Source organism: Ixodes scapularis, unplaced genomic scaffold, assembly GCF_016920785.2.
Source record: "Ixodes scapularis isolate PalLabHiFi unplaced genomic scaffold, ASM1692078v2 PGA_scaffold2__306_contigs__length_199485367, whole genome shotgun sequence".
In the NCBI taxonomy this organism is placed as follows: Eukaryota; Metazoa; Arthropoda; class Arachnida; order Ixodida; family Ixodidae; genus Ixodes; species Ixodes scapularis.
This window is the reverse complement of record NW_024609857.1, coordinates 83,255,122-83,327,210: the sequence shown is the minus strand read 5'-3', so window position 1 is coordinate 83,327,210 and position 72,089 is coordinate 83,255,122. Positions and strand designations below refer to the sequence as shown.

Here is a 72,089-nt window from a genome sequence, read left to right as displayed (position 1 = left end):
CTGACTCCACATACCCACGCTCAAGTGTCTCTGAAGCGGCCATTAGATCAAAAGACGGTGCTCTACGTAAGTCGTGGAGATGCCCAACGTGCAAAATCGTGAAATTACGGAGTGGCAGTCAGAGCGCCAACGATGGAAAACAGCCTAACGTAGCCGTCATGTTTGCTTCTATAAACGCCAAACTAAAGAACCTAATGAATCTCGAAGAAACGGTGGATGGCATAGAGGCGTCTAGTTAAAACATGTCTAATAAGAACGACGCACTACTGAAGCAAATGGGAGAAAAACAAACATGGAAGTGAGAAAAAAAAAAAAAAGCAAAAAGCGCGTTGCAAAACCGACGAAGTGGACGCTGAGGCTTAAATACGAAAGCTGAGGCAGGAAGTTAACAACCTCGAAAGGCAAAGCCGTGAGCAGAATCTAGAGATTCACGACATTCCAAATACTGACAACGAAGATGTTTTGGCAGAGGTAAATGCTGTTACTGAAAAAACGGATGTACCGTATGTAACAATGAATTAGGCTGCCGCAGTTGATAGGCTACCGTCCAGAGCAAATAAGATTTCCGGCACCATCGTTCGATTTTTTTCCAGACAACTAAGGTTCAGTCACTGAATAAACGATCGATTCTAAGAAAGGTGAAGAGTGACGCGTATTATGGGGTTCAAATGAAATGCGAACAGCTGAGCGCGTGGCCGTTGGCACATGCTGCGCCTTTTAGAGGGCTCTTGAAACTGATAAAACTGGGGTTGAAGAGTATTTAGCTGCGAGGGTGTGTGTCCTACTCTGGTGTGTTTCACCCTCGCCCAGCACAACCCAAGCTTCAAGGCTGCGCCGGTGGTGCGCTGGATGTTCCGTCAAAGCCACTTTCGTTGACTCGGCATGAGCCATGCCAGTGAGCTCGTCGCTCGCTGCCGGAGCAGGATGCGTGTCCGTAAGCATTAGCGCAGCGTCATGCTCCCTTCTAACTTGCGCAGTTTTTTTTTAAATTTCTCTTAATACGCGTTGTAATTTTATTTTCAACTGTATACCAGAAACTGAGCAAAATTATAGACGGAAAAACAAAAAGAGGGGTGAGGAGACCCAGGACGGCGGTTGACGCAGAAGTCAATTCAACTACTTGGCAAACCTTTATGTATCAGCTCCCAGCGCTCACCCTGCGTACGCTCTAGTTCTTGTGTCTCGTGTGTGGCACGGGAAGTGCCATAATTGAGGTCCGGCAGCTCCTGTACTCACCAAACGTTTTAACGAAATGCAGTAACTTTATTTTTGTCATTTTGAAGGCAGCCAGAATCTCGTTAAGCGCACACATTAAATGATCACCCCGTGTGTCAGTAGTGTCAAATAGAAGTTAAAGTAATTGGTTCGTGCACGGAAGGCCTTAGGAGCTTGATTGACCAAGGTTATCACAACCACACAGACTTCCTCTTGAAGCGCATGGCTCCTGCAAAATAGTGAAACAGCGTGGACAGCAAATTACATGTTTTTCGCCAGCGAGCTTTTATGCAAACAAAAATAGTCCACAATGGAACACAAATGCTGCAACCGGCAAATGCTGACGCCTCAAGCAGCGCCGCAGCAGTAACTCTTTGGGTCGGCTTGATTCGTTGTTTTATTTCACTAAGCTGATCTTTGTGAGGAGCCAATTAATACTTTGTGAGATCGCCTTCAGCGTCTACAACGGCAGACGTCCGACGATGTAGACCTTCCAAAAGGCGGAATACCAGGTCCGAAACTCGCAGGCGCTCCCACTCAGCCTCAAGCACCGAAAGCATGTCATCCGCCAATACTCTCTGCAGAGGTCGGTGGCCTTCTTCATTGCACGCTAAGCTTTTTTTTTTTATGATGTTCATGTAGGCTCCCTGGTTGCAAGTCGAGCGTCATGATCAATCTGTCCTGCTATAATTTGGTCACGGACCTTTCTTGGTAGATTGGGCTGCGGTCTTGCTGCAGATAGAAGTAACCGTCGCCGAAGGGGCCGTCCAATGCGTACAGCATGAGCACCGACTCCACAAGCTCTCCGTACGACGTGGAGTTGAAGCGGTTTTTAATGCGAACCAGAGGACCCAGTCCGTCCTTTGAGAGCGCACGCCATATGCTCACGGCGCAACGGTCACTACTGGCAATGCGCTGAAGATAGCATTATCTGAACCTAAAACCTAATCCAATTCTTGTGTCAGCTCTCATCGGAGTTGAATGTCGCATCACACGAGAGTATCGTGAAGTAGCTCAAGAAGTGTAAATAATTGTGGGAACACTGACACTGCGCTAATTAGAACGTGCTATTCAAGTACCTAAAGTTATGTGCTGGTTTCTCAACTAGTGAAATAATACACAGTGTAAGTCGATTGATAGCAGGGCTAGCAGTCGTAAGAAAATTATGAAGTTCTCACATAACTATCCAGAAATCTTAACTGGTGTTGTTGACTCGCCATATTCGCTGACGTTGATCCTAACGAGTAGTGAACGTAGATTCATCCGTGAACAGCACGTCCTGTCAGTTTGATGAAGTGAATGCTGAATGTTCTCGAGCAAGCAAAAACTTTTTTTGACGTTGTTGACTGCCTAAAGCATTGGTTTTCTCGCTGGGACACGGCTACGACGACCAGTTTCGTGGAGTCGCATATCCACAGTCTTCACGGCCACGTTGAGTTGATTTCATAATTTGTATTGCTTAGACGGTCATTGTCGGGTCATCGACTGCAGCGGCCACAATCCATCGGTTCTCATCCTCCGTCGTCGCCCTAGGTCGTGATCAACGCGGGAGGTTGTCAATCCGTTAGTCATCCCGAAACTTTGAGAACATGGTAGCGTTTCAAGACAGGGACGAGAAAAAGAACGAGGCAACAAAACGCGCTAACTTCAACTTTTTGATCCTCAGAAAAGCAAGAGAATAAATACTCTCCATCACCGCACCATTTAGCCAATCGCATGCCACACCAATGCTTGCCAGAACTGCGTCTCCTTGTCACCCAAATCGATTGACGACATGCTGACACATCGATCCCCGTAGATGTTATTACGAGGTCTGCCTCTATGAGTTTCCTTACCGTCGTATCTCTGTTTTCTAATAACAGTGCGCAACTTAAATTCAGGTTTCCTCCCACAGTCATGGCAGAGCATTGACAAATCACCGTCACGCTATCTGCTCACTTTCTGTTGTGTACGCGCAATCTATCATTTAGACATCGTCTTGTCTGTCCCACGTACTTTCTGCCGCACGTCAGCGGGATCTGATAGACAACCCTTTCTGCGCATTCAAAAAACGGGCTGCGATGCGGCCCGTTTGTTGAATGGAAAAATCGGAAAAACTTGTCCATTTGTGCAAACTGACAGACCCTTACTGCAAACCACCAGTTGGCTGCGTGAAAAACCATCGCAGCCCGTTTGTTAAATTCGTCGGAGCTTTCTATCAGATCCCGCTGACTTGCGGTAGAACATACGTGGGACTGACGGGCAGATGTCTAAATGATAGATTGCGCAACACAACCAGAAAGTAACCGGACAGCGTGACGGTGATTTGTCAATGCAGTGCCTTGATTGGGGGTGCAAACCTGAATTTAAGTTGTCCACTGTTAATAAAAAAGATAGAGATAAGACGGTAAGGAAAATTATAAAGTTAAACCTGATAAAAAAAAAACAAAAAAACTACGGGAATCGATGTGTTAGCATGTCGTTGATCGATTAGGGCGACAAAGAGACGCCGTTCTTGCGAGCATTGGCATGGCATGAGATTGGTTGAATGGCGTGGTGATGCAGAGTATTTATTCCCTTGCTTTTCTGAGGATTAAAGAGTTGAAGTTAGAGCATTTGATTGACTTGTTCTTACTCTCGTCCCTATTTTAAAGCGCTATAATGTTCGCAAAGTTTCAGTACGAACCTGCCAACGAATCCGCATTACTCATTCCGAAACGCCTGCCATATTATGTTAATCGTACTCAATGGGCAAACAGATTGTCTCGCTACTTGTCTTCAATTAATGTTTGTTCGCACAGGGCAAGAATTCTAAGTCGCTCTAGAATGTTACCGCTTGGCATCGTTTGTCAAACAGAAAAACAGAAGCAAGCGATTTCTCACTTTTTTATAACAATCTACCGATACCTATACGTGACAAAATATGCGCATTGGTTCACACAGAAAGCGAGGCATCAGCATTTACCGATTGCTACATTTAAGTTCTTTCCTAAATTTTTTGAACACGTGTGTAAATAAACCAATGTCGTTTCGAGTCCACGTTCTTTCACTATTTTGCTGGAGCCTGCGCTCTCGGTCCTTCACGAGGACATCTGCTGCGTAGTTCTAATAACTTACGTCAATCAAGATCCACGGGTCTTCCGTCCACAAACGAACTGCTTTAGCACGCTGGACCAGATCATGCTTGTGCTGTGAGGAATGTTGCCTGTTGGTGAATTATAAAGTTACTACATCTTGTTAAATTTTTGGTGGATGCGGGAGCTGGTAGACCTGCATTTCGGCAATTCCAGCGCCACACACGAACCACAAAGTCTACAAAGACAACAGGGCGAGCGCTGGAGATGATATATAAAAGTTTGCCGAGCAATTCACTTCACTCTGGCGTCAGCAGGCGTCCCGAGTCTCTTCTTGTTATTTTATCTCGAATTTCTCACAGTTTCTGCTATAGGCGGTTTTCTGTTTACTGTGGTTCTCAGTCACATGGGTTTCGTATCTGGTATGCCGGACGAAAAAATATAAAACATTTCAACTTGAAATATGCAAGAAAATATAGCTGAGGCACAACAAGAATGTGTGACAATCACGCATCCTCTGTAAACACCTCCCAGCGGCGATGAGAGATAAACCGATATCTTACCGCATACCAGAAGTGACGACATTCAAAATGGCTGCGCCCTTGTGGAAAAGATGTATACTGTTTACAAACAAAAAAAAAAAAAAAAATATAACAACGCGTATTAAAAAAAAAAAAAAAACTGCGCAAGTTTGCAGGGATTGTGACGCTGCAATAATGCTCCGCAGACGCGCGCGAAAGGCACGCGTGCAAGCAGAATGATTCATGCTGCGAGCGGCGAGCTTCCTCCCATGGCTCATGCCGAGCCAACAAAAAAGGTTGTGACTTAACTTCCAACACACCACCGGCGCAGCTTCGAAGCTTCAATTGTGCTGGGGGTGGGAGGTCATGCACATAGAAGGAGTACACACAAAGTTGTACACACAAGGCTGTACACACACGCTCTCAGGGCCCCACTTTCCAACCCGCGGTTTTATCAGTTTCACGAGGCCTTCAGGAGGCGCAGCATGTACCCACACCCACACACTCCGCTGTTGGCATTTAGTTTGAACCCGATAGTACATTGAGGAAAAGCTAACGATACATGACAGAGTGCGCCTGTGGGAAGCAACGGATAAAGCCCCTCTAACCTGGGAAAAGTGCGCCATTCTTTGAACTACGCTCGAAGAAAAAATGGAGGAAAAGTAGCAACGGCGCGTCTTCCTCCCTTCTCCTGACGCGCCCCCAAGCGGACACGAGGAAAAGGGAGGAACGAAACGTTTTTCTTTTTCTCCAGGCAGACGGGAGAATGCTTTCGCCCTCCCGACTCATCTTCGTCCGGTTTCGTTTTTCGAGCAGGTCGCGCACGTTGTTTAATAAATGCTGTTGAGTTGATTGAGCTTCAGCGGCAGCGAAGGCCGCCTATAATTCCGTATTCTAGTCCAAACGTGCATAACATTTCGGTTGCATTGACGTTTTAGAGCGCAGCTCTTAGGCGCCCGTTTCCGGCTTGAGCGGCGTCGACGTAACCGGGTCACCCCGAGGTCACGTGACCCTTCCCAAGGTCACCTCAAGGTCACGTGACCCCCCAAGGTGACCTCCACGTGACCCCCCAAGCTCGCGTGACCCCCAGGTCACGTGACTTCCTAAGGTCACGTGACCCCCCAAGGTCACGTAGCGCCCCTCCCCGAGGTCACGTGACCCCCCTCCCCCCCCCCCCGAAGTCACGTGACACCCCCACCCGAGGTCACGTGACCCCCTCCTCCCGAGGTCAGGTGACCCCCCCGGAGCATATTGAAGAATGAGGGGAGGAGGAGGAAGGGCCTACCCTCCCCTCAGTACCCTTCCCTCCTCCTCCTCAAGAGCTGCGCTCCAATTCGGCGTTACAGGGAGTTGTAAACGGCTTTCACTTTTTTTCTCACTCATTTTATCAAACGAGCAAACGAAGCCGCTAGAAACGGCGAAGTTCCGGAGCAGTGCCAGCAGCGCCACGTACACTGGGTAGGATGGCTGCGTATTTTCGGCACCGATTTGTAGTGCAGGGGGCTTGGCCAATGACGTCACGGACGTCGAAATAAACGATTTTATTTTGACATTTTAGTTATTTTGTCGTCAACAACACGTTTTCTTTGGATGCCGCTGACTGCGTTTTGAAATGTCGGTCGCTCGGTGTGTGTGTGGTCGGGTGCTCGGCAGCTCGGCGGTGTCCGCGCTGGTGCGTGTTGTCGACGTTGCCGCCTGTACTCGTCGCGTCCTCAGAAACATCAAAATAAGCGTTCTCCATTTTCAAACTTCGCCTGGTGCCGTTGGTCACTCCTGTTGCAAATGAAGATTTCGTGTACCGGAGGCGACAGAGCCCAGCCGCAGTAATTTCGTACGCATTTTTCTGGAGTTGTACCCGTGTGTAAAGCCTGGTTCAGACAGTTGCGTTTGACTGCGTCTGACTGCGTTGCGGCAGCGAGAAACTAGGATATCCCAAGATGATTCCTTGAATTGGATTCCACGCTTCATACGAAGCACAGATCTACCCGTGACTCTCTTTCGGTTCTCGACGCAACGCTGTCAAACGCATTCAAACGCAAGTGTCTGAACCGGCCTTAATACAACGGATTATTACCCTTGCATCGAATAGCTGCGAAGGCCGTGCAAGCGGCGAGCGAGTAGCCTTGACTGGCATGACTGCACCCGCTGCAAGAGCGCTCGTGCCGTGTGATCCAAAGCAACTAACTCGCATTTTTAACACTGTTGTCGACAACATCTTTTTCTTTTAAATTTTAATTGTAAAAAAAGAAATGTATATATCGCCAAATGCCCCAACAGAACAAAATGTTCGAACGAAAATAAATAACAAATAACTATGCCGCCACCGCGAATAGAACCCACGACCGCTTGCGTGTGAAGCAGACGTCTTAACCGCTGAGCTACATTACAGGTTCGAAAACCTCGTTTTGGCAATTCCTTTTATACGGGACTTTTAACGCGAAGTATGTACCGCCGGTGGAGTGTCGTTGGACGGCACTTTAACGGTCTGTAAAAGTGCCGTCGGAAGGTCATGGTACTGTAGTCACTGAATCTTCTTTTGCAACAGGGGTGACCGACTGCACGGGGCGAACGAAATTGGAAAACACTGTTTCTGGAGGTCGGCGATTGATTCGCGACGAGCACAGGCGGCACGTCGACATACACAAGCGAGTACACCACCCAGCCGCCGAGCACCCGACCACGCGCACACACTCGCCGACCAACCGACGTTTCAAAATGAAGTCGGCGGCATCCAAAATAAAACGTGCTTACGTCAAAGAACACCAAATATATATGGGACGTCCGTTATGTCACTGACCGCGCCCACTGCACTTCAAATCGGTGCCGAAAATACGCAGCCGGATCGCGGGACTCACGCGTAACTACAGTAGCGAAACCACGCGGAATTGTGTTGATGTCTTCGACGTTATGGAAATCGCAGGAGCTGCCTCCAAGACAGGCAGGTTTTCCTGCGGGCTGCCTGGGTGCCTTCCGTGCTGAGTTTGGTTCTGTCTTCCGATGCCGAGTGCAACCGACGTTCAACGTGGTTATGTATTTGTGCGTGTCAGCGACATAGCAGCAACATCGTGATGGCTGCAGTGTTGTGGGTTGTGAACAGAAGACTGGAATTATCGCCAATGTGACCGTGTTTTCGCGTAGTGGTGCAACAACAAGATGAGATGACGTAAACTGTCGGGCATTGATGCCGCTGGTCGGGCCGTGTTCGGTACTCGTGAACGATACTCTACCGACGGTCGCAGGTTGACATTCCGCTTTACATTAAAACGTTTAATACCACTTGAAGGATTAGGTGCAATCGATCGACGTGCGGATAGTCATGATGGAACGCTGGTCTGAACAGCAAGCTCCTATCGCACAGTGGCCAATGTGACTGTCGGTTGTTTCGTCCCCGAGAGCGTTTGCGCTCTGGGGAAAGGACTGAACAGTACGAAATCTTGACGGAAAGTACGTATATTTACAGTGTGGAATTTTATCATTAAAAAAGAATAGTAGGTAAATTCAAGGAAAACAGGCTAGCCTTCATTTTGCTGTTCAAATATACTATACGGTTCCTGCCCTCCAAGTGACGCGCTAGGATGAGCGCTGGAAATTTTCGAGCTCACCACGGCGTAGCTCCGTTCACTTAAAAGGCCTCTGACACGGCAAAAAAAAAAAAAAAAAAAAAAAATTCATGCTAGGCGTTGAAATGGCATGTCAGGACATTACAAAAAAATTGTTTCACTCTAAAGTTGCGTAGGTTTTTTTTTATGAAAAATAGAAATACGAGGTCCAATTCAAAGTTCCCGCCAGTGCACTGTGACGTAACAGTGTACCGCAAGGTGTCGGGGCGGTCAGAAGGGAGGCCTCGACCTACGTCACTAAAAGTGGGTTCGCAGGAAGTCACGTGATTTTCACTCCTCGTGCTCTTCGCGACCGTGCCTAAGACTTTTTTTCTGCTCTTTTTACGAGCGATAGTAGAAAACAAAGTTTCAGTTCCACTAGCTCTTTATCGCTGCACCGTTGGTTAGTTTGCGTGCTGCAAAAGTTGAAGACGAAAAGTCAGTGGATCGACGTGATGGAGGTCAATGATGAAAGCGTTACGAGTACAAGCCAGTGTACGAGTGCATGACGTCAGTCCGATGATACAGAGCTATACTGGGCACAAAAGAAGCTATCAAGTTTTGAAAGAAAAAATTTAGAACGCTCGCAGAAATTAGGATTGCTAGCGTACAACACGCCCAACTGCATTGCTGAAGGTTCGGACACCGAGGTCGTCGAATCATCGTATACTCTCCAGGCTGAGGATGCCTGCCGTCTCTCGGAAATACATGCAGTGTGATCTCTTGTTCAGTTTCTGAAATACCGGGACAGTCCCTCACACAGCACCTTCTAGGCATTGTAGTTGATCACGTCAATGGACCTTTTGTAGAAATACGTGGTGCGCATGCGCGGAGTATTTGATGCGCCTGGGTTCGAGAGTATCTAGTTCTAAACAATCCGCCATCTTGCTTTTCTCGCCTTTGTGCGCCTTGGAGACCATCGAGACTCAAGTTTTGATGTTGCGAACAAGGTGAACACGAGTCATCGTACTGACGACGCCCGTTCTAGATTACGACGTGCACCGCAATCATGCGGGTGAACTGTGTAGCCTTCGGCTGTCGGAACTATTATCGCTCGGGTTGTGGAACTAGCTTTTTTCGCTTCCCGTGTGCTAAGCTTCATCCCGTTAAGCGGGCAGGATCGCTAGGTTGGACATTTGAGAAAAGGTACATGGAAGTGACGTAATGGAAAGGAGGAACGTATCCTAGCAACACTCACGTGGCGGCTCTGCCCACTTTGACGCCGCTACGTCATCGCAAACTTGACACCTGTCACCCATTCGAGCGACGTTCGGAGCCAACCCCCGACGAGCGGAAGGAGCTACGCATTCCCTGAGGCGTCCCTACGCGCGGGATACGGGGTAGGATTTACTACGACGCGGGGAGCAGTTCCTGCGTTTAGCGAAGGAACGGCAACCACTCCTGTGCGTCGCTGGTCGTCGCATCTGTTCTATTACAGGTAAAAGTATTGAAAAACAATCAAAACCTGTTGTGCGTTGTTAAAACAAACCGCTTTTTTGTGTCCTGTTGCCATACATTTAAGAATTAATTGGAGAGAAAGTTGTTCCAATATTATGCGGGATGTGCGCTACGCGCCTTCTCCAAACCAAAATGTCGAACCACGGGGAGCCGGGGGTGCCGGGGGCAGCGGAGGGGTCGGCGGAACCAACGGGGAGCGCGCGAGTGACGGCTGCTTTAGTCAGAAACAATTTTTTTATCTTTCGAGAACTTGCTATTGCTGTGCTCGAATAAGAATGTTTGGCGCAACATCTGTGATAATTTTTTCAAAGTGGTCCAGTGTTTATATGGTGGTATGATAGTCAGAGAATATATATATATATTTTTTTCCTTTCGAAATTTAACTATTTTGCTCAAAGAAGACCAGAGTGTTCAACAAGATATCTGTGATACATACTTCAGATTGCCCAATTGTTTACATGGTTCCAGTCGATGCTCAGTTTTACTTCCAAGAATGAAATATTACATTCCATTTTATCACACTTTTATTCATGAAGTCACAGGTTTTTCTGTAAGAAATAAAGCAATTTTCAAAACAAACTACATGTGCACTGTCTTGAGATAACACAATCACCTAACTTTGATGAAGTACCATAAAAGAGATAATAAAATGGAGCAGAAGGCAAGACGCTTTGAAGCATTTGTAAAATGAAACAATGTCCATGACAACAACATCCCTGGTTCAATCAGCAACTAAGATAGCAATCTCTGCAAAAGCAAGCATTTCTTTCTAGAGGTAGTCTAAATTAATTCTGAGTTCTTTGCAGGGGCAATCCAGATGACCTGTTGGTCTGGCAACTAAACCTCCGAACCTTTTTTGTCACTGTCGACTGCGTCTCGTGCCTTCTGCTTATAAAAATAAAAAAAAGGCTGCATCGATTTCACCGCGATGCACCCGACACGTATCCGGACGCAGCACGCTGGCTGTGCGACAACTTGACAAGGTGTAGGAGCTGAAGAGAGTATGTAGCTTGAGAACGGCCATGACTGTGGAGCAGGAAGCGAAGTGTGCACTTTACGGCTTCCACGGGGAGGGCTTCACTGAGGGCAAGGATGTGACGGGGTCCTTGGTGGTCAGGACCTCAGTCGTGATGGCGAGAGGTTCCCTGTCGCTGGCGGCGTCCATGCTGGGAACCACCGCGGCGAGGGCGCTGAGGGGCTTCCCGACGGTGTCCCTGGTGGTCGGGACTACCGTCGTGGCGGCGGACCCCTTGCGTGTGGCGCTCCGCACGGGCACGTCTGCGGCGGGTTCCGAACCGGGCGACAAGGCGCTGCCTCAGAGCCTTCCCCCTGTCCGAGAGGCCGACCGGAAGGCCGACCGGAGGGCCGGCAGGAGCCAGCCTCTCGGGAGCCGACGCCGACCTCTCCCAGCTCGGCTCAGAACCGTCCGAGCTCGGCTCAGACTCCAACTGTGACTCTTCAGGATCGGAGTCCGACTCCGGTTCTGCCTCGCTCGATGCAAGGAAGATGTTGTGGAGCACTGCACATGCCGAAATAATGGCGGTGGCTGTTGAAGGGTGTTAATACATAGCCCGGTGCCTTTGCGGACACCGGAATCTGTTTTTCAACAGCCCGATGCAGCGCTCCACAACAGACCTGATCGAGGAATGCGCCTTATTAAACTGGCCGCAAGCGGTGGAGGTCGCGTGGTTCCCGGGGACAGGGGTGATGCGCCAAGGCTCCAAGGGGTAGCCGCTGTCACCTGCACATGTAGAGGATGGAACATATTACATTCTTTACTTTTTAAAATGAAAGGCAAGAAAACAGCAAAAACAGCTGTGTGCAACTATGTCAATTATAATGTAACTTAAGTGTGACTTAAAAGTGTGTTAATATTTCTGCACTACAGTATCAGTTTACATTATGATTAATTAGCACCAGCTTGCCTGCAAACTCCCTGTTGTTTCATTAACTATGTGTTTTCCTGGTGGGTTGTATGGGATGTGTGCACGATTCCTTAGGGGTGCTGTGTTGTAGGCAAGTGCATTATTAGGCCCTTGCATCCGACAGATAAAAGCTCTGTTGCTTTTGGGAGTGTGGCCGTGACCTTAGGCACGGGCAGAGCAGAACACGCTGGCCTTGTCTTTGGCAAGCAAGGGGATAAGGCGGCAGTTCGACGAACCTCTTTCCTAATCCTCGGTGGAGTGGAGATGGGGGAAAACAGAGGGGGTGGTTAGATTGGAAAGGAGTCAGGTCCTGTTGGGACACGGAGGGTCTAATAGGAGGAGCTATATAGGCAGACCGAAGACAGACCGAAGACAGGCAGACCAGTGTGTGGGACAGAGACGACCCGAGGACAGATTTGGCGAGCCCCAAGTGACCAAGGAGGAATTGATCCCATTCCGTACAAACTGACGACCGTTAAAGCGACCAGGCGAGCCCCCAGGGATCAGTGAAAGAGCTCGAACTTCATGCAAAAACCAACCAGCAAGAGGGTACAGGCAGACAGTAACAGTGAGTGGGCCGAACCGGACAGCGACTCGCACTGCGGTCGCATGCCTTGCGCAGTCTATCACCGTCGTGAGATTGGTGGAGTGTGGCTTTCGTAGCCTGCAGAATGTGAGAGTTATGTGGACATAAACAGAGATTAATGGCCAAACTTTGGGTGTTGTCTCACTTCAAGGAGTTCCAGCAACTGTGTCTGTGTGCCTCACAACAAGCACAGTACGTATGGTACTGTGGCTTTCAAGCAGTGGGAGCCACCGTGTGCGTAAGGAATGCATTTAGTATGCTCACCAAGCAGGAACCGGCCGTAGCGTGGCAGCTGCCCTTGCTCGAGTTGGTCTCGGAGCCAGGAAAATTGCCACATGAAGGAGTCGTGCACCGTCCCGGGATACCGTGGGTCGATGCACATTATCCGGCAGTCGGCGTCACAGACCTGAAAGTGAGAGAGATATTGACATGTAATTACCTGAATCCACAAGTAGTAGATTGTTCTTAGGGTTCACAAAGCAGTCGCAATTTCAGAACATTTTAAGTTATTTTGTCTGACACATGCATGTCAACACACCTTCCTGGATGCAAGGTACAACTAACTACCTTAAAACAAGAATAATGTTTTTTTTTTGTTTTGTTTTTTTACGGAAGCTTGCATGTTTTAACAGACAAGTATTATTTTTGGGAGAAGCGTCTCACGGCTCACATGCTACGTAGAGCACACGCTCGCGCAGTCGTGAGACCCCACAGCCCGCAGTCATAAAAGGGCATACTTAAACCGTGATCGCAATACGTTTTTTTTTTTCTAGAGATTTGGGGCGCGTTTTGACAACGTAACATGAGTGTACTAACCACCATCACGTTGAGGGCGTAGAAGTACTTGCGGCACCAGTACGCCGCCTTCGTGACGGTGGGGTCGTTCTTGGATGGGCCGACGATGGAGACCATGGTCCCGTCCACGCAACCGATGACGCCGGGTGTCCTGCCGAGCAGCCTGAAGCCCTCCTCCGCGTCGAACCTCTCGCTCGGCGTCTCGGGGAAGTGGATCCAGCCACGCTGGACCCCGAGACGACGCACGATAGCGACAGACACGGCGCGGACCGCAACGCTAACTGTCTTTTGGTCCCGCGCTACGTGTTCGTCGCTCGCCACCATGCCTTGGAAGCTCCCCGTGCCGTAGAAGCGCAGTGCACACAACACTTGAAGCTCCACAGTCATGACCGTCCACGAGGTACGCACCCTCAACTCCGGTTCCTCGCGAAGTTCGTCGCACAACCACCGCACCACGATCTTGGCCAGGCGGTATTGCTTCCGAAAGATCTCCTCCGGGAGCTCGAATGCATCGCAGTGTTCCCGATACAGCCTTTCCGGCGAAAAAAAGAAAAGCTCTATTAAAGAAAAAGTCGAATTGACGAGACGGCGACGCCTCGCCGCCGAAAACATGCTGCCAATGACACCTAGTTCCGAGCAAGTACCTTTTGAAACGTACTCGGTACAAAACGAAACGTCATTTTGCTGTCACGTCCGGTAGCCGACTCCGCCCAGTTTTGCCGACTCCGCCCACATTTTTCTAGGGAAATTACGTCACTTCTGCTTCCAACCATTCAGACGTGATGACGTCACCTCCGTGTATTAAAAAAGGAACATGTACAATGTCGAACCTAGCTATCCAGCCTGGATTCGTGCCGTCAGGAGAGTTGACAAGTCCGACCCCTCGAAGAACTGGAAGCCGAGTCAGCTGTCCAGACTATGTAGCGCCCATTTTATTACAGGTAAGTTGACTTGTAATTTTTGCAAGCGATAGAGCTTTGCGAAGTGAGGTGATGATCCGTCGTTAGACAAGGCACACCCGGACTATGTCCCTACACTGTTTAGCTACTCGCGTCCACAGCCGTCAGCCCTCGGTCTGTTTCAACGCTGGTTCTCCAGATCATCAACCCAAGGTGAGAACCTTTTGTTGGCAATCAGGTCAGCTGAACACGAAAAAACAAGGACACGAAGGAAAGAACTGGACAAAGACAACGCTGACTATCAACTGAATTTTACTTTGTCTTCTTCCCGGCCTAGGCCCTTTTTTTTCTTTCTTTTTCTTCCTCTAACGGCAGAATAAACACTTATAAAAACCTTTTAGCCTAGTTTTCAACGGGGTCTGGCCTGGTCTGGCAGACCGCAATCGTCTCCTTTTTCTTCGATGGCCAAGGCCTCCAGCACTTCACGCGCGAAGGAGTTCTTGTTCCTATGAAGGACGGTTATGCTGCTGAGCTCGGCATCGCATCCACAGGTCCGGCAATGAGCTGAAAAATGTCCTGCTGATGTGCTTCTCACCGAGGCTGCTTGCTCCCTTGCTCTATCATTTATACATCGGCCAGTTTGGCCGATGTAGCTCTTCCCGCAAGAGAAGGGAATATGATATGAGGACCTTTCCTCGTCCCGGTAGCACACAAGAAGCCAAACGTGGACGTCGTTTTCTCTACAAATACTCTCCAACCCAGTGCGCCTCAGGTTCGTCCATCGCCCGATAGGTGGCAGCACATATTCGCCAAAAGGTCCATTCACTGACTCCTCTTCTTCTACCTTTACAGCAACATTAAGCGATGAAAAGCAAATAAAGGAAACCTTGTCTGCTTGGATCGCTCGTGGAGGTGCGGAGAATAACAAAAATATTTGAAAATATTACACGAGCTTCCAGTAAGCAGAAGGAGGGATACAACTCACGTGACTTCCGGCGATGCCTGTATGTATGTATGTATGTATTTATGCGGCGCTTGCTCTTTGCAACGAGCGTCTGCAAAACAGACACGCCCCCCCTCCCCCCCCCCCCAAAAAAAAAAGAAAAGAAATTGGAGTACACTCTTTAAAAAAAAAGGAGTCCAAAAGGAGTCACTGTTTCCATGACTCTCTTTGACACTTCACGACTCTCTTAGAGAGTCAATTTTTCGTGTGACTCTGTTTTGACTCTTTCCCTTCTCAACGGGAGTCATAGGTCAGCAGCATTTGCCCTACCGAAAAAAAAAGTTTGAATGCTGCTTCGCGGCGTCCACCCGGCAACCCAAGCCCCGCCCTTTCCCTATGCACCTATAGAAAGGGAGACTGACACCATTCAGTTCAATTCGACATTTCTTTTTCCAATAATAACTGTGCAAAAAAAAATTAAAAAAGAAATGAAAAAAAAAGAATGCACAAAGTTTCGTCGACATTCACTTTTCTCAAGAATAATTGTAAAAAAAAAAAAAAAAAAGTATGTTTATTTTTTGCATCGAACCTGGGTTCGCTCCGTAAGAAGCGGGCACCTTTCCACATAGCTACACCTGCGAGTACTCGTTTTGAGAATTCCTTTTATACGAGATTCAACAAGTTTCGCGTTGTGCATATTATTCGAAACCGAATCCTGCGTCTGCATTTTACATATTTCTAAAACTGTCGTGGGGTGCGTCTCTGGGAGTGAGTGAAGGTGCAGCAGCTTATTCAAGACTATACTCAGTTTTATACGTAGGATGCAACGCAGTCAAAGCTAGCGCACCGGTTTGCATCGCCGACCGTGTCTACGTTCACCCCATAAAATAGTGCGTCCCCTGCGAAAACACTTATAAAAAAGTCGAAGAATGTGCCTCCTTGGAGCTAGCAACTGATAGTGGTGTTATGACTTCGACGGAGCACAAATGTTTTTTAATAAAAAGGAAAAGATAATGTAAAATACTTTAAATTGTTTTCGTTTTCGTCCGTGCGGCAGCAGCTGCGGGCTTTCGCGTTCTGTGCCACTGGCTGGTTTTGAGAAGATGGCGTCTTACGCAACAAGCTGAAGTACCTCTCCTGCTCGGATATTTTCGAAGATTCGTTGTGCGCCGACCTTGAAAGAGTGCAAGCAGGTGATCGCCAACGTGTACGCGAGTACAAGAACGCGTTTCCCGGTGAAGTCGGTCGTGAAGTCCTGGAGACGGTCAGTAACAACACCGGAGTGTGCGCCCGTACTGTCGCGAAGTACAAAGCGCAGTGTCTATCTGGCAAGCTGGCGTCCCCGAAGCGAAGACCTCACCATGTAGAAGTTTCGAGCACGGGGACTGTCAAGCATGCCGAATTCACACACAACGCAATTCGCCTGAAGGTGCATCGCAAGTACCCCCAGAGGGGGATTCCAACCCTTGACAGCTATTTTAAAATAAACTGGTCAGGCCACAACTATTGTCGATTAACGTCCTATTATAAATTTTGGGGCAAGACTGCTATCAGTGAGATTCCTCAATCCACGCTGCACGAAAAAAAAATATAACTCGGTGCTGGAGGCAAATAACACTTGCAAAGCGGCAGAGCAGATGGTAGAAATGTGGCCTCTCGGCGACTTATAAATAAAAAGCAAGAAGAAAGGAGGAATTGAAATATGCAGTTCGGCAATGCGCACAATCATGCACAAAAAATGCCTAAAAAAAAAAAAAACTGCGCGTCTAGTGGGTTCGAACCACTGCCGCCGAGACGTCGGTATCGCCAGAGCAGCCCTACCACTCGTCCACGAAAAGCGCCCAGGAACACACTTTTTTTTTTCTGTATTTCATGCGCACCACTTCAGTACCTTTGACAGCTTTGCACGATATATTTTGAGAACCACACCTCCACACTGCAAGTTGAAGTGACGCCGAAGGCTCGCGTCTCGGAGCGCCGCCTGTTGAATAACCATTCGAAGAGTTTGCACATTGTGAAGTTAAGAGCGCTCACACCGAAGAGCTCTCGTTACAACGCCTACACACACACACAGAGCTCACAATTGAAGGAGGCCACTGAGGTTTTAAGAGCCACTGATCGTAGCAATCGCATTCCAAAGACGCCGCGTTGTCGTAGATTGTTTTTCACCAGCTAGGTCCTGTAAGGATGAGGCCAAGGCCAAGGCTGGGGGATTAATCGCCGGAAACGTAAAGGAACCAAGCAAACGACGTGAGGCTCGCGGACGCGGTTCGTGGGAGCCAACGACGTCCAAGCCACGATTCGAGCAGCCCTAGTAGCAGCCTTGCTTCCGAGAAGACTGTATATTCTTTCCGGCGGGCACACAATACTCCGACAGCATGTTTGCGGCTGATGTGGATTGCAGGAGGTGGCTAACAGGACGACCAATGCACAGAAAATAGGTTCAGCACGACACAGCACGCAACGATTGTCGCCACCATGTTGAAATCATAGAGATCATACATACTTACTCTGGAGGAAAAGGTCCGCCATTTTCCCATACATTCTGGCTGCCGCAAGCGGCGGATCATGCAGGCAGACCCTCGGGATCCCAAACACGGTTACATCATCAGAGCAGTTTCGTGAACTTCAACAATCCACGAACTTACCGGTGGAAAGATATTCGCGTTCCTTTCGAAGCTTTCTTTTTGCATAGCGCGCAGATGTACGGCCTCGCGTTAACGCTAAACTAAACCATATACCCGGCCTCGCGGCTTCGCCGGTGGGGCGCGGGTGGGCGCGGTTGAGGAATACGAAACTGCGCAACCACCAGATTTCCGAGATTTCGACAGAAGGGTAGTTAATGCAGCGTAATGACTTTATTGCTTTTTATAAGCGTTACAATAGCTCAGAATTTAGTTTACAACGTTAAATTATCACTGTTTATATTGCTGAGAGTTTTCACTCTTTGCGTTTACCATGGCAACGTTGCTTTCTTTCTCTCGTGTTCTGTCGCTCTCTTTTGCGATCGTTCACTCGGGACCCCGGGTGTCGGCGCACGGGATTTGCCACTCCTCCTCACCCACCTTTACCCCCCTGGTTGAAATAAAATCAAGCTGAGCCAGGCCAAGCTACAGTTTAGTACACAACGAAGCTGAGCCAGGCCAAGGTTCAGTTTAGTACACAACCAACATACTTCATTACAAAGAATTAGATAAATGTTTAAACAAATTTTTTTACGTTCAAAAGTTCTAATGTATGTCGACTAAAACAGAAACATTCACATTGCGTCAAATGAGTTTCGTCGTAACCAGCGAACGTCGCCGCGTCGCCATCGCCCCCGTAACCAACATCAAAAACAAAGCAAGCTGTAAACTTTCGGGCAAAAACATCGAAGAACGTTCTCCGAAAAACAAAAAGTGCCCCAGGTGCCGCCGTGCCCATAAAACCAGCTGTACGTTTGAGTCTACTTGGTGAGTACTGGCCTATTCGCTTGACTTTTTCAGTGCTTTCTTTTCGGAGCGTTTGTGAAGTGTCCTTGTGTGTGTGTGCAGGAAGCGTGAAGGCGAACGCGGCGAACGTGTGGGGCTCCTTGTCGCACACGTGCTTCGCGCATGGGATGACCTTCGAGTTTTTCCCAAGGAAGTCCCGCAACCGACCTGTCACCACGGCCTGTCACTGAGCGAGCAGTCAGATTGCGGGAACACAATCTGACTGCTCGCTCGTGTTTAAAATTAGATTTAAAAACCGAAGCCGGAGGGGGGGGGGGGGGGGGGTGGACGGGACTTCGTAAGTGTATCGGGAGCTTTATCTCGTGGATCGGTGGACAAGACGAGTTCTACAAATCGGGTGGCGCCTTGGTACCACCTAACTAGGCGGTGTGTTTAGCAAAACCCTGGACTGCTAAAGGTACCCATTACGTGCTGGCGCTCGTATCTGCACCCCGTTTGCTTTCACTGCAGGTGTTCGAATTCAGGTTCGATTCTCTGCATTGATGATGTTGCTAGCGAAAAGTATAAGAGTTCGTTTTTGACTAGGGCACAAACTTTTTATACAAAATGCTGTATATATTGCACTTATTTGCTAGCCCCCTCGCTGTAGTGTATTGTGAAGGTTGTGGAAAAAAACGCGCATTGAGTAATTACAAAAAAAAAAAAAATATATATATATATATATATATATATATATATAATGTAGTGTCGAGTACCGTCCGACGGCACTCTTGCAGAACGTTCACGTGCCGTGCAATGGCACTCCACTCACGTCTGCAAGTGCCGTACGAATGTCTGATGTTAAGCGAATTGTCAAAACGAGTTTTTCGAAGTTGTAGCGTAGCTTATTGGAAATTGTAGCATAGCTCGCCTCATAGGCAGCGGACCCGAATTCGATCCACAGTGTGGGCTTAATTTTTAAAATCTTTTTCTCGAACATTTTGTTTCGTCGAGGCACTTGGCGATATTTACGTCATTTCTTTTTTACCATTAACACTGGAAAAAAAAAATAGATGTTGTCGACGAAACTTTGCTTAAAGGGCAACTCCGCATCATTTTTGGTTTTGAAAAAACAATTCAGTCCTCTTCAGTATCGCCTAGGAAGACCACACGTCAAATATTACGATGCAGTGCTGTCTAAATGTTTCTTAAATGGTCCGGCAAACTTTGCAACCCGCCAAGTTGCCGAAATCGGCTGACTCGAGCGGGCGAATTCAGGCGCAACCAACAGCGCAGTCAAGGCTACGGCATGGGCGGAGCCTTGCTATTTTTTAATTATGTTTACCCAACTAGCCCATAAGATGATTTTATTGAAGTCATCATCATGGCCCCCTTTTGCTTGTTTTTACTTCTCCGATCGAGCGTAGCGCATGACGTCAGCAACGTTTCCTCTCGGCGCTCAGCGGTGTCCACGTGATTGGCGTACGCGCCTGCGCAGCGCGCTTCTTGGGAGCAGACCAACCGCCCACCGTGGTCCCGCCGTTACCGCCATCTTCCGCGTCACAACCACCGTCGTCGTCTCACCGTTTGTGATTATTGCCTCTCGGAGTTTCGTCCACACTATGGACACCACGTGCGCAGAGTCGCAGACGTATGCCGCAGTTGTGCAGACGTCGTCGAATGCCGTAGACACCAAAACGTGGCGAAGAGTGCGGTGCAGACGACACTCGCGCCTGCCGCACGCCCGCCCCCATCCCGCCCGTTGTTGGGCCGAGGATCACGTGACATCTCGTGCCACGTGATGGCCATGTACTTGGCGGCCCGAGGCCAATGTTGCCGGACGGTGCCGAAGTTTCGGTTTTGATTTCCGCTCGTGTTTAAAATTAGATTTAAAAATATATATCCCATTTTTCGCGAAGCAAATGACGTAGTGTCTTTTACTATGGCTTTTTAATTCGAAATCACTCATTATCCCGAAACTTTCGGAATTGAGTGGAGTTGCCCTTTAAAGGGGGCCCTGCAACATCTTTTTGACTGGTTTTTAATTTGCACCGAACTTGAGCGCACTGAACGTAGTAACTTAATCTTTTCTCAAATTTCGCTTTATTTTAAAAGTTATAGGCAATTTAGTATTACAAAAACAAACAAAAAATAACCTTCTTCATAACGTCGTAGGATCTGGCCTGATTGGCCGTGAACTAGAGGAGTGGTAAGCTCATCGAGCGCTCACGGCTGCCGCACTCCGTGTCGACGGCTTGAGGGGGCGCCACTAAAGCATGTTCTGGATAGGCTGTATGAGGCGGGTGGCCAGGGCGGCTTGCATTGCATTTGCCGCGCGATTAAGGAGTAATTTGGCATAACACTTCATTGGCCAAAAACTACAGCAAACACAGTGTAAAGATCAGTTCAGAACGGGAGCCACTTCGCGCTGCCATACCGCCAAATGGCCAAATCGCCAGCCAAGCCCGTGCCGAAAGCCTTCGGAACGCTCGGAACCGGTCGAATCCTCGATCCAGTATACGACCGCAGCGCCGCCGCGTACATCCGGGACCTTTCTACGCTCGCTGTTCGTCGGAGCCTCATCCCACAAGCCTTTTCTAGTATGCGCCGTTTTTTCCGCCGCTTGGTGGCGGGTTTGTCGACGAGTCTTTTCTTGTTTCCCCACTTTATAAACTGCATTTGTTTCTTTTCTGATCTAAATTACCAAGCAAAAACTACTTTCATACATAATTGAAACTGTTCGCGACTCTTGTATTTTGTATTTCGACTAGAAAAAAAGCTTTTAGCGGCTCTGACCAGTGGTAAGCCCACGACCAAAGACGTCACATATTGCGCGCTTTCGGCTATGCGGGTCGCCCTCGTAGGTGGAGGAGGTTTCCGCGTCTCCAGGTTAAAATATGACTCACTGATATTTAGTTACTCTCTCCGTGCCCGCTGGCTTGCCCGAACCCCAAGAGATGTGGAAACCGCAAAGAAGGTAGGCGCTTAAATATGATTGCAGGGCTTCTTTAACAAAATGGTATGGGCGTCCCTTTCCGGAGGTACATGGGGGACAGCGGTGCTTGGTACGGGACAGAGGGGCTGGACGCTGCGAGGCGTCATGTGCAACGGGGCCAAGTAGGTTAATAGTTTTGTAATTAGCAGCCGCATACCGTTGCCGCGAGGCAGCATGAATGTATGCAGGGGGTTGGTTAACGAGCTCCCCAGGGATACATGTGCTGTTCGACTTTCTTTCGGACGGCACTTGTAGGCACGGGTGGGGTGCCGTCGGACGGCACTGTAGACAGCCAAGAAAACAACGGAAAATGAGGTGTTTCGAACAACTTTCTTGAATAGATCATGAACTGATTTTTCAACTACTTCCTCGTCAGCTTTCCTCCTCAGTACATAAGCAGAGTGAGAATCCATGTGGTCGTATTTCAGTGAAACCCAAAGTTCTGCCAGCAGTCTGAGAGCCGGCATGAACAAAACCCTACATAAATTTCACACTTCACATTTTTGCAAGCGCTCACAACCATGAAGGGAGCGACGGGACAAGCGATGGCGACCCTTTTTGCTATCGCTCAGCCGCACGACTAGGCACACTGCATGAAAGCGACAGGAGCAAGCGACCAATGTGATGAGCGACGTTTTCTAGTAATTCAGGAACCGAGCAGCGTTACAAGCGACTGTGAGAAATCTTTGTCGCCGTTGCCGATGCTCGTTTCGTTGCTCACTAAATCGCTTACATGCGGTCCAGCCTTAATTGTCTGAAAGCGAGAGACACGTCCCACGAGTGAGTACCGTGCTTGCACTCACTTCCAAGTGCCTCTCATTTCAGGGCTACACTGCCATTTGCTTCCAAGTCCTGCACGGGCCTCCTGCTCAGGCGCTTTGATGCCACTTACGAAACTAGCACAAACTCGTCAAGGGGTTTTAGGTGGGGTTAGCCATCCGGTGTGTTTGCCGCACCATTCTTTACGGTGCCTCGACAGTCCACAGTCACTTCACAGTCAAAGAATTTTATAATGCTTTCTTTGACTGTACTAGACAGTCTCAGTAGATAAGCCCCAGTCTTGCCTAGCACCTAGCTTATGCAGGGTGCTGCAGAACAGGTTCAGCTAGACTTGGTACCTTCCCCTCTTTCCTCAGTAGGGACCATGCGCCTTGTGGTTCAAGTGCTCTCAGTGCACTTACTGATTTATTATTTACGTTCCATTTGAGCCTTAAATTGATATTCTTTTAAAAGGAAAAGCAGACAATAGCAGCAGCAGCCTCCCCCGCCCTTCCACACTCTATCTCTCTCCATGTGAATATTTTAGGTTCCTCCTGACGGCTAAAATAATTTTGAATGTAATAGTCTGCATTTTTATGGTGTCCATCTGTCACCTGATACATCATCAGGGTGTCTACCAACCTGAAATTCTCAGGGAAATCGTCAAAAAGTTGGCTTCATCAGGGAAAATTACCAGTCAAAAGTGGAACGGCGATACCGAACAAAGCTTGACGGTGGCGCATGGGCACGACTATGCTGAATAATGTTTCCGAATTTTGATCCTTTGACCCAGAAGTGGTCAGGAAGTTTTTATCAAAATAGTCAAGGGAAATTCTGGAAAAGTCAAGGAATTTGGAATCGGTAATTTGGTAGACACCCTGATGCACCGGTTCCACCGTACGAAACACTTCACAATCAAGTGAGAATTGGGGAAAGCGAAATATAGGAAAGCAGCAATGGGCGTCTGCCTCACTTGCCTTCACTCTGCTGCATGGACTTTCCATCTATGACACTGTGGGCACTTAACATGTCCTCGACAATTTTACTTTGCTCACCTACAACTTCGTCTGACTTCCAGAACTTATTTCTTATCATTGGCTTTTTTTCCCCAGGACCCAGTAAAAACTTTCGGGAACCCACCCGGCATTACTTTTCACTGGATAGCACCCATGGACATCTGGCAGCATGTGCGTTGTCTGCGAGGACCTATGAATCGACATCCTGGACTTTTCAGCAAGAATCTCTCGGGTATTAGCCATGTACTGAGCATAGAAAGATCAGTATGTGGGGGGGGGGGGGGGGAATTGACGAAGCACACTTTTTGTGCTTGAGCACCCTCATTGGTAAAAAATACAAAGATTTCGGTAAGAGTTGTGACAGCACTCGGAGCACATTCCTAGAACAGGGAAAAAGAATTACCAATAACGGTTACTGTTTTAATCTTTTCCACATGTATTTGGTGAATATTCCAGCTATAATACAAATGTTTGTGTGTTTCATTGTGCATCTAAACTTCTGTTCGATTTTTTTTTGTGCATCTGTTGATATGAGGATTCAAACCATAGAAGAAGAAACTGCAAAAAGAAAAACAAAGCTTTGAAAAAACAGCAAGTAGGCAAACAAAGCTTTTAGGAAACTTGTCATTTTTTTTATTCTAATTTAATCCTCAACACCAAGCAGGCAAAGCAAGCCTTCACAAAACTTGTCATTGTAATTTATTTTCGTTCTTGTCTAATAGTTATACGAGTTTTGTGTATTAGTATTATTTCTTATGATGTTATTTGTTTAGTTATTGTGATAAAACCACTGTGATAAGCCGAAGCAGGCTCTTGAGCCAATATGTATCACATTAGTTTCTAATAAAGTAATTGTTTTAAATACTTGTGGCTTGTTTTGCAGTACCTGCATGGTAGGACTCATGAAGTTGCATTTGCACAAATGGCTGTGATATGAGCTGAGAGAAAACAGCTATCTTTATTGTTAAATTTGAAGATTCCTGCAATTTATTGCCACCCACCTGTCCACTCAAAGGAGGCATGAAGCAACAGAACATGCTCGTTCACACCAGCTCTTGCCAATAGTCTAGACATGTGATAAAAAAGATATCATACCCATTGTAAATGATAAGTATGATCAAACTAATAGAAAGTTAAGCTGCCGATTAAAATAAAACTTTTACTTTTTTTGTTGTGTGCAAATTCCAATGTAACAAAACAATGCTGTCCTGAAAGCTTCTGTTGTGTTTCATGATAAATTTTAGAGCAGCATTCAGTTCAGCATCGTTAAGACCATCATCGTTCATTTTTCCATGTTTCATTACAGGAAATTGTAAGATATCAGTTCTGCATTTCGACGTTTACACTTGCAGACAATTGATGTTACCGCTTCTTTTAGGTGGAATCGAAGTTTGCATTTCAACTTTTATACTTTCACACCAGTTGATGTTACTACCCTTGGTTTAGAGAAATTCAAGTTGAACCTCGCAGGCGGCAAGAAGTCTCCTAACGATCACAATGCCTCCCTTTGTTCAACAAACTGATACTTGACTAGGGCTGCTATACTCCAGACAAAGTGAGAGTCAGCACTGACAATCTTTCGGAGAGTCGCTCATACACTCCCATGACTCTTTTGCGATAGGAGTCGGGGTACTCTTCATAAAAGGAGGGTCCTCACAACTCTTGTTACAGAGTCACGGGGATTACCAGGAAGGAGTCGTGTGACTCTTTTTCTCCGTTGGATAAGAGTCGTTAAAGAGTCGCAGTTGACTACGTCACCTGGAGTCGCCCATACATTACCATGACTCCAGTGTGATGAGAGTCGCAGGACTCTTTTTTAAATAAGGGTCAAGTGACTACAAACTGGAGTCGTGGAGGAGTCAAATCTGTAGCGCGCGAAGACCTCCCACAGGGAGTTGTGGCGACTCTGTTTAAAAAAAATTCGTGGGACTCTACAAACTGGAGTCGATTCTGCGGCGCGCCAATACCCCCCAAAGAGAGTCATAGCGACTCTTTTTTTTTAAGAGTGTACTGTTGCTACTGGAGAGCCTACCTTCTGACCGCCCCGACACCTTGCGGTACACTGTTACGTCACAGTGCACTGGCGGGAACTTTGAATTGGGCCTCGTATTTCTATTTTTTATAAAAAAACTACGCACATCTATAGTGAAACAATTTTTTGTAATGTCCTGACATGCCATTTCAACGCCTAGCATGAAAACAAATATTTTTTTTGGCGTGTCAGAGGACCTTTAACACCTGCCGCAAGTCGCGGCTTTGACTGCATTCAAGTTGATCGAAAAGCGATTTCTCAACGCGTGAAGCATCACTTCCAGCTGAGTGAGTATCCGCTGTACATAGATTAATTCAAGACGGCAATCGCAGCCTTGCGCGAACAGCACACATAGAAAAAAAACACTACAATAGAAATACAGGCTACGACGGCCGTGCGGCGAAACAAACTCGCGGTTTTGAACCGCATTGGAGCGGCTTGATTTATTGGCTTTCAAATAATTACAGCATGATCGAGCGTTTGCTTTTTAATAAGAGATTCATCCCCTGAGCCATTTAAAATACTCTCAGAGGTATGACATTGCTGGAAAAAATGAACATGCTGGGAATATTTTTTATTGCTCATTCAGTCACCGAGGAATTCTGTACGTTCAAAACGACCAGTATAAAAGACGGAAACGTAGGGCGCGGGTGTAGCGTTCGGGTTAGTGTGCCGTTGTCAATTGCCGTTGACAATTATCGTTGTATTGATGTTTGTATGTGCAATGAATGCGCATGTGCTCAATGTATGTTCACCTGATGCTTGTAGTATGCCTAATGTGTGTATAGTAGAGGTCCACGAACATTTCGAAGCGCAATGGTGCCATGAGGAAATGAAAATATATTTTTGTAGAACATGAATTGGGCAGTACCTAGCGCCATCTAACCTACCTACTTGCAATCACTCTGCTTGACCCTTCCATCTGGTGGCAAGCGATTTAACCTTCTTTCACGCTACGCGATAAACAGCGGCCGCAGCAGCTTCGAGTTTGTTCTTTTGAGAGTGGCTTTTGGTTTCGCGGTTTGAGTTTGCCATTCTTCCGTGATGTGCGGTTGACGAAGGAATTGTGACTCGAGGAACACCAAAGGTAAGACGTAAAGTGCGCGAGGTAACTGCGTATCGGTTGTCTCCGTTTATCATCGCAGTGCTGTCGACGAGAAGACTGAGTAACTGCTTTCGAAACGCAAGTTTCTGTACCTGTGGGGGGAATCTAGCTTCGGAAATAAACATAGTTCGCAGAAAGCTCGTGTTACGCTGTTATTTGCTGCTCCTCTCGTCCCGTACAAGAGGCGTAGCGTCATCGTTAAGCCTTATTAAGCTCGATTTGCACGATTGAGGGCCGCCATAATGAGATGCAGGCGACGGAGGAACTACTTTCCCGCGTGCTTCAGGGACGAAAGTTTCTCCCTTTCTAAAGGAACATAGGTTACAAGACCGTTCTTCCCCTAAGGGAGGACTATCGATACCTTTTTTTCTAAGAGTGTAGCCGCCCCGCACACTATTGGCCCGTTTGCACGTGACATCTGGCTTTCGGTTTTGGACTTCCGGTCGCCATTAATTTCCCAAGGTGATGCTACGCCGCAGCTGGCGGGCTGCAGCGCCTGTCGAAAAGTCGGCCGGAAATTTTTCCAGTGTTCCCACTGGAACGGAAAATGAACCTCGGAGGAAGATCTTGCTTCACCGAATCGGTCGAAAAGATTTCAACCCTACGGGAGTCGCTAAGTTATGCTAGGTGAGTGCTCTGTATAAAGCTCACCAGCATGCAAAAGCACAGCTGTTTAGAGCGAGTTATGCACTCCATTCCACCGTAAACGCGAGCGATGTAATAGCGAGCACAACACTGCCAATTTGGCATGCACGGACGCCCGTGCCGTGGAAGTTAAGGCCCCTACGTACAGTTGCGTTTGAAAGCGTTTTACCGCGTTGCGTTGAGAAACGAAAGTGAGTCGCCGGCACATCTGTGCTTTGTATGAAGCGTGGAATCCAATTCAAGGAACCGCTTGGCACGCGACAAAAATAGTATATCAAGGTCCTGCGTTCTCGTAGTCGCAACGCAGTGAAACGCTCTCAAACGCAACTGTGCGTAAGGGCAAGTCGTTCGAAACGGCCTGCTTCTGCTCGTGCTTGTGGCATCGGCGTCGCTCTTGTCAAGTGTTGCGTACGTGCTCGCGTACCATACCTTGTTTCGCACATATAGCTTGCAACGCTGCCGCGGCTGCGGACCCGAGCATGTGGATGGATCTATACCCCGTTTCAATATAACTGCGAGCGCAGCCAGTGCGACTAGCACGAGTATGTTTTCTCTGACGACGCTCTTACTGGACGAGCGTGTGTGTTTATCCCGCTCAAAGTGCGTTCGCTCTCGTAGCGTCAATGGCGTCTCCTTCACCCGTGGTGTCGAAAATTTTTACAGCATCCACAGAATACAGGCGCACAGAAATACGTAGAAGTTTTTGGCATTACTACTACTGCAGTCAGCTTAAAAATGCTAGCTTAGCGTCAACCACATCACCGCTTCCCCGATTAGAAAGAAAATATTATCTCGGTTTCTAGGCCACCAAATTGCTTTTAGCGCGGTAGGCCCAACCTTCCCGAAAGCTCATCAAGGACACATTAAAAAGTAGGGAATCATTTGCAATCGCAATCTACTGAACTCGCCCTTATTACACAGAAGGAACATATTCTTAGAAATTTTGAAAATAAAAAAAACGAACTCTCGGCAATTGATCGACGTTACGAAAGCATTTGACTACCTTGATTACGATTTGCTGATTAGAAAATTGCAACTGCACGGATTTTGTGGTCAATTGTCACTGGTCATTAAGTCGTATCTCTACTCAGGTAGACAATATGTACACATACATGGCCATTCGTCGTTAATAAAAGTAATTGGATCGGGCTTTCGTCGAGGAAGCATTCTAGGTACATTCTTATTCAAACATTTACGTAAAGGACATAGCAAACATAAGCCAGTCAGCAATGTTTGTTAATTACGCCGATGACAGAGGTTTACTGATAATGCAGATAATACTCTTGAAAACTAGTTAACTCGAGTAAAAATAATGCTTTAAAGTATACATGTCTAAGACAAAGGTAATTTTATTCCGCCCGAAGAACAAGCAGGTTGATATAACCAAGGACATGCCATTTCGGTCTTCTCAAATAGAATTAGCCCCAAACTTTTAAAACGTTGGTTGTCTTTTTTTCAGTAAACATGTTATGGGATTCCTATACTAATTTCATCATATCAAAATTGTTCAGCGTATTTGGCATGGTATTTTGGCCAAAATATATTTTTCCGGTCAGAATAATATGTATTATAGAATTCGCTTTTTTTATTCAACTATTAATCACGGTCACCTGGTATGGGGCACAACTACCCATAGCGACTTTCTGAAGATATTCATATTACAAAAATATACGGCATCCAAGTATTCAACGGAAAATCTTTTCGTTCAGCATATTGCATCAAAAACGTTTGATTTGTACAAATATCGACTCTGGGTAAAATGTAAGGCTGAAACAAATATACAAAATATTCATCTGGAAGATTTAGCCCATTTAACACGGAGAATATATTGATACCCAACTCGAATTACTGAACCTTGGTACGTCCCTTCCAGCAGAACAAATTATGACCATCAAACTATTGCTTACACCCTTCCGATATGTCTCAATCAGCTTTGTACTAATCATTTTGAACTTCATGAACTGTCGGTTGACGCCTTATGGGAATTCATCATGTCTACCCGACTTAAAGGTGCCCTCCGGAGCTTTCTGCGATCGTCTGTTTATGTTGTTATATTGCGTAGTAGGTGCAAGTTAATATGTATACAAAGTTTTAGAGTACAAAACCGTTTATTAAGTAAATGGCAGTAGAAATATATCGTTACTATTTTCTCTTGAAAGACAATCGCCCATTCCCTGGCCATCGCTAAAACTTGACTAATGGAAATGCTGCATCTCGCGGTGAATGCGAACTTTATTATTGCAATACTTTTTAAGCTTCTTGTAAGTTAGGGTTTGAGAAAAACGTAAACTGATTGTGGTGCGGGAAACATAGTTTGCAATTATCGTTCCAAAGCCAGCGAACTATGTTTTCTCCCCGCAAGCTTGTTGCTAGGGGGTGATGCGTCGGCGCGTCGGGTCGTCTGCTTCCCGGCGCGTGTGCAAGCGTGCGTTTGCGACACATGTGTTCCTTTTTCCTGTGGATCCCGACTCCGAAGCCAGCTTTGCGATCCTTCCACGCGAATGAGTCAAACTTTTCCTTGTCATCTGTGGAATGCGACTGCGTATTGCAGTAGTTTCTTTTATCCTTTGAGTGAGCGATTTCTCTGAAATGCCGAACGTTTGTTTCGTCAAGACGTGCCGCCATCAAACTGGGAAGAACGTTCGCAAGGGCTTGCGATTCTTCTCTTTGCCGGAGAAAGAACCACGAAGGACTGCGTGGTTACGCTGCGCCGGGCGAGGGCACGACATCGAGAACCTGCCTCTCATTCCCCGTTTTTGTGCCGAACATTTCGAGCCGACTGCTTTCCGAAAGGACGACCTGCGTCGTTCACGTCTTCGATCAGATGCTGTGCCGACGCTTCTGCTTCCCGTCGCCGATGAGACCGACGATCCTCCCCCAAAGCGCCAAAAAGTCGTGGTGAGTTTTTCGATGGCTCAAATATTTTTGGGAGTGTCACGAACATGGCATGCTGCGTTGCGCAGTGCGGCTGCTTCTGGTATCTATATTCTAAACTAAGACCTGAGGAGGCATTTGTGTAACATGGGAATCCACATGGCATTCGTCAAGTCGATCAGTGGTGCCTAATGTTCCGGACTAGCGGTTCGAGAGCTTATCGCGCGAATGGTGCGGTGCATGGGGTTCTTCATTTTCGGGTTTTATATTTTTTAAAAATCGGGGGGTAAAAATCGGGCGCTATTTTTCCGGGCGATAATCTTGAAGAAATGGGGTTTTTCCAGAAACCATTCCGAAATTCGGATTTTTTTTCGGGATTTCTTTATCAATTACAAATACGTGCAATGTGTTATTTACATGAACGAACGTAAACAAAATATATTATATAGGCATAGGATATGTTTCTACCTTCTGATCGGCTCTGAAGTGAATCTGTGCGGGGGTCACGCAAATCGAAGAAAATTGTAACCATCAACGGATGACCAAGGAAACACCGTTTAACCAGATCCAGAATGGTTCATATTTTCTATCAAGTCAGGTGATTTCAACACTGCTTTTCGGGGAGAAATCGGGTTTAACCCGATTGTCATCAGAACTATTCGGGGAAGAAAAATTAGGTATTATCGGGTTTTACCCGAAAACGAAGAACCCTATCAGCATGCACCACCAGGATCGAACTCATTTGTAAAAAGAAAACACGAACAAATAAGATAAGAGGACACAGTCATAAATGGCCTCTAATGGTACCACCATCCCCACCCCCTCTGCTATTGACCCATCCGAAGTCAATAAATGTTTTCCCAGCTTGTTTACAGACAGGAACCCTTTCGTATCAGCTTAGCAAAGTTCCAAGTGTCCGTGACTACTAACAAGCAGGTTTTCTTTTATATCTACTCTTGTGAGAAAACTCAGTCTTTTTTTTTTCTTCTCACAATCCTGCGCCCACGATTGGGTGCAAACCCGCGTTTGCAAATTTGTATGCACATAGCAAATGCACGCCATAATTTTGTTGCTTGGTGGCACTTCTGGACGTTGAGAACTCATGGCAGTTGCTGTATGTTTCCCACTTGCGACTATAAGTGCTCGTTGGTTGCATTTCCTTCAGTGGTTGGTAAATACATGTCAAGCTGCAGCTTTACATATGTATGTAATGTGACATCATATCGCGACATGAACATTTATTGTTGCTGAGCTAGAGACTGAAAATATAGATGGTAATGTAAGTTATAAAAACAAATATAAAGAGTGAGGCATCCCTTAGATTAGTATTACAGTGAGAGCTTTGGTTGAGTGCATGAAATTCTAAGCTATGGAAAGGCTACAACAAATTCATGGATGTTTGCCATCAGCTAAAAAACAAGGCATCATGGATGTTTGCCGCGGTGACGGCATTGTGTGGAGTGCTCGAGTTGCACCCTTCAACCTTGAAAATATGAAATGTGTAATAAACAGTGCCCTTTGCAGACTCAGGCCTCGGTAACTGGACTGCCTGCACCCTGCGAGGCAGAAATGACCCTCAGGGACTGTACTGCTGAGACAAACATCCCCGCAGTGGTGCCACCTGTCCCTGTCGCAGACGTGCCTGCACAGTCGCATCCACCTGAGTCTGCCTTCTCCACTTGTAGCAGTGGGGTGCCATATGAATGCACATCTCCTGTTCCCAGCAGCATGCCAGACTCTGACGCAACCTACTCTCCGTCTCACAGCGAGGATTACGAGAGGTAAGTTGTGCATATAAACACATAGAATCTGTAAAGAACGCTCCACATGATCCCATTTCAGAATCGAGCATGGTGCATCAGCTCCACCACCACCACCAGAAGAGCGCCAGTTTCTGGTGTTCGAGAGCTGCCTAAGGGAGCTTTTCAAGACGTGCCAAGAGCGCTCAAGACTGTGCCAAACAACGATCGAAACTACCGGCACACTGATCACAGTCTACAGCATCTGCCCTGTGGAGCACGTGCGCACATGGAAAAACCAGCCCATCGTCAACGGCAGACCAGCAGGGAACATACTGCTGACCAGCCACCTGGTCTTCTCTGGAGTGAAGATTGCCCCTACGCTGCGGATGCTACGCCATATGAACGTGCAGGTCATCTCCGACTCGAACTTCTACGAGCATCGGAAGGCCTTCGCTCTACCTGCAATCCACAAGGTGAGCAATATTCCGGGACACTGCAGCTGCATTTTTTCCCATATACACAATTTTCGAATGAGGTACAAAACTGGAGCCCCAGTCACACTTCGGTTAAATGAATAAATATCTTCTTGTAGTATGCCACTTCAATGGTATAGTGCTAAGAGATAAAATTTTATACATCATGTTACATATGTGCCATGGGCTACTAAATCCACGATACTTTAATTTATTTCTGCTATGTGTAGTATCCTGGGGCAGTTCCCTGTCTGGCATTGGGTTGAGTGAGTCAGGTTCCCCGTGAGAGTCAAGAGACAGAGGGTGGTTGTTAGAATGAAAAAGGGTAGGGCAGCTTCGAAGTAACGGGCGGCCTGCTGCCTCATTTATGAAATACACAAACATAAAAACACAAAAAATCACAACCTAGCACAATCTAAGTCATATTCAAACTCGCTGCATTGTGCTTTCCTTTTTCTTTCACTCAGTCATTCATTCTACAACACTACACTATGCATACATAAACAGATGGGACTATTGTAGTATGCTCCATGCCTTTCTAAAGCAATATTTATCTGCATGAACAGGTCTGGCTGCAAGAGCAACAGGAACTTCTCAACGAGTTGCAGAACAAAGAGGTGGACATCTCTGCTGACGGGAGATTTGACTCCCCTGGGTTCTGTGCCAAGTACCTGACGTACACAGTCCATGTTGAGCAAATCAACAAGATTCTACACTCTGTCCAGGTCCAGCTAAAAGAGGCAAGTAGTGAGATTTACGTGAACCAGTTGCAACAATCTCATAATCTTTCTCTTGTGTTATGTCATCAGTTACTTCACTGCTATGCACTATTTTGGTAAAATATTTATTTCGCACCTTTTTATAGTCTGAACAGGCCATGGCCAGTGTCAACATGGAGAAGGAGGGCCTCCTCAAGCAGCTGCAACTCTTCAAGGAGAAAGGTATGTTCATGCATAGTTCGTGTATATCACTACTCGGCGGCCTTTCAGGCACTCTGTTCAAATTGGCATAATCACTTATTATTTTGCTATCTTCGGAAACCTAATGGTGCAGGTATCAAGATCCGATCGTTGGTGACTGACCGTCACCCTGCCACACGAAAGCGCATGAAGACGCACGAACCCGGGATTGACCACTTCTTTGACATATGGCACATCTCCAAAAGTAAGCAATCCTAACAGGCCATTCGTGTAGCTTTTATTTTCCAGCGATCACACTGCAGGATTCCCTGACACGACTCTGAATTTTAGGTGTGAAAAAGAAGCTGACAGCAGCAAGCAAACGGGCTGGATGCCAAGACCTGCAAATCTGGATCCAGACAGCTAAATACCATATCTACTGGTCAGCAAAGGCTGCAGGAGGCGACGAGAAACTGCTCATCGACATCTGGCTCAGCATGCACAACCATGTCATCAACAAACACTCTGGGCACGAAGGAACCTATGGAAGGTACCTCCATGGTGACATGCCAGAGCCAACACGACCATGGATGGATCCCAGTATGTTTTTGTTCTTCCAAATGAAGGTGGTTTTTCTAAAACATGTATCATCCTCAGACTCGCAGGCCTACAACCAATTTAAGAGCATCACTGACAACAAACTGCTCCTGAAGGACCTTGCACAGATGTCTCCACATGGCCAGACATATGGTTTGGAGGCGTTCCACAGCGTCCTGACAGACTTTGCCCCGAAGCCCCAGGCTTTCAGCCCAGAAGGCATGCTTGCAAAGTAAGTCAACCAATTTACAATCACATTTCCTTCGTTTGGACACTTTCATCCAGTCCATTGGTTACAATGCGACAAACCTGACAGTCTCTTCCTAACGATCAGATAATGGAATTGGATTGATGCCAGAATAACCACTCTTTGTAAGTGGCACACTTTACCATCACTGAAATGTAACCATCTTGCAGGACTCGACTTGCAATCCTCCATTTCAACGAAAACTCAAACCGCTGTTAAGCCGTCACACGAGAGGGCAAGCCACGTTGGTCGGTCGTAACATCAAAAGCACGAAAGGGCCACCACACAGCACGACCAGAGATTACGGATCCCACTTACAGTGAGTATAACACTAACTGCAGTGTGAATACCTTGTCCAGAGAGCCTAGGAATGTTATCACACAAAGGTTTGAATTCTAGAGTATGTTGGAAAGCTCATTAAGGAGGCAATGGAGAGCAGCAAACAGTGGCGGTCCCTGCTGCTGCATCGAAGGCCAACACCGTCGTCTTCCCGGCACCGATGACTGCAGCCTACACAAGGCCTCCAAAAGAGGAACTCGTGGCAGCACGAATGTCCAGGTTCGGCCAGAGTCCCCAGTAACGGCATCAAATCCCTTTTCGGGACTTCCATGCTGCCGCAGGTAAGCACACAGGACCTTGGTCCTAATCAGGGTGTAAGATAAGCAGGTGGGGAAACGGCCGATAGAAGCCTACCGCAGCCCCGTGACCGGATTGTGTACTCGTCTGCTTGCGGGAACCCCCGATTTGCAACAGATGGTGCTGTGGCGAGAGGAAAAAAATCGGAATCGGATTTGCATGGAACTTTATGGGAGAGTGCGCAAAATAAACAGAGAGCACGACAGTCTTTATTGAAAATCCACGAGAAACCATCTCCGTCAGTTTAGCCAGTCGCCACCGGTCGCCCACCTGGAGTGAGAGTTTGCGGTGCTCCACATCGATGGCGCCACAGAAAAAGAGGAAACCGAGGGGTACACAATCCGGTCGCTCATTTGGCTCTCGTTTCCCCACCTGTCTATCTTACACCCTGGTCCTAATACAGCCTTGCATGGTAAGCAACCGCTTTGTTTTGCAGGACGTACGGCGAATGCAAGCAGACAGACCCAAGAAAAAACAGCCGAGCTGCAAAATGGTTCACCATTTTCCATTAGGACACCCTGACCGACAGTTAGGAGGAAGTTAGATCTGTCCGCAATCTTTTTTCACAGAAATGCAGATCTCTCTTCATGAGAATGTTCCATTTTAGGGCCTAATCAAGCTGGTCATGGTATGCCTATCTCAAAAGAGGGCAAGGAACTTTAGTCGTTGGCAATGTCGGAGTCACAGAAAAGTCACCAAACAGCGAGACTCAAGGCTTCAGCTCAACTTGCGGTGAGGACGACACTAACTTCAGTGTGAACGCCCATCTAGCTCAACTTGGAATGTCTAGGAATGTAATTATGCAACCGTCTGAATTGTCACTGTAGGTTAGAAAGTCTGTCAACGAGGCGGACAGCAGCAGGCAGCAAAGACCTGGTTGGATCTTTCATGCTGCCAGTGGTAAGCACACAGGAGCCTCGTCCTAATGAAAACTACCATGGTAGGCAACCGCTTTGTTTTGCAGGACGGACGGCGAATGCAAGCACACAGACCCAAGAGAAAACAGCCCAGCTGCAAAATAGATCACCATTTTTCGTTAGAACACCTTGACCGACAGTAAGGAGGACATTAGATCTGTCCGCAATCATTTTTCACAGAAATGCAGATCTCTCCTCATGAGAATGTTCTATTTTAGGGCCTAATCAAGCTGGTCATGGCATGCCTATCTCAAAAGAGGGCAAGTAACTTTAGCCGGTGGCAATGTCGGAGTCACAGAAAAGTCACAAAACAGCGAGATTCAAGGCTACAGCTCAACTTGCGGTGAGGACGACACTAACTTCAGTGTGAACGCCCATCTAGCCCAACTTGGAATGTCTAGGAATGTAATTATCCAGCAGTCTGAACTTTCACTGTAGGTTGGAAAGTCTCAACGAGGTGGACAGCAGCAGGCAGCAAAAACCTGGTTGGATCTTTCATGCTGCCAGTGGTAAGCACACAGGAGCCTCGTCCTAATGAAAACTACCATGGTAGGCAACCGCTTTGTTTTGCAGGACGTACGGCGAATGCAAGCTGACAGACCCAGAAGAAAACAGCCGAGCTGCAAAATGGATCATCGTTTTCCATTAGGACACCCTGACCGACAGTAAGGAGGACATTAGATCTGTCTACAATCATTTTTCAGAGAAATGCAGATCTCCTCTATTGATAAGGCTTGATTTTAGGGCCACGATCAAGCGTAATGGAGAGAAGCAAGCATTGGCACCTGCCCTCTCAAGCCGGATTTTTCAAGCCCAGCATGGTGCACCTCTATTGTTGGCACATCAGTGACAACAGTAGAGGCATTATGAGATGAGGACAGGCCAGTGCTATAATTCTTCCCAGTCCATTAGCTGTAATTAGCGTTCTGCGTTCTCAGATAAACCTGATAAACTCCAAAAAAACACTAGCCGTTAAAATTTTGCTGATTCAGATTCATTTGAAAAACTCAATTTTTCGGTCTGCCAGCTGTTATAAGCCCCACCAGTCTTTATATTTCCTGGAATCTTCGAACAATTTTTGCAATTCTCCTCTTATTGCAGTGTCAACTTCCGTTGCCGTGTAGCCCCTTATAATAGAAATGAGGTAGGCCCTCTACGACAGTAGATCAATACGGCTCTCATATGAAAATACTGCTTTACTAAATTCACAAACTGCTGTTTTCTACCTTTCATTTGCCTCATCGAAAATGCCGAAAGACTCCGAACTTTGCGTACATAAATGAAAACTCCAAATTGATGGCGCAAAAAAAAAAAAAAAAAAACACCCTCTAATTTTGCTAAAAAATTAAATTCAAGAACGCGGGATCCTAGCTATAATTTGTGCAAGCTTTCGAGATCGAGGAAATCGGTGACCGTATTGTCATATTCATTGTGGGCACACCACAATGAAGGCGGATCAAGTGCTATTTTGAATAGCATGTAGTTCTGCACCAGAGATCCCATCCCCAGTTCACAAGCTTAGCCCATCGCAGCAGTTTTAGAAAATTGAAGCATTTTCGGAACCCAACCGACACTTTTCCGAAGACTGTAACACAATGCCTTATCCATCTTTCTTTTCATGTGCTGATGAGCAGACATGCTGTGGAGACTGCACCGAGGCGGGGCAGCCTGCCCGTGTTTCCAATAAATGGGGTTTTCATCCAGGAAATAGGCTGGTAATGCAGCAATAACATAAGTGGGGTGGTTGCATATAACACTGGAAATATTAACAGAAGTTTTTTATGGCGATTTAAAAACAGCGTTGCATTTTCCAGTCTACACCACGGTTTTCCCCCCCGTCTGCAACATTTGTCTTCTGCCATTATTGACCTGCTTGCAAATAAGTAAGGCACATTCGCTAACCTTACGATTGAAATAAACTGCATTAATTTTCCAACAACTTGACTTCTCGGTACCAGAACCTGGAAGGTGTAGAAATTTGCATGACCAAAAGGAAATAATTTCATAATTGAAAACAAGTGATGTCAATGAGAGTACTAATTTTGTGATCCCCTGGATGATTTCTGCATTGTGAGGTCAATTACATGGGTCGATGTAACTAGAATACTGCACTATGCCTAACTAAAAACCCGACCGAAATTGTGCCATTTCCTCAAAGTATTTGCATGATGTGAGGGTATACTTGCCAATTATAACGACAATATAAACTAACAATCGTAGTATTCACTGAAATATATAAGCAGATCCTATTTATCACCGGGAGGAAAAACCCAGGGCAACTGGGCTGTGGAGGTATGGAATATTCCATGCAGGGGATCTATTCTGCATGCTCAAAAAGCATTCCACAGCCAAGTAAAAAAAAAGGATTTCGCAGAAGGCTTGGACTGGAAAAGTCTATACTAGAGCACATGTTGAAAGTACAGTAATCAAATGTAGGTTGGCAATGAATTCTAAATAAAAAAGTAAAAATTTACAGCATGCCTACAGTCGGTGACAGGTCAAGAACGAAGTGGAAGCTCCTCCCACCTCTTTCCACTTTAGTAGAGCGAATGCTGGGGAGGAGGCGACCTCCTCTCCGTCGTTCGCTGCACTGAAGTGGAAAGGTGTGGGAGGAGCTTCCACTTCGTTCTTGACCTGTTACCGACTATAGTCACCCAAGCAGAACGTCATTTGTTTGTCATGTTAGCCACGTCGTCATCCAGACCCTCGGAACAATCGACCACGTCCCTCTGAAAACTGCAGCAATCGCAATTCGCCTTTCTTCGCCTCAACGCACCGGCACGCTCAGACGGCTGATGTAGGGAAGCATCTTGTAGCTTCATGCAGTCAGATTTTTCCAGGTTTTATGCAGTTTCTCCATTTGAAAGAACAGATCCAGAAGAAAGTAGAAGTACACTGCGCAACACTGTTAGCGCGAACATTACATCGGTGCTTTTTCTATCTTTACTTTCAAATGGTATTAGTGGGTGCCAAATTTTACTGCTTAGGTTAGTGTTCCAAATGAGCACTTCTCACCCCCTAGTAGTTTTGATGACAGCATTTGGATTCTAGGAGGAAAATGAAGCAATCCGGTCGTGCGACTCAAATCAAATTTGGGGGTTTTACGTGCCAAACCAACGACGAGCATCTGGCACGCCCCAGCGGAGGACCGAGGATTAATTTCGACCACCTGTGGATCTTTTGACGTGCTATCGAAAGCTCGATTACAAGGTGCCTTCTCCGCAATAAACCTCCATCAGATTGCAGGCACCTCGGCCGGGATTCGAACCCGCCACATGGGACCCGTAGGCCGGCACTCTCGCCTCGGAGCCACCGAGGCGGCTTCGTCGTGTGACTGAATGCGACGTAGGTGCACTGGCTTTGGTTTGACTACGATCATGTGATCATAGTTATGGTCACGTGATATCGTAAATAATAGGTCACGTGATTTAGAGGATTCCGTTCATGGCTACGAGTGACTTCACACACATGCAGGGAGGGTGAAGAGACAAGGGAAGGGGGTTGCGTGGTCTCTAGGTCAACGCAATTTATTCTGCATCCCTGTAGCCCGCATACACGTCAGCAGGGTACCTGCCCCTAATTGTCTTGACCACACAGGATGACAGGGGCCGCCTATTCTTCTTTCCCAAGCGGCTCCACAGCCACAGGGCACACTGCCTGTAGGCTGCAAATCTGTACTGCCTGGAACAATGACAGAGATTGGATGTAAGAAGCAAAGCCTAGCTATCACTCTGTTGGCAAATTCTACACTTGTTTTCATTTCTCTAGGCATGTAATCATACGCTGCTTTTCTGTTACGTCCACTCCAGCGATCACATAGCAGAATCCCTATTTGGCAGTCCATGTCGGATGGGCTAGACATGGATGCTAAATTGAAGTGAACTGCTCTAGATTCATTCTAAATGCTCCAGAGTTAAAAAAAAAAAAAAAAACTATAGGCCTTGGTTTTCCCAACGCACCTCCAACTCCAATCGACACAACAACCAGTTATACACCGGAATTAACAAGGAAGGAATATCTGTTGCGTGGTCATGATACATAAAATAAGTTCACAGGGTCCCAGTTCATAATTGTAGATAATATCTGTCATTGGTGTTGGTGACGAATATTGCATCGCTGTGTTTTGGGAAGGACACATGAAACTTATGTGCACTGGCCAGAGGGAATGGGAGCCATTCATCCAGAACAGTGGAAATCTCCCTATATGATGTTGTTTAATTTGGGACAAAACAGTGCAGTTCGTAAGCCTGTGAAGTAGTGGTGTGCAAATATTGGTTCGAATCAAATAGTGCACTGTCGTTTCTAGCATCAACAGCGCAAAAAGAGCCGGTTACATCGGCTTCCCTTTGCAGCGCGAAGGTTATGGCAAACGTACTATTCGATTTGAACCAATATTCGCACACACCTACTGCAAAGGTTTCCTGCACACAAGTGTCAGGGACTGTGAACTCATCAGAGAACGTCCCAATTTAACATTGTCTAAAGTGCTGCTGGCACTGCCGAAGCTTGGCATTGGTACTGGTGATTAGGGATTTGAGAATAGCAGCCTGGCCATGAGTGTTCTATGAAGCTCGCAAAGAACAGTTTTGGTGTAAACATACGAGCTGAAGTGCTCATGCAATACTGGAGTGGCTCCAGCAGTTGTGATTTCATGTCTCTCCGACACAATCCGTGTCAATATCCGAACATGTCATTCTGACAGCTCCCATTTGCCATGAAAGCTGCTACCACCCCCATGTGTTTATTGGTCCTGAATACCTTAGGGCCCAGGGCACCGCAATCATTTGCTATTTGGTCATATACGCATCTGCAAGACACATATATCAATATTTTTTCCCGTTTTAGACTGCGATATGTCTTCCATTATGCTGTGTTGATTTAGAGGCGACACTACTATTATCAGAGTAGTGGGGATACATATAAGCCCCCCCAGGCCTCCCAATTCTTGCGCGAGAAACTTTGAATTTCAGTGCTTATTTCAATGAATGGTGCTGTTAGAAAAACATTTTAACGAAAAATAATGCAATACTGTTTGGTGACCTATTCCAATCTCGAATCCTTTCTGTCATACTCACCTATGTGGGCACTGCAACATCATCTGTTAAAAAAAAAGCATGGATCTCGACGACGACAGCCTGCTTCTGAATAAGCTGTCCAGATATGGCACTCCTAAAAAACTATTCCAGCATAGCGTGCAAAGAATGCCACACCAGCGGTGCAAGTGTTGCTGGCACCACAAGGAACATGTCGAGGTGATCATCCACCGGCTTCAGGGTGTCTGGCATCTGCATCAAAAATAGTGTAAATCAAGACCCAGACACCTAATAATTATCACCCCACCTTGAGATCTTGGCTTTTCAACTAGATTTGGGGATTAAGGGATCGAAGCTAGGAAGGATTGGAGGGCAGGACGCCTTGACGTGTCTCTGACTGGGGTGTTTACTGCCCTATACCTCCCATGGATCAAAAGCCGTCCCAAAGTGGCAACAAAATATGTTACGGGAGCCAAAGTGCCATGCTGTCAGATGCCGGCAAAGTTACGACAGAGAAAACGAGCAGATGCAAGTGTGGCTGTTGTCGTGGCGTCCCACCTTGTGACAATCAAGTGAGCACAAACTATTGTGCAGCTCTTGGCACAACAAATTAGGCAGCTGCCATACGCACATCGACTCTTCTGGCACCGCCAAAATTCTTGACGTGGCAGATTTTTATAAAAAAAAGTAAGCAAACGTAAAACAACGCATTGCAAGCGTCCCGGCTGGTGCCTTTGTTGCAATCATGTTCACATGCACGTAAGGGCAACTTCGGCAGGCTTGCAGTTACACATGCTTCGTCGCGCGGGCGGAGACAACGGCTGTTTGACCGAAACCGAAACCATGCCACTCCGCGCTTTGTCACCAACTGCATGGTTCCCAAAATAGTATGCAAAATGTAACTGTCCAGCATACGACAATAAACAGTCCAGCGACTCGTACTTGCCAGGCCGGCAGGCGAGGTACAGGCTAAACACACAGAAAAAAAGAACCTGAGCGTATTGATGCAAGACACTGCGAATCAAGGTCAAAAAAGTTCTTGGAGCGCTTCGTGGAACGACTTAACTCGAGACAAACAAGCACGCTGTGCGGGTTCAGCGTGCAGACATTGCCTTCTTTGCTTTAGCTCACTTCTCTTCACCAACTTTCTTTCGCGGCAGATTTTTCACGTACCGGGGTCCCTCTCGAAAGAAAGCCCACCAGGAAAAACCTAAGTAATCAAAACTTCGCCAAGCAGTCATTGAGTTAGAGAGGGATTTTTATAGCAGCGTATGATTTAAACAAGAGCAGGAATTTCGATGCGTTTCAGTTTAGTAAGCGCCATATCTGCAGCGACGTGGGGACGGCAACACACGACGTCGCGCGAGCGCTTCAGCTCAAAAAGTTACTCCCGCCGCGCAAAAACGTGGTTTTGTCTCACAGCATGACGGCATGTTTGGCACCCGATACACTAACGTCTGAGAGTCCGCACACGCCCGCGTCTACCGATAAAAAAAAAAGAAAAGACGCGAGACGAGATTTTTGAGACGACGAGTGCACGAAACGCGAGACGTCGGGAAAAATCATGCAAGACCAAATAGACGATTAATACAGGGTACTTCGTGTCGGGTGGCGTATTGTGCGACCTAGCTTACACATGCTCAGTTACGGTTCTCAGTTTCGTTTCGTTTTTGAAAGGCGACCAAAATTGCTTCTTTGGCGCAGGCTTGGCACAGATTAGCCATATTACGGTGAAATGTAGCAGGATGTAGCAAAGTTAGCCCCTTGGTGCAGTTTGGCGCAATTGGCGCAGCAATCACATCACTGCACTGTTTATAAATGTGTCTCACCCATGCCTGGACAGATGCCTCCGAGTCATCAATGTCCGCAAAGACGTCCTCGCGTGGCTTTCTGAATATGGAGGGCATTATGCTCATTGACTGCATGTAATTGGCCACCACCATCAACATTGCCCCGAATGTGGCTACCCTCAGGTGATTGCGCGATTTACGAGAAGCTGCCAGGGAAAGGGGCGGCAGGTACACTCTTGCAGCATGACCAATGCCCATCCCTACATTCACCGTACTCCCTCGGCCTAGCCCGCAGTGACCATCAGCCATTCAGCACCATGAAAAAACCACCTATGAGGACCCTATTTCATGGACAGTGGTGAACTCGAAGCGGCGGTCCAGGCGTGGGTGCGAAGCACTGCCAAAGAGTGGTCCCAGAACGGAACGGAAAGGCTGCCACACCACTGGAACCAGTGCGTTCGTCTCCAGGGGGTCTACGTTGAGGAGGTCGACACGCCTACCGACCCCTAAGTGGACAATATCTGCGGAAAAATAAATCGTAAATCAGTATGGTACGCCCCCCACATGGCTGCACTGCCTTGACAAGTATAGTATGGGAAGGAGGAAATTTTTTATTTTTTGGAGTGCATGGCCTGCAGTGGCATAGCCAGAAATTTGTTTCAGGGGGGTGTTTTACATTGCTGGTGTGTGTGTGTGTTGGGGGGGGGGGGAGGGGGTATACTTTGCATCGCTGGGCGAATGGAAGGTTTCTAGTTCGCATTGCCATTGCATTGTAAACGGTGCACGAACCAGAGCAATGAGCCTTCAATGACTGCCTTTTTGTGCAGTTTCTTGACCAAAAAGCGTGCAAACACCGTCTAAAGCCCCTTCTGACAATTTGGATACTGGAGTAAAGAATATGACTTTTGCCGATAGGGTTGGAATATAAGTCTCCACTTGCCTTCTAGAGGAAAGACGTAGTGGCATCCATGAACTCAACAGCAATCTGTGCCTATGTCATCGTTCTCAAGTTTTTGATTGTTTTGACCAGAGAACATTGCACTCGCTTGGGACACCCAAAAATTGAAAGGATGCATTATCGAAATACCGAAAATAAAAAATGCTGAAAGAACAAACCGCCGAAATCTCAATTAGCCGAATCACCCGGTACCAGAGACCAAACAATTCCAAAATATTATGTTCGACACGAACCTACAGGGTTCTAGATTGAGAAAGTGGAAGAAACATTTGTTCTGCCAGAAGAATTCTTTGTTTGTTGAATATGATCTGATAGTTTGTGCGTATTTCCCAAAGAAGGCTAAGGATTTTGAGCTTGTCCCAGTTGCCCAAAGCGGCTGTCAGGCTCTCTTCTCGCATGCTTTGCTTCTTGTGTGGTAGATGGCGAGGTTCTAATCTGATTTCTGCCTCGATGTCGTCTTCGAGCGCAGCTTGCACATTTTTCATGCTCCTAATTTGGCGGAAGACACTTCCATGATTCCAACACACTGGTGCAGGTAGCATCTGCCAATACCGTACCCAATATGGCGACCAGATATGTACGCATTCTCACCTTTCGGCGTTTTGCTGTTCGGCATTTTATTTTCCGACGTTTCAATGTTTGGCCTTTACATTTTGATTTTCGTCATTTTGATATCGGCCCCTGTTTTGATGGGCTTGAAGGTCACACGCAGAGACCAGACCAGGTAAAAGGACGAGGATGTCTGAGCTGAAGGTGCCAACTGTACTGTCGACGTTGACAGTTCACTTGAAGCAGTTGATGTTTGTTTCTTCTCAAAAAGATTGCCCAGCATCAACTTAGCTGGCATAGCTAAGCTCATTTTTAAGAGAGCAACAAGGCATTGATGCACGCAAGATAAAGTAGGTGTATGCAGTTTTCTGAACTCTTAGCTCTGAGAAACAAAGTGACTGGAGCATCCTTCCCCAACACGGTTGCGAATTACTGCGTCAATATCATAACTTCGTGCTTATTTATTTGTTGCTTTGAAAGTGTTGTTCTGTAGTATAGTGCTGGTCCAGTCCATGAAGCTAGCAGGAAAGAATCTAGAAACAGTAATTCTTCGTTTTTCCGAACATGGGAAAATGCAAAAGCTACGGCATCAGCAAGCCAATCAGGGCGTGTAAGAACAATGCATGTGACAACGTAATGTCTTAGTGTACTCCTCCTGTGGAATCTTGGCACGTGCTTAGCTCCGTCGCTCAGACTGGCCCACAAGGGCAATAGCTTTCACCCTTTGTTGAGTTATGCTAAGACAGAAAAGCAAGGAAACTGCATGAGACGAATACAATCTCGGGAGTGAGTTAATCTTCGCCTCTCGTTGACAAAGTAGGACTTTCAAGCCTTTGCGGCCACCTGCTCTCTGCGAGCTTGTAGAGGGGCTTCAGGCGCTAATTCGGCTCTGTTAAGAGACACCATTTGAGCAAGCTGCGAGCCAGACTTGGGTTTCTGACACGGACTGCGTTATCTTTGTCGTTTGCGCCAAAGCCAAACGTGTGGGATATCCACTGCTCTCTCGAGAGACAGAGAAAGGGAGAGAGAGGGAACCTTTATTAGTTACACCATAATCCGGTGCTTGATTGGGGCCACCAGTGCTCACCCGGTACAGCATGGACATGCTGTACCAGTAGGAGCGGTAGTGTATCAACGAGTTGAAGCTGGGGGGGCGAGCCAGCCTGCCTAGTCAGAGGGTCGAGAAGGGTGAAAAAGAGGGAGGTAAGGGAGCATTGGGCATGGGTACAATGCCAAAGCATATGTACATCCGAGGTGTGGCCTTCTATTGCTCTCGACGAGGCGAGGCCGTCTCGGCAAGAGACGAGGCCATGTGAGTGTCATATATTTCATAGTGCTATTGTTGCATAACATTGCATCTAAACAGAGCAAGAAAATGACATATCTAAACTGATAACCGCAAATGCAAGGAAAAATAGCTCTCCATGATCTGGCCTAACAGGAAGAAGTGTAACGCTCGAAGAGGGCGGTCTCATCAGAACAGTTCGTTTAGAACATATAAGATTATGTGTAGTTTATAGTGGACAGCAGCTGGAAGTGTTCGTGTTTCTGTATTGAACAAATGTCTGGGTGGTAAATAGGCAGGCTGCTTCTCATTTAGTCTCTTGAAAGCCTCCCTGGAGCGCTATATTGCGCCTGGACAGTGGGGGTTATGATTAATTTCACTATCGGCAACAAAAACAATTCATCGACCGCTTCCCAGGATGGTGCTAAACGTTCATCTAGCCTAACAACAAGTTATTACAAGTACGTATGTACGCTGTGAATCGGACATTGAACGTAGTTGCCGAGGGCACGGTTCTCACCGAGACATGGTGAGTTTGCTCACGCGCAAAGCATGACATCGTACTCACTCGCTGGCACTTGCGCCCATCCCTTGCTGCCCGTAGTGCCACATGTTAAGGTAGGCCAACCTCAACACCTCAGGGTTGAGGCACAGGGCCTCGAAGTCCGGGTGGCCCGTTACGCAGCCCCGCCTGCCCTGCTGCTTCCGTGCGACGGCCGGGTATTCGCGGCAGCAGACGCACTCGACGACGGTCTCCATCGGCGCGCAGGAACCACATAGACACCTTCACAGAAAACACGCATCAATTACCCATTAAAGCGGGGTATAATGGAGCGCACCACGTACCAGTCTGTTCCCAAGCCGCCCGGTTCCATCGTCGGGTGCGTCTTCCAGCTCTTGCGGACTCGCTTCACCGCGGCGCGGCCGTTCGTCGTTGCCACAGTCGGTGCCCGCGGCGCTGCGTTCGTCGACGTCGCGTATCGGGGTCGAATCATAGGATATGGCACCCATGTCCGCAGTCCGTTCCAGGATTTCGAGCTCTAGAGACGTTAGGTCCGAAAGGTCCATAGCGCGACCGTGCGATGCGACGGTGCGGTGCCAGCGGTGCGACGAACGACGAATGCTGAGCACAAAGTCCGGGCAACTTTGCTCCGGGCCCTTTGACGACGGTCCGCGCGTGTCCGCGTGTTAGAGAGATTCCTCCGCGGGTCGGCGGTCGGTGACGCGCAGTGACACTGGAATCCTTCGATTGCCATTGGCTGATGCGTAAAGAGATGCCCCTCCCGTCTTCCGGGGTCATCTCAGAAAGGGGGGCGTGCCGGGAACTTTGATAGCAATTTTAATAGGGAAATCCGCCGCGCATGACCCTAATTTTACGATTTTTAGGATCCTTAGGACCCGTAGACTGAGTTACCGCCATAAACAGACCATCGCAGAACGCTCCGGAGGGCCCCTTTAACGACATAAAAAAACTAGCTGGTTTGCGTGTATGTTTGCTTGTTTCTTTAATTCTATTTTACTTTCCGCGATGAATTTTCAACAAGTTCCTCCTGTTACTTGTATCAATGCAAAATGGACTAAGGGTTTTTGAAGTATCTAGTGTGGTCAAAGTGTTTTTTTCGCACGCTTTACGGTTGCTGCTGTAACCAGTTTTTGTTGTTGGTGGTTTGGGGCCAGTCGAAGAGTTTACACAGTCTTTTCCCCATCCCTCTATGAAGATTGTATTTTCGTTGGGAATAAAGAAATTAGTATTATTATTATTAATATTATTATTATTAATATTACTGCTAGCTTTTTATAGGCCTCCTTCAGGTTATCTTTCGACATTATTGAACGAACTCCGAGATACGCTTCATAATTTACAGTCTATTGAAGACATTTGTCTGAATGGCGACTTTAAAATTGACACGCTTAAGCCAACCAAGACTGTTGTTTGTGATTATCTTAACTCCTTGGCACTCTTTGGTATTGATGGTTTAATTCTTGCTCCCACCAGAGAATAACTTCAAGAAGATCATATTGTGGCGTCATGCCTTGATCATATTAATGCACGCGCACCGGATATAGTGGCAAATCAGCACTAATAAAGCAAAAACTTGCTGACCATTAGTTTGTGGCCACATTGCCACATTTGTGGCCACATTGCCACAACTTAATGTTAAATCACCAAAACAGACAAGAAAAAGAATTGAAATAATTGATCGAACGAAGTTTGATAACTTGCTTAGGATGAACAATTGAAACATTTTTTTTATCTACTGACTACTTTGACGACGTTTACAGCAGGTTTAGAAATGAATTGGTGCCTTCAGGATAAAAGCAAAAAAGGTCATCACTGTGAGGAGACGTCGAAACGAACATGACTGGTTAAGTGGTGCAGTTTTGTTAGCAATAAGATCTAAAGATGCCCTTTGGGCACGATGCCGACGTTCTCCGAAAAATGCTCAGTTGAAAACACAATTTTGCACTATACGAAATTGTCTAAACGTGCTGATACGTACGGCAAAAAGAAAATACTTTCGAGGTAAATTTTTTAAAGGAAGGTCAAATCTATCATATATCTGGTGCTTGGTGAATAAACTACGCGTCAAGGGGATTAATGAATCAATTGATCACACACCCGAGAAAGCATCCGGTCACGATACAATGCAACTGGTTGATAATTTTAGTAAGGTCTTCGCTAAATTCTCCGGAGTAGCTCGTGATGATGCTCCGTTTTTAGCGGGGTCTCTAGACTGAAATGATTCCTCGACTTTCCTTCCCCAGATAACTGAGCTTGATGGATGTTTTGCTCCGATTCTGCTGTGTCACCTCGGCCGTATCACGGGAGGAGGCAGCGCTTGGCACGGCGAGAGTGCAGAAGATTCGGAAGCCCCAAGCATGATGATGGCAGTTGCGGCTGGGCCAAGTCACGCTGTTATCGTTGTGGACGTCATGGACATCTGGCAAACAAATGCCGAAGCCGCGCTGCACTCCCGAACCAATCCAAAACGTCAGCTTGTGCGAAAACCTTGACTGCGGCAGAAGCAGCGTCAGAGCAGGACAGCAGTGAAAATGCACATATCTGGACTTTGGTGTCCGCAAGAAAAAACTGGCTCGAACCACCGATACGCCGCACATTCGCATGGGGTGGCGTGGATCTACCGATGAAAGTGGCTAAGAGTTTCCTGTGTGTGTGATATCCCGGGAGCTGTTCGAGAGGCATCGCAACCACTGCCCAAATTGGAACCGTCACTCGTAAAGTTGTCCTGCTATACGGGACGGGTACCGATGCTGGGGAACCTCAAACTTTCTGTGCGCTACAAGAATGTCTCCGTGGACTGCATGCTAACTGTGATAGACTGCTCAGGACCCAGTCTATGTAATCATGATCTGCTGTCCCAGCTGAACTACGTAGGGGCTCCGGTGCTGCAGTTGGCTACTCAAGACATCGCAGGTACAGACCAGGGAAGTAGCGCAACAGTGCACAGCATATTTGGGGACTACCAGGACGTTTTCACCAAGGACTTGTGCCTAATCAAGGGACCTCCAGCCAGCCTACACCTAAAGAATGGAGCCGTTTCCAAATTCTGTAAGGCAAGAACTATTCCGTATGCGCTTCGTGATAAGCTGTCACAATTGTTAGACAGGTTAGTCTCGCTGGGTGTACTGTCGCCTTCTACACACTACCAATGGGCAACTCCAATAGTGCCTGTGCTAAAGAAAGACGGAAGCGCAAGAATCTGCGCTGATTTTAAAGGCACCTTAAATGGAGTCTGTGCAATCAAACAGTACCCCCTGCCCGTTATTGTGTATATGTTTGCGGGTTTAAACACCGGCGAGTGGTTTAGCGCTCTGGATTTACGGGATGCATATATAGTCAGGTTCCCCTCGGTAAAGCCTCTCAGAAACTTTGCGTGATAAACACACATAAAGGCCTAGTTTGTTAGAATAGGCTGCTTTTTGGGATTTCGTTCGCACCGGCAATTTTTCAAAGAAAAATGGATGCAGTACTGCTCAAAAGTCAAATTTGCAGGTTTTACGTGCCAAACCAACGACGGGCATCTGGCACGCCCCAGCGGACGACTGAGGATTAATTTGGACCACATGGGGATCTTTTGACGTGCAACCGAAAGCTCGGTTACACGGCGCCTCCTCCGCAATAAGCCTCCGTCCGATTGCGGGCACCTCGGCCGGGGAGGCCTGCAGGGCGTTCAGGCCTATCTTGATGACGTACTGGTATCAGAAACAATGGGTGATAACGGTGAACACCTAAGAGCGGTGCTAGAACGTGTCAGACAGCACGGCATAAAGCTGAGACCTGACAAATGCAAATTTTGCCAACCAGCCGTCACCTATTTTGGTCATCACATAAACCGTGAAGGTCTTCACCCTACCGAGAGGAACGTAGAAACTATCGTACACGCCCCTAGCCCACGTGATATCGGTAAGCTGCGTTCTTTTCTAGGAAATCTCATATTTTATTCAAGGTTTTTGTCGAATATGTCGAATTTTCTGTTGGCATTCAACAAAGCTAGGGAAAGTCTTTAAAGGGACACTCAAGCGGTTTTTGGAGAAGCTACTTTTTGGTGCGATGGTGTTAAGGAAGTGTCAGTGAATGAGTATCTTCAGTTTTAGAAGGCAGAAACGCCTATTAATCACGCAGGAATAAAATACGTGCGGACTCTTTTCTGTACTTGCAAGGACCAATGAAATGATCGTATGTTTGAAAATTTTGGCGGTCTTTTTAAAGTTTCGCTAAAAAAACAATTTTCAGTTCATTTAAATATGTTGTGCATGATAATTCCACAAGATGTAAAATATTTCTAGTTTAGAATACGCGATAGCGCAATTATCGTTTCACAAGCAAGGGACTACGTTTTCTATTTGCCTTCCTCCGCGGGGGGTGAATTTCCCGTTCCCCAGGGATGCGCGGAAGCGCACGTACCTCCGCGTGTTGCAGGCCGGTCGTGCCGGTCGCGGGCCGGCCGGCTCCTTCTATCCGCAAACGTGGCGTCGGTGGTGATCGTCGGAATGGACGGCCTGGTGAAAGCTCATCGTTCCGCGTAAAAGCGCTATGCTTGACTGTGAATTTTCGTCGTGTTTCGCTATAATAACCCAGCACGTACTAGAAGGGAACATCCACCTACTCGTGCGGCGATGTCGTGGCGGCACTCTCAAGATAGCAGAAACGCCCGTGCCGTCGTGTTTGTTTACTTCGACTACAGTGGTGCTTTCTAAGCATTTGTGTCCTCGAACATCGCCCGGATTTCTGATTTGGCGCATTTCATCCGTGTGCTCAAGTTCAAGGTATTACTGGCGCGTACCGTACAAAGGATACGAATTTTCACGCGTTTTCATCACCGGAGAAAAGTGATTAGTGTTAGCAATCCTGAACGCTCGCAACGTCTATCTGATCACGAAATCATATTTCTACGTTGCTATATCGCTGCTAAGATTACATTGTCTTTTGTAATCGTAGAAAATGCGTGTGGCGATATTTGTACTATTGCAATGTCGTGTATTAGAGTCGTGATCATCCAAGACGGCGCTGCATCTTTTTATTTTATTTTTTTCATTCGCTGTACCCTGCAAGCCTATTAAGAAAAAATAATAAAGCTTTAGACTAGAAAACTGTCTGTCTATATTCTGTTACGGCATTGAGTAGCAGTGCGTCCCCTTTTTTAGAGGGGCCGCTGACACAGCTGACGGCGGCGTACAGAAGCGGTCGCCGTGCTGACGACCCGCTGCGCTTGTTGTGGTGGTTACAGCTAGGTGTGTGTACGCGCGGCGCAGTGCGGTCGTTCCGGTTGCAACGGACGCAGTCGTAGGTACGCGCTCGTTGCACATGTCTGAACCAGCCTTCCCCCCGTTCTCCCGAGGCGAAAGTCAACGTGGCGACTCGTTTGACATCACGTACCAGAGGTAACGCTGCGATGTCAAACGTTGGTTTGGTTACGACTTGCCCCAACCGCAAATCGAAGAACGCCCGAAAAGGTCTGCGTTTCGTCGTCCTCGGAACCCGAACATGACACCGAAGCGCTGCTATCGTCCACATCGCACGTCGGAGTGGCGTCATAGGAAATCATCCCCAGGTCGGCTGTCCGCCGAAGAACTTCAACCTCTAACGGCGTCAGGTCCTCGAGCGTAGAGAACTCCGCCATGATCGAAGCTCGAATGACAAAGAGGTTCGGCCGATGCAGCTACCTCGGGATCACTGCGCGACGGAACGTCGTCCAACGCCATTGGCCAGAGATCCTTTTGATAAGCGTGCGACGACCAATGAGTGTGGTTTCGTTTTCGGATGGATCCGAGGTTTGGCAGCCTTCAATTACATTTTTATTAAAGAAATAATCACCATATGACTATACTTTTTGGTTTTTAGGGATACTTAAGGCGACTAAATTCAGCTGTCATTATCAAAACACAAACTCAAAAACCACTTGACTGCCCCTTTAAGCGGCCCAAATCTTTGCACATTTCTATCCGTCGAAGGAGTTGAAGTTGGAATGCGATGTTTCCTCATGCGGCTTGGGTGCAGTTCTGTATCACACCATGGGCAACGTCCATAGACCAATCGGTTTTCGATCTAGAACATTAACCAAAGCGGAGCGAAATTATTCACGGCTGGAACGAGAAGCGCTAGCGCTCGTGTTTGGTGTCACAAAATTTCACGATTATCTTCGAGGCCGAGAGTTCACCCTGGTTTCTGATCACCAGAAACTCGTGGGCCGCTGAGATCAGACCGCCAGACACCAGCAATGGCTGCCGCCCGGATTCAGCGCTGGGTGCTCTACTCGGGTGGCTACAACTGCAAGTTGCAGTACGTTCCCGGGAGGCAGCTACTGAATTCGGACACCCTCAGCAGACTGCCGCTGCGATCGACAGAGTCAGCGGCCGATGGTGAGCCGCCAGAGTATGTCTTGACTTTGGAAAGTTTAGACGAGGGGGTCGTAACAACCCACACTAACTCCACGTTAACTCCACGTTAGCTCACGTCAAACGTATCAAAATACACGGTTGGCCTAGTGGTAAAATGTGGCCATTTCAGTCCTTGCGTTCATTTTACGACCGTAAGCTTGAGCTGTCGGTGGCGCACGACCTGGTGCACTGGGGAAATCGAGTTATTATCCCGGGCAAAGCCTAGGAGAGAATCTTAAAACTGTTTCACGAAACACACCAGGGCTCCTCAGCTATGATGTCTGCGGCACGGTCTTTGATTTGGCGGCCGGGGCTAGACCGTGACATTGAAGAACTATCAGCTCACTGCGGGAGTTGCGCAAATAAATTTCCCATGCCGACGGCAGCCCCACCGGTGAATTGGCCACAAACCCAAGCCAAATGGTCGCGCATTCACATAGACTTTGCGGGCCCGCTAGAAGGCAAAATGGTGCTAGTGGTCGTGGAGACCCATGCTAAATGGATCGAGGCCGTGCCCATGAAGCACGCCACCACGGCAAGCACGATTAGCTGTTTGCGCAGCATTTTTAGCCAGTTGGGTGTGCCGCGTGCTATAGTTTCTGATAACGGAACCCCGTTCACCAGTGAGTAGTTCGCACGTTTCGCAGAAAAGAACAACATTACGCATCTGCGGACAACGCTTACCACCCGCAATCAAACAGAGCAGCAGAAAGAGCAGTACGTACAGTAAAGAATGGCCTCCAAGAAATGGAAGAAGGAAAAATGGACGAAAATCTGACACGGCTTCTGTTTAACTACAGGCGGACGCCGCGGAACATTGGAAAATCGTCCTCAGAGATGCCTTTGGGGTATCAGATACGATCTCGCTTGGACTCGTGTTTTCCTCCAACTGACGCAGAGCCTTTCAAAAGACCCAACGACTGGATGGTTGTCCCAGAAAGTAGCGTCTACGTGCGCAACTACGGGGCTGGTAATAAATGGATGGCAGGGCGCGTCAATTCTACACTGGGCTCTCGCATGGTGACTGTAGAAAGCCCGTCAGCAGTTGTTTGACGCCATATCGATCAAGTACGCCCTCGCCATGACTTACCGCCCATGAGTGCGCCAGGCCTGAGCACGGGTGCTCCTCCAAGAAACTCGCCGAAATTAAAGGGGACGTCAGAACGAGCGTTGTCCTTGCGCATTCCAAGCCCCGACGGCTGTCTGCCGGGGCTTGGAATGCCATCTCCCACAGGGAAGTTTCACCTAGGCGATTCTAAACAAACTCTTCGACGATCCACAAAACAGCGCAACCCAGTGCAGCACTTTCCATTCTAAGAAAAGGCAAGTGTTGTGATCGGGTTCTGCTGTGTCACCTCGGCCGTATCACGGGAGGAGGCAGCGCGAAATTCCTCCCCCCCCCCCCCCCCCCTTCGTGTTTTCGTTTCCGGCCACTCATGATTTTTAGCGACTGAAGTCATAGTTGTCCCGCTCTCCCTCTGTTTAACAACTTTTCCTCCCGACTGATATATGTTGCGTTGTGTTCGAATAAACCGTTGTTGTAGTTGTAGCACTCGCTTCGTTTGGCTGGGCGCAACCACCGGGGAGTTGGTGGCGATGTAACAATGTAAAAACTACGCTTGTCAGTTTTAATTCAAACAAGGCCCCTGATACAGGTGACATCAGTGCAGAAGACCTGCGGAGAAATTATGATTTTTATAAAACTAGTGCTCCTTTATATGTTAAATCGTTTCATTTCCAATGAAAAAATCCCGGATGATTTAAAGGGTGCCTTTGTAAAGTCTTTATTCGAAGGTGTACATCGTAAGAAACTTAATAATTACCGTCTAATTTCAATTTTACCTTTTATAGTGCAAATTCTGGAAAAGCATATCTTCAATATTAGGGCATCGTAGCTAGATAGCTTTGATACTCTATCGTCTAGGCAATATCATTTCGTCGGTGGCCGGGGGACCCAGCCACTTCTGGAAGATTTCGCTGATAAACTGCATCTTGGTTTAGATAGGCCTCAAGTCGCGTGTGCACTTTTTATTGATGTGGCAAAGGCATTTGACACGGTAAGTAATAGCATTCTACTTCAAAAATTGCATCAAATTGGATTCCGCAGCCCATTTCTTTCTCTGCTTCAGAAATTTTTGAGCGCTCATACAAAAGCAGTTTCTAAAAACAATAGCCGAAGCTCCGAAGTAAGCTTAAAAGCTGGAGTGCCCCAGGGATATATTCCGTCACCTCTTGTTTTCAACGTGTTTGTAAACGATATGTCCAACGTTGTCTCCACATGTAGACTATTTCAATGCGCTGACGACACGGTACTGCGCTCGCTCCATCTTAATTATGCTCCAGTAGTGACGTTTGTCCAAAAGAACACTCGCTGCTAACTTGACTGGTTTAAAAGAAATTGTCTTGAGGTAAATATATCAAAAACCAAACTTGTTTGCTTTCATTATCCCCTAGGAATTCTAACATTTGATCATACACTTTACATGCATAAGTCTGACTGTGCAGACGGCAACTGCTGTCCAATGTCTTATGCATATCTCGTTATATATTAAGGAATTGAGTTTGACAGTGCTTTGTCCTAGAACTTTCATCTCATATATATGTAAAAATATGAGAAAGATGTCATGCTTACTGTATAATACAAGATCATTAGACCTAAAGTAACCAAAAAGAAGATAGCTCAAGCGTTAGCGTCCAGTGTTTTAAGGTATGGCATAACAATTTTTGGGCATGGGTCTGTTATATGGTGCCAAACATTGTCGCTTAAAATAGAGAAGATTATTGTGGAAATGTGCTTTCTCGCTTCTGCCGGGAATCACCGCAAACGTTCTGGCGTTTGTTCTCGTACAATAGGGAAAATATATCTGAAGTGAAGGTAAACGATGAGGTTGTGACATGTCATATTAGAATCGCAGATGAATTTATTACATACTTTCAGTCAATTTTTACTGTTTCATGTGACCAGCCGGGAGACCAAATCAACGGCTCAGATGAATCCGGTATGTCGGATGTGGTTCTTTCAGAAATCGGTGTATCCAGCTTAAGAAATTAGGTTGTCTTGTTTGCACCTTGTCTCTGGGTTTTTCTACTATGAGTATTCAACTTGCTTTTAAATATTATCGTTAAAAAGACTTCTGGGCTGGATGACATTTCCAATGAGTTTTTGAAAAGATACGCTAATTGGGCCTCCCGATATTTCGTCATAATCTTCCAGGCCTCGCTCCAGCAATCCAGTTTACCAGCAGATTGGATGTACGGCAAAATAGTACCTATTCTAAAATCAGGGAACAAAATGACCGTTCAAAATTATTGTCCGAAATCTTTAACATCGACATCTCGTAAATTTTGGAAACATTATTTCAAAACACGTCACAGAATGCTTGGAACAAAACAATTTAATATACAGACATCAGCACGGCTTCAGAAATGGAGTATCGACGGTGGCGCAACTAAGTGAGTGTGTGCACGCTTTTTCATTTGTGGTAAATGAGCACGGTCAAGAAGACGTCGTGTTTATGGACTTTTCCGAGGCATTCGATTGCGTGCCTCATTAAGAATTAATCAAGAAACTTTATTACATGGGGCTTAATAAGAATATAATCAGGTGGATCAGGTTATATTTAACTAACAGAACACAGTATGTCTGCTGTAATGGTGCATGTTCTGTTCCGCTAGCTGCTTATTCGGGGAGCGCCACAAGGGTCCGTATTAGATCCACTTTTTTCTTATTATATATTAACGATATAGCCAAAAATAAATCTCGTGCCATCAAGGTAGAACTATTTGCGGATAATTGCATGCTGTTTATTAATGTGTGTACGATCGCAGAGCAGGAATTCCTTAACGCTTCTCGAGAAAAACTGACCTCATGATGTGAAAAATGGGACATGGTAATCAATTTTGATAAAACGTTTTTTAGCCTTATAAATAAGGAACAAAACGTTAGAATATCAATACACAATTGGAGGCCTACCACTGCGAACTGTAAACAAATTTAAGTATCTAGGTGTTGTATTTTCCAGTAATATGGGATGGAACAACCATTTGGACTTCGTTTGTGCAAAAGCCTAGACGAACCTAGTACCCATAAGAGAACTTATCTATGCTAGCAGTGACGTGCGGCTACTTGCTTATAAGTGCTTCGTTCGTTCGGTATTAGAATACGCAAACTCGGTATGGGATCAATATCGAAAAAATCTGAATTCTCAGATAGAAATAATAGAAAATCAAGCTCTAAGATATATTTTTTTCAAGACACAACCGCAGATTCTGTTTCAGTACTTTGACGAATTGCACAACTTGACTCTTCGGCTAAGCGAAGACAAATGGCAAGAGTAAAACAACTATTTTCTATTGCAAATGGAATGACGATGATTGATCCTCAGTTGTACCTGAGGCTTTCAACATCATGCTCCCAGAGGACCACCAAAATCAAGACGATTGCTTCTTACCAAAATAAAGATGATGTTTTCAAGTACACATTTTGTAGAACAATAATTGAATGGAATCCTCTGCCCAACGAAGCTGTCAGCTGCCATGAACTTAACTCATTCGTGTTCGCATTACGCGACTGTTTGCCTGACTAGTATATGCAAGTATCGCTAGTTGAATATGTACTTGAAATATGCACAGAAGGCAACTACCTTTCTTGTGCTAGAGTAATGATCCGTCCAAGTGCTGGAATGTGTTTGATTGTACGAATTTTTTATTTCTCTCCTGCGTTGATTGCAAGGTGCGCAGTATCGTAAAAAAATAAATAAACATTACGAATCACGCAGCAGAAAATGGGAAGCAAAATAGACCACTATGCATTTCCGCAGAAGTCATTGTCATTAGTCGGCATCTTTCGCCGCACGGCCCGTTGGACGACGTCCAGAACCGGAAAAGGCAGCATGCCTTGGCCGGATTGATCCTTCTAAATTACCTCACCGTTTCGAACAGTATGCCGCGCACCCCATGCCGAACCCAAAAACAAACGAGGCAAACCTTCCGTATATCAGACAGTAATAAGTCAAGAGTAACACAAGCATTACATGTGAAGAAACTTCGGATCCCGTCCACAATGATCGAGATAAATCTAAAATCATCCCACTCAACGGATGTTAGCCATTACCACTTTGAGTACATTACCACTCTGGGTGTGTTTCTTCTTGCCCAAAATCCTCAGATCTTTTTGATGCAGGGAAACTAGCATCCTGTGCGGGAGGAAACACAAACCATAAATAATCCGAGCCTATGCTTTGTTCTAGTGACGAAGCCCAGAGCAATGTGTTAGACACGCGAAGGTTTTCAAAAGGACAGTCACCATGGCGCCTTTCTACGTTGTGGTCGACTGGCTACCCCACCGTAGGCCTGGACGGCTATTGTGACATCTTCGTGTTTACATATTTTTGTTTATGCATGACTTAGAATTTTTATGTTCTTTGATGCAACTTAGAGGCAGGCACGCGGAGAAACGCACCAACGGAAGTTGATCTATGTTTGTGAGGGTAAAAGCGCTAAAAACGACGTGTGCCAGGGCTTCATCTATAGCCCTGTTTGGCTCTGAGGTGGCGTTTTTAAAATCTTTCGTAAAATAGATAGCGAACAGACGACCACTGATTGGGTGATGTCGCATTTCCGTTGTACATGTCGTGATTTCACGGTGTATATATATGTGTGTTTTCTGAAAATAAACTTCAGTTGCAAGTAGCGCTCTGTGTTGTTCGTTTCGTTTACTCGTCCGTTGTTTTTAGCGCTTTTACCCTCACAAACATGGATCACCAACTAGCCCAAGTGCATTCCCTTCGGAAGTTGATCTCATTATGTGACGAAAAAGGTTCTACGCTTACAAAAGGTGTTGCCGTGACAAATACAAACAAACAATGAAAATACACAGGGGAGTCCTTCGCTATAAAGAATATAAACGGAAAGCAAAAAAAAAAAAGAAAGATGGGCATACATTTCGTGTCACTATAGTCCGTGGCAACTCAAGAACGAAGGGCGAGGGTAAGGCGGGCCGGGGAGGAGGAAGCAGACGGAACGCTAGAGAAGAGAGGGGGAAACCTCCTTCTCTTTTAGCCTTCCGTCTGCTTCCTGCTCCCCGGTTCGTCTTACCCTCGCCCTTCGTTCTTGAGCTGGAACGGACCATAGTTGCGTGAAGTACAAGCGAAGACAACTCCGGGCGAGAGGAGAAAAGGCAAGCACTGGGAAGGCTGAGGAGGAGAAAAACTTCCTGTCCTTTCTGACGTTCCCAGTTCTCTCCTTTTCTCCCTTTCCCTTCCTTACACTCCTTTTCCATCTCGCCTTTCTACACTCTTAGAAAAAAAGTGTACAGTCTTACACCCCCGGTCTTATGTACGACACCCCAACATTTCGGTTCGACGCACAGCGTGCTGACGCAGAACCGACGGTACCAACTTTCACGAGCGGCTTGAAAGCCAAGTGGTACAACCTAATAAAATAGCTAATGTATGTGTTACTGACTACGACAAAGTAATCGGGGTTTTCTTGACCTTACTGAAAAACATGTGTTTTTTTCCCTGTAGTCTTTGATACGTACTTTAGTTCTTTAATGAGGTATATAACACCGTTCTCAAGGTCTTCGTAGAAGTTGGGGCCGTCTGTTCGACGTCAGTGTGCTGTACCTCAAAGCGAAGTTTTGGGGTGTCGTATATGGGACAAGGGATCTAAGAATATAACCTTTTTCCGTGAGTCTAGTGCCGCTAGCGCTCGTTCTTTCTATCTTCGCTTGGCGTTGCCTTCGCCTGCACTGCACACAACTAGTGAAACGCAGTAGAGAAAAGGTAACAATTTTCAACGGGTGGCGTTCGGTTGAATGCGATCAGCCGAATTTCTTAAAGCAGTTAGTTGCAATAGCCCGAACGGCAATTCTACGTTGTACTTGATCTCGTCTAAGAAAGGCTAAGAAACAAACGCTGGACGCAACCGAGCACAAAATTATTTCTTGAGGAGTTAGGGCGTTAAAATATGAGTCCGAGTTTGAAAACTTTTAGTGTATCTTTTTATTATAACTCTTCTGGTAAGCAATGCTTTCATTGAGCAGTTGAATTAAAATGTTAAAATGCAGAGTAATAAGCAGACCAGGCTGCATGTTCGAGCTCTTTCGCTGCGTGTTTTCCTTAAATACACCCTCTCGTTTTAGCCTAATAAGGTTTATAATATTTCAAGACATGGTACCAGTGGTGTGAAATAAATCAACGAACGCTGCGGGGAGAAATATGACTGAACTCAATCATTCATTCATTCGTTCATTCAATGCGTTATTTTCAAACTTGCTTTCAAAATACACAAAAACTGTTTGGACCCATAGCCGTTCAGGCTAGTCCGGGGTCCAATCGTAATATAGGTTCAAAAAGCGGCAGAATACAATAGACTCATACAATGCGCAAAGAAAACAAAATAAATCACGTTCTAGAAAGTAATTAGCTTAACTGCATTTCATAATCACGAAAGAATCTTTTTAAGGAGGGCAGAAAGTTGTTTTCCAACTTTATAATAATAGGTATCTCATTCCAAACTAGAGCACCACAAAATTCTATCAGCCTTTGTCCATATGCATTATGGCATGGCAGTAAATTAAACATATAATTCGCTGCAGCCCTTGTTTGTCTCATGGGAGACCAAAATAAATTCAAAGAAAGGGGTTCATTAGACTCTATGATTTTACGAACTGTTTGAGCTATTTTTAATTTGTAAATACAACTGAATGGCAACACGTTTAGCGATCGGAAAAGAGGTCTACTAGGGTTAGTGTTTCTTGAAAATGTTATAAATCGTATCACCCGTTTTTGCAAGCGAGTTACCGGATCTAAGTATGTAGCGTAAATATTACCCCTAGATTCAATACAATAGGCCAGCTGACTGTCTACGAATGCAAAATAGAGTATGCGCAAAATAAATAAAACAAAACATTCGCGTGCCTTTAATAATGTATAACAACCATATGCAATTTTCGAACACATGTGCTTAATTTGGCTTTTCCAGTGCATATCAGAATCAAACAGAACACCTAAATATTTATAACAAGTAACGTGTTGTAATTCCGTATTATCTAATTTTATAACTATCTCATCGTAATTAATCACCCTTTTGCTGGAATGAAACACTGTATACTTAGATTTATTTAGGTTGATTGTAAGTTGATTGCTTGTGAACCATGACAGTACCTTAACCAATTCCTCATTGATTTTATCCTGCAATTCGCCTAACGTATATCCCCAACAAAAATCAGTGCCGTATCGTCGGCGTACATTAATGCTTCTGAATATTTGAAAATCGAAGGAAAATCATTTACATAAAGAGAAAAAAAGAATGGGCCCAAGAACTGAGCCCTGTGGCACACCAGTTGACACCGTTTGGGGGGTAGAGATAAAATTATTTATTACTACGCACTGTTTACGGTTAGAGAGATAGCTATTAAACAGCTCCTACGTTTTCCCCCGGAAGCCATACTGATGGAGTTTATAAAGCAAGATACTATGATTAACTGTGTCAAATGCTTTTTTTTATATCTAAATATACAACAACGGCAATTTTACTTTCATGGAGAGCTCTGTTGAGATGTTGAGTTAGGACAAAAACAGCTGAGGACGTTGATCTATTTGGTCTGAATCCGTGCTGATTGTGGCAAAATATTGAGTATTTAGTTATAAATTCATTTATACGTTTGCATTATATTTTTTCAAAAACTGTGTTAATTGTACTTAAAACTGAAATTCGTCTATAGCTGGACGGTGCCGAAGAATCTCCATCTTTAAAAATGGGTACTACTTTAGCTATCTTCAGCTCGTTAGGATATATTCCATTTTCTAACGTGCGATTAAACAAACGTAAAAGATGAATACCTAAAATATCAATATTATCTTTTAATAGTTTTATAGGAATTGTATCTAGTCCTGCGGCTTTACCTATTCTAAGATTCCCAACTACTGATATTATTTCATTAACTTCAATTTCTTGCATTACAAATCTATTTGTAATTGGTGTCAATGACTGCTGGGGATCAGGTACGTGCGGCAACTGAGCTGCTAGGAGAGGCCCTATATCAGTAAAATAATCATTAAAAGTGTCTACCATGTTCTGTTCGATTAAATCAGGTAATACATGTTTATTTGGACTAAGGCCAATAGCATCATTGACTGTGTCCCAATCTATTTTAATGTTTCCGTCCGCTTGCCTAATTTTAATTGAGTAATATTCTTTCTTTTTTTTTCTCAACATAGAAACTGATCTGTTCCTGAAATGTTTAAATTGGCTTAAATAGTAATTATTATTTTTATGTTGTGTCCATTTATGATACCATTTATTTTTTTCTTTTAGTACCCCTAAAATTTGGCTTGTCATCCAAGGACAAACCGGTACATTGTATTTATTAGACGTCGTTTTTACAGCACTCAACATTATCGCGTTTTTGAGACTAGTAAGGAAGTTGTAGTATTTGATGTGAACGTTTTGATTATACGTGGAGTATATATCTAGTCCTTCTAATACCCTGCGAAGCTGCGCATAATCTATTTTGGTGCGCTGTTCAGGACGACAATATTTTCTTTTAAATAATCTCTTTTTGTAAAACAAGAAAAATGGCCAAGTGGTCAGCTATTAAGGTTGGGTAAACACCAGCATGGGCATCCGTATCAGTATTGCAAAGAGCATGATCAATTAACGTACTGGAGGTGCTAGTAATGTGAGTTGGTTCAGTAATGAAGTTGCGTAAGTTGAAAGATTTTAAAAGCAGCGTATAGCAATTATGCGTATCACTAGTCGGATCAATGTTAAAGTCGCCATCAACTACAATGCGATCATTCTGTCCATTAGACAACGCCGTAAGTACTGCCTCGAATTTTACAAGAAAATAGCTTACTAACGAGCTTGGAGGTCGATATACTACACCGACTATTACGACACAATCAAGCTTTATAAAAAGTGCTTCAATTACATCATCACTACTAGTGGCAGGCGATAGAACCTGGAAAACAGTATTTTCTTTTACAAAAAACGCGACGCCTCCACCTCTCGTATGCGTGTCACGTGGAGGAGATGATAAATTGTAGCCATGCATAAGAATGGTTTCATTGTTTTTTTTAACCAAGTTTCACTAACAGCGATTACATCAAAATCAGGCACATGCTGGGAAACATGCCCAACTAAAGAGTTAAAATTTTTTCGTAAACTACGTACATTGCAATGGAAAATCGAAAGCTTATCTTCGTTCTGTATCAGTTGTTCAACATGCTGAAAAGTGAAAGACATGATAAACGTAGTAACACAAGTCTTTGCGTCAGGTTCAGAGCAGTTACACCACCCTGATCAAATCCCCCTCACACGTGATCTGCAAGACAGGCGAGTTCTCGGTCTTCCGCATAAGGACCTTGCCCTGTGACACCCAAACATATTTCCAATTTTTCTCTCGCTTTACCTGGCGAGCTTTGTTTAGTAATACCTTGTTTTCGACACAAAGATGTTCATTTATATAAATTGGCTCATTGGCCTGGAATCCAAGGTGGGTGGTGTTTAACCTCGTCTTCTTAGCCGCTGATAGCAGCCTTTCACGCACCCCACGAGAGGCGAACCTTACCACAACATTGAGTTTCTTTTTGTCCCTCGACTGTACCCGATGTACAACGTCGATGTCACTCTCAGATACCTCGGTTCCAGTACATGTAGCAATTTCCCTCACAGATGCTGTCAGGTCCTCGTTTGCAACAACTGGAAGCCCTTTGATTTCGACATTCATGTTCCTACTGTATTGTTACAGTTCTAATATTTCCCTCTTTGCTTCACTGAGCTCCCTACCGAGCTGCTGGTTTTCATAGAGTAGCCGAGAACTTTGTTTTTTTACTTCCGTTAACTCTTGGCGAAAGCCCACAACATCCTTCTTGACTTGCTCAACATCCGCGTTCAGGAATGTGATTGATTCTCGTATACCAACGAGCTCGGAATGGATCTCAGTGTTCGAACCTGACACCTTCGCGACATCTTTTTTTATGTCTCTGGCAAATGCATCTAGCTTAACTACTAGGTCGCTTAGAACTCTGACGATTTCCTTTATGCTATTGGGTGGCTTCTCTCCCATAGCCTTGACGACATCACTCAGGTTTCCAGGATCTGAGTCTACCATAACTCTGAGTTCAAAACACAGTAAAAATAGTTGTTTTGCGCCCCGCTACAATAGTTACACAAGGCAAAACACGGCGCACAGAGGACACTTGTGGCAGCAACAGCGACAGCAAAATACAGACTTTTAAGGACTTAGAAAGGTAAACCACCAACCTGTAAAAATGTAGAGACGGTTATCGAACGTCCTTCCGCTGTCGCTGCCGCCACCAAAGTGATCATAACACCAGCAGACACCGCCCACTCGGAGCGAGCGATAACAAGTTTCGTAGTTACAAGTAGCTTCTGTAGATGGCAGTCCTGGCGTTGCAGTGTAGATATGTGGTGGAAGGCACACCGTCGTGTCCACGAAACTTGGCTCAGGAAGCGTAGCAATGCCGCGCGGCGAACCTTGCCCGAAGACACCTTAAGGGTCACCAGCTGTAAAAATGCCGAGACGGTTATCGAACGTCCTTCCGCTGTCGCTGCCGCCACCAAATCGATTAGACTACAAGGACTAAACCAGCGTCCTGCATCTAAATGCTGTTTAAGAAAACAATTAGAAGTATAATTTCATTGTGGGTTTGTCATTGCTTGCCATTTTTGGTTGTGCATGTGCCTTTGCCATTTTTGTAAAATCTTGTGTTAAGAGTCAGCGCTTAAGCTGTCGATATTTTTTTTGTTATTTTTTTAATGTTGCATTTTATTATTTCTTTTACCGCTGCGCTTTCTTGTGATGATGTTAAATGTGGCGCTCCTAGCTGATGAAAGAATGGTTAAGTGGCGGTGGCAATGACAATATTTCGCCTTGCTTAAACACCTTGGCAAATAAATTGAATCACTTTACCGAGGGCTGTAGTATGTTAAACAACTGAAGGTAGGAAACCATGTTTTGCTGTAAAAAATGCTCAAGCTTTTAATACATCATTGCCACTACAAGAAGTGTTCGTTAAAATGTATGGTGGAATATGAAGTGATGTGAATTTCGCGTGTAAAAATGTATTTATTTGTTCGCATCAAAACGAATTAAAAGGAATGTGTAACGATTTCAAACAACAATTCTTGCGAAGAATTATACCACTTGCAGAGAAAACAAATTCTATTATTTCTTACTTATTTTTCGTTCCATACAAACGAAATCTGTATCTGAATATGGCGCACCTTTGGTGGAAGTACAGCTAGTTTTAGCTTCTTGTTTCCGTGACACCATTTCATAAGAAAATTGCACACATTCAAAGGAATGAAAATTAGGTTTACTCTATTTACCACTAAAATTACTTAATAAAAACGTTAACCACAACTTTTTAAGTGGAGAGTTTTATATCACTTGCTATGAACGATTGATTGCAGCTCATGTTTAGCTGTATTCTGAAGAAAGCCAGATGGATTTTAACGAACTGAGCCTACCAAGTATCTGCTGCGGTATGAGTCATTAATTTGTTTTCTCTTTCAGTTTACGGTGGTTTCATTTTCGATCAGGCTGTAGCCGAGGTAATTTAAATAGAGGCGTCATGCATCCAGATAGCTGGACGAGGCGACGGTTCTAATGCAAGCTGCAAAGTTCTCCTTGAAAGACAGACGGCTTAAGACAATATAGATACGGAAATTTGAGCTCGAAATTGCATAGTATCTAGCAGAAACGAGACTCGATGAAACTTGGCTTGCAGTGACAACTGCTTCGTTAGAGACACATACGTAGCAGTGGTGGTACCTCAGATTTTCTTTGGAAACGAGCGTTGGGAAAATTCCCTAATGTGTTTCAGATGGGTTGCTATGAGGAGTGTCTCATTGATGTTTTGTAGCTTTTCCTTCGGTGATCGATCGTTTTAGAAAATACTCATGCTCTCTATCAATCAGTCAAAAACTAGAGACAATTGATCGTTTTTTATGAAAAAGTTTTATTCAGGGACTACACTTTTACTTGCGCTACGTTGCTCCAGTCATATCCCTCTTCGACATCACTTCCCTAATAACCCGGAAGGGTATTCCGGTGAAAGTCCTAATTTTTAGGTAATTAGTGGTTCAGCGTGTCTGAACGCAATCTGGACCAGGGATATAAAACAGAAGTTTCATTAGCGTAACGAACCCCGTTGCGTGGATCGCAGTGATATGATTGGAATAAACGTAATTTGAAGCGGAGATTAAGTTTAATTCTCAGTTATAAACTCCTTGTTTGAGAACAAACCTGCCTAATTGCTCGACTCTACTCTGGAGAGCTCCGGCTTGGCTTTGTGGAGCCTGCATTTTTTTCGAATGTTTTGGAAAGTCGTGAAGTTTGGAAAGCTATACGAAGGATAAAATAGCAACCAGTTATCAGTGGACCGATTCAGTGATTGAAAAATGGAGTATTTGTTTTAAGTTTCTTACGGTTGCTAAATACGCCGAGTAGTGCAGTCACCGTTGAGGACCACAAACCATATTCTGTTCTGTTCAGGTGCCTTCTGCCTTTTGCTCTAAGGAAACTTTATGTCTCATCGATATCAACTGATTATATAATTATACAGAATATGGTTGACAGCCACAAATCATATTTTGTTCTATTCAATTGCCTTCTGCCTTGAGTAGGTGCGCAAACCATCCTTAGTGGTCCAGAGTGCACATAATGTTGGACGTTTATGTAGCGGGATTGTTTTCGTAATTTTGTTCCACATGGAATATAAAGGGATAATAGTTGGAAGATGTTGTTCGTCTTAAAGGGCACTGAAAAGAAAAAAGAAGTTTTTTAAACAACGTGTTTGGGACACGTGTGTAAAAAAATGCGCGGAATGAAATAATTTTAGAGCAATATTGACGGCGCGACACGCGAATTAGTCGGTAGTCACCTCATTTCCACATGTTTTCTCTCTCGGCAATTCGGGCGCATGGAGGCGACGTACAAGGCTTGGCCATCAGGTTGAAGCGGAGAGAGTGCATGACAATTCCGTTACATCATGGACTTTACGTGCAGAATTCAAAATAAATCTAGCGCCGGCAATATTGCTATAGAATATTTTGCGCGTAAAATTTCTTTTTGACACGCCTGTCCCTACCAGAGTGTTTAAAAATTGTTTTATTTTCAGTGGCCCTTTAAACGGCTTGCATGTGCCGAATCCACTAAGTGGAGCAATCACCATCCAGGAGCACAAGTCAGTTTCTGTTCCGCTTAATGTGCCTTCTACATTCAAAATCTGAGCAAACCATTCTTGTCTGTCCACCGCACATTATGTAGGAAGTTCATGTAGCGGGATTGTTCTTATTACTTTGTAAATCATGATATAGCAGACACTTCGGCTGTCGCTGTATTTTTTAAATTTAGTTCTTACAGGGCCCAACTGCCCCAACAGGCAGTCACCGTCGAGAACCACGAGCCATGTTCTGTTCAGTTTAAGTTGCCTGATTCGTTCAGTAGGTTAGCAAAACATTCTTACCAGCCAATAGTGCACATCATATTGGGCGTGTACGTAGCCAGATTGTCTTCGTTAGCTTGTGGCGCACGGCATACATAAAGGATACATCTTGGAAGATGCTGTATTTCTTAAATTTGTCACAGGAACCTAATATGCAAAGTGGTGCAGTTACCGTGGAGGAACCCAAGCCATTTCTGCTTCGTGCAATGTGCCTCCTGCCTTCCATAGGTGAGAAAACCATTCTGAGCGGTCCAAAGTGCGCATAATGTTGGACGCTTACATTATTAGAATATATGTGTTACCTTCTGGCACATGCAGTGATCCGATTTATTTTAATCATTTTGGAGCAGGTAGAAGTCGAGTTTGGAGCAGCAAAATAAAAATATGAAGCAAAAGCACACACTTCATTTTTGTTCCTTCTACTGTGAATATTATATGTTAAGATACATGTGTCGGTTAACCCATCAAAAGACATCGGATATCTTGCCTTCGCAATTCTGTTTAGCCTTTTTTTAGCGTAATTGCACGGCAATGTGATGTTTCTAGTTTTTTGCGTGATTTTTGAAAGGTCATCCTGGTGATGTGCCCCTCTGCCTGGTGATAGTTATAAAAATGCAGAGGGGAAGCAAATTGTCTCAGAGGAGCAAAAGAAAAACCGTAAGTTTGGATTCTACGCTAGTTTGCACACATCTGTCGCCCGTTATAAAGGGTACAGCCATATCCACCCTTCCACCATCCGCCCATCCACCGATTCACCGATCCACCAATCCGCCAATCCTCCCATCAAAACACCAATCCACCCATCCACCCCCCCGTCCATCCGTCCGTCATTCCGTCATTGGAAGATGCTGTATTTTTAGCGCGTTTAACGGCGCCTGACATTGTGCTAACGGCCGGCCGGCCGGCACATTGTCAGGTCTGTTTCAACAGATGTGTCATTCTTCCACACGTACCAGGCCCGCGGGGGACAGTTCTTAATGTCCCCTTTTTTCTTGTATAAGCAGTAGGCTCTGAAATGAGATTAAAACCTAAAAGCGGCTGTACCACAATAATTATGTGTAATAAAGAAAAAAATGTTCTTTTATTTATTTTCTTTATTCATGCAAAACAAAAAACATTGAAGATTGACTGAAACGTTTTTGTGGCAAAAAGCGACAAATTGAATACTTTAAAGGAGCTGTGCAACAATTTCAGGGCCTTGCTTAAATAATTGCGGAAGTTGATTCCTGACACTTCTAAAGTGAACTACAGAAAACAGATTTTGCATGGATACCCTAGTTTTTATTTAAAAAAATAAAAAAGATCCAGGTTTTTGCCACCTCTCAACTCGTACATCGTCTTCCGGGTCAGGTGCGCAGTGACGTCGATGGCGTAGGCGCGGGGTTCCGGTAAAGTTCTCTCTTTAGAGCCATCAGTGAGCAGCGAGAACTCACCCGCTTGCGACCGCGTGACCACGTGCTGGCGGGCGCAGCGCGAACAATATGGTGAAAGAAGGAAAGCCTCATCCGGGTCCGGCCATGCCCGTCCGGCCCTGTCCCCCTTTCCCTCCGGCTTCTGGGGGCTGTTCGCGGTAGCAGATAGAGCTGGCGGTCTTGTGGACCTAGGATAGATGACTCCGCTAAAACTTTGTATAATAAAAGTTTTGTCGGTGATACCAGGTTTTTGACGCATTTATATTTATGCTGGAACGACAAAATATCTAGAAAAGTCGCCTTTTATCGAGCAGGTATTCGCACAACTTGCTATCTTTCTTCAAGGCCCCCATTGACGTCATGCCGCGTGTTTCTCATGGCCGCCGCTCGCGGCTGCAGGTCGGGGAATATTCTAATTTTTGCCTCGCCATTACGCGGCGCAATCGCAACATTGCGATGAGAGGAGGTGCGTTTTCTGTCATTTGTGACAAGGTGAACAATGTGAAAAGTAGAAGATGACAATTCGTTCAACGTTAAAATCGTTGCACAGCTCCTTTAAAATGCTTCCAATCTGGTAATTCATTACTAGTGTTCTGATTACCTAGATGGCCAAAGACGAATTTTGTATCACAAACCAAACACACCAATATTGCCAACCACGATATGCGTCATGTTTCCCAATCTTTTGCGTATTATGCAGTGCATATTGATGAGACCATCCGTTTTCCAGAAATACTAACATACCTCTTTTCAGGAGGACATTCTTTTCAGAGGACACTTCACTCTTCTGCGCTAACTTTAGCGAATATACTCATATTTAAAAATACAGTGCATTACTTGTTTTGAAGTTTCTGCCAGGCAATTTCAGAGAACTAGGGTACATTATTTTTGCTATGAACGTGTCGATAATAGAGATGCCAGAAATGTACATATCATTTTCATGCGCATACTGTAAATATAAACATGCGGTGGGCGACTTCTTATAAATTTTCCGTTACAATTTCAACAAACAAGGAGACATTATCTTGACAAGGGAAGTTTTGGTAAGAGGGCTGCTAAAGGTGTGCTCGTAATTCTAACGTGCATACGCGCAATTTAAAAATGCGGTGCACTTTTTTTTAAAAAATTTTCTCTCACAATTAAAAAAAGTAAATATAGGTTATTTCGACGACTGTAGTTTCGGTAAAAAAACTGCAGCCAAAACGATTCTCGTAAGTTCCACTAAGGATATTTAAGACTACACGTATTTAAACCGACACGCCAAAGTTTTCCCCAGACCCCTTCAGAACACTGCACTTCACGGTTCCTCCGAGGTTTTACGCAACCTCTGGATCCCCCTAAACGAAATTAGCCTGCACAGTTTGAAATCAGCTCTGAAGAAGACCGTTAGAAATAAGTTTGCAGCTATCACCCTGAACTGTGAAACCGAGTGATTTTACGGTAGGCACACAACCTCGTCCAACCTTCAACTTACCCGAACAATTCACACAATCAAAGTCCCTTCCCCCTACACTGACCATTTGCCGTTTGCCGAATACCGTTTGTTCATACCTTGCCGAGAAACAAGTATGAAATTTGTTTTTCGAAAAAACGCAAAATAATGTGTAATTTGGCAATATTGGAGAAGTGTGCGATTGAGAAACGAAAAGTGTCCTCTGAAGCGTGGGTTGTAAACAGTTCTTTGGCAGTTGGAACTGACGAGGGTGCCTTTAATTAATTTAGGAAATAAACTGCTGACTCTGAGCGATTCATGAAAGATGGTAAGAAAGCAGGATGAACACTATAAATAAATAAAGGGCAATCGCCAACCAATCCCTAAAAGATCGCAGGGTCCGAACGTTTCGGTGCCGGCTCGGCACCTTCTTCAGGGGGGCTATTTCAAAGAGAAGCAGCTTCTTTATTTTCTCCTGCGGTGAATGTAGGGCAGAATCTTCGTTTTTTACGGTGGTTAGTTTTCAAACCAGGTGCGGTACCTTCGTTTTCTTTAAAGTTGGTTATTTACAAACGAGGATCAGCATCTTCGTTTTCCTCTATGGTAGGGGCCTGTTTCTTTGGTGTCTTCTCTAAGTGTCGTAGTCCACTGACGTATGCTGAGGGCAAGGTACATTTAACTCAACCACGCAGACGTCTGTCGAAATGTTCACCTTCAGGACGAACACTCTGTTTCACGTGACATCAGTCCACCCTTCATTACGGTGGGCAAAAGCGCGTCGTTAAAGCAGCGGAAGCTACGCTTCAACGCGGCCTTTCCCCCAAGTCCACCCCTCTTTCTAGTGGCAAGAATAATCTCGTTAACACAGCCAAAAGTTACCCTCTCACGCGCCCTTTCCCCCATTCTGTCTGACCAAGTGACATCAGTCCAAGTTATGTATACTACGCACACTTTATATAGCGCAGTTTGCCTCGCCAATAGATATAGTATTAAGATTTTACGTAAAAACGACACCTCAATTGTTTTAGAGCGCAGCTCTTAGGCGCCCGTTTCCGGCATGAGCGGCGTCGCCGTCGCCGTCGGCGTCGGCGTCGGCGTCGGCGTAACCGCGCGGTGCATTATGGAAAATGTCCCATAACGCACCGCGCGAGCCCCTCCCCCCCGGGGTCACGTGACCTGGGGGGGTTACGTGATTCTCCCCGAGGTCACGTGACCCCCCCCGAGGTCACGTGACCCCCTCCCCCCTTCCCCGAGGTCACGTGACCTCCTCCTTCCAGGTCACGTGACCCCCCCCCCCCGAGGTCACGTGACAACCTCCCCTCGGAGGAGATTCAAGAATAAGGGGAGGAAAATAAGGAGGTGAGGAGGAGGGGTATACCCTCCCCTCAGTACCCTTCCATCCTCCTCCTCAAGAGCTGGGCTCTAATTTGGCGTTACAGGGACTTGTAAGCGGCTTGCACTTTTCTAAATGTCTCCTCTTTATATATATGTAAATTTACAAATAACACTAAACACTCCTACCTACCATTTCTAAAGTTTATTTAATCAACTAATATTTCTATACGAGGTGTCTCTCAAGGAACCTCAAATCGTAGGGTTTACGTCACCATAGTCATTTCTGAATCTGCCATATCTAGTCAAGGGAAATTTACAAAGCAGAATTATGAATATTTTCCCCTGTAAAGTTAAGCATGTCTACGCTCCAATATTATTACATCAAAGGATTTTCGCTTTCAGTGCATCATGCTTAAACACCTATACGTGATGACTAAAAAACCCAGCGTCAAAAGTTTGTACTTAAGGATAAAATGAAAGAGTTGCGAATAGAACAAACAGGAAAAACATAATATAATATGACGTTTAAATTATAACCAGGAAACCAAAAATACCGTGAGAGATTTATCCGTCACAGCAGAGGGGTGTTTTTTCTTGCTGAAATATCTGCATTTTTCTTTTAGAGGCTGAAACGAAGAATATGCAGAAAAGAGTGTATAAAAACATGTGTGTTTGAAACATGTGTGTTTGAAAAAAAAGTATTTTAAATAATATTGACTTTATATGTTTTAATCCTGGTAGTTCGCGCTTTGTGAACGTGTTTGTTTGAACGAAAGTTACATCTAAATATTAATAGCGCTGTTTCTGTCAGCAGATTCGGAAATCAAGGTTGTGTGTACGGGGATTGAGAAAGAGCTTACCTTGCCCTACTCGCAGACACTGAAACGGGAAAATAAAGAGGAACAAGGTGTACGATATAGGGCCTCATACATAGCTGGATTTATTGACGAGAAAACGTAAACCAATACGCCTTTAGACACATTTGGAAAAAAAAGAAGATAGGAACAGGTGAAAACGCAGAGATTATTTACTGACTCGCGCCAATCTGTGTAGTGTTATTCGTTGTCCCATCCTTGAGTTTTCAAGTATGTCATTTTTCATACAGTTGACCTGCACTGCATTTTCTGCCGTTCTAGTGTATTGTTGGTGTTCTACAAACAGTCGCTTTAAAGGGGTATCTTCTGCGTTTTTTCTTTTATAACACTGCGTATCACTTTCGAGGTAGGTTGAACATTGTAAGGGACATTCAGTGACGGAGACTTTGAGCACTATATACGCAAGCTTCTTGTTTCAGAAAAACGGCGCTTTAAACCATGGAGGTAGGAACATTCTGGAGGCAACATAAGGTCACCTGAGGTGATGCCGGAAGTGGGGAGGGACACGCCCCAACGATGATCAAAACCAAGAGACGCTATTGGACGAAAAGGAGAGGCCACGAAGGTGACCCAAAGAGCTGTTGACCCGAGGTGAGCTCAACTTTACATCCAATAGCACCTCTTGGTTTTGGTGATTGTTGGGGGCGTATTCCTCCACACTTTTAGCTTCACCACTGGTGCCGCCTCCAGAAGTTTCCT

General features: G+C 45.8%; 2 protein-coding genes and 1 pseudogene across 2 annotated transcripts; all 3 read left to right on the top strand.

Annotated features, from left to right (window-relative positions):
* The first annotated feature begins 29,545 nt into the window (after positions 1-29,545).
* LOC121836543 lies at positions 29,546-32,884 on the top strand. The gene is made up of 5 exons (XM_042291466.1): positions 29,546-29,854; positions 31,443-31,611; positions 31,673-31,729; positions 31,825-32,045; positions 32,612-32,884. The coding sequence occupies exons 1-5, from the start codon at positions 29,546-29,548 to the stop codon at positions 32,882-32,884; spliced, it is 1,029 nt and encodes a 342-aa protein (XP_042147400.1).
* Positions 32,512-33,777, top strand: LOC121836542. Its single transcript, XM_042291465.1, has 5 exons — positions 32,512-32,785; positions 32,911-32,986; positions 33,099-33,209; positions 33,296-33,505; positions 33,602-33,777. Exons 2-5 carry the CDS (start codon positions 32,923-32,925, stop codon positions 33,775-33,777), a joined length of 561 nt encoding a protein of 186 aa, XP_042147399.1. The 5' UTR covers positions 32,512-32,785; positions 32,911-32,922.
* Positions 33,778-48,226: 14,449 nt separating this feature from the next.
* On the top strand, positions 48,227-53,173 carry LOC121047606 (annotated as a pseudogene).
* The last annotated feature ends 18,916 nt before the right edge of the window (positions 53,174-72,089 follow it).

Coding starts and splice junctions, on each gene's coding strand:
- LOC121836543 (XM_042291466.1), top strand. CDS start 29,546: ATGCCGAACGTTTGTTTCGTCAAGACGTGCCGCCATCAAACTGGGAAG. Junction 31,612..31,672: donor CACAGCGAGGATTACGAGAG/GTAAGTTGTGCA, acceptor ATCCCATTTCAG/AATCGAGCATGGTGCATCAG. Junction 32,046..32,611: donor CTCTACCTGCAATCCACAAG/GTGAGCAATATT, acceptor CTGCATGAACAG/GTCTGGCTGCAAGAGCAACA.
- LOC121836542 (XM_042291465.1), top strand. CDS start 32,923: ATGGCCAGTGTCAACATGGAGAAGGAGGGCCTCCTCAAGCAGCTGCAA. Junction 33,210..33,295: donor CATATGGCACATCTCCAAAA/GTAAGCAATCCT, acceptor TCTGAATTTTAG/GTGTGAAAAAGAAGCTGACA. Junction 33,506..33,601: donor CTATGGAAGGTACCTCCATG/GTGACATGCCAG, acceptor TATCATCCTCAG/ACTCGCAGGCCTACAACCAA.